Source organism: Lycium barbarum, chromosome 4 (assembly GCF_019175385.1).
Source record: "Lycium barbarum isolate Lr01 chromosome 4, ASM1917538v2, whole genome shotgun sequence".
NCBI lineage: Eukaryota > Viridiplantae > Streptophyta > Magnoliopsida > Solanales > Solanaceae > Lycium > Lycium barbarum.
Genome location: NC_083340.1, coordinates 1394853 through 1457177, shown reverse-complemented (window position 1 = coordinate 1457177; position 62325 = coordinate 1394853). Strand labels below are relative to the sequence as shown.

Genomic DNA, 62325 nt, shown 5'->3' with positions numbered 1-62325 from the left:
AACACTTATCTTTCATAAACTATAGATGTGTACAAAATTTATACCTAGCGTTTTCGTGTTTGCAAATGATATACAATCTATACTGGAGTTCGTTGATCCCAGAGATACTTGAGGGATCAAATGCAGATACTTCCGTACCTAGACAGTATATCAAAACGTAAAGCAAATAGCATAAAATTCTTATTGAACACAGATACGGTATTATCAAGCAAAAAATTTAATTGGTAGACAATCGTCCTTCTTCGAGTAGGCTATAAGTGCGTTCATAGTAGCCGTAACAGATAATATTATTTGTTTAATATCACAAGTTTCAAAAGTTCTATCATCACACAAATATTATGACAATATTTAAGACAACAAATTTCAAGTCTTCATCTATTTACTAAAGATTCTGCCAAGTCAAACTACAACAAACAAAGTGAAACAGAAGGAGTATTTGCAAATTGAATATCATAAGCGTCAATTGTCTAGAGAAAGCACAATTAGAATTGATCAAATACGATGACATTCGTATTTCATACAATCAGCTTAACTTGGAAAAAATAATAAATCATAAAACTAGAAAGAGACAGTTACTCCTTATGATGAGCCAACATGGAGGTGAGTGCAATCAGATTAATTATCGGTACGATGGTGCAATCCAAGTTGGCGGGCAGACAGGACTTAGTGACAATCCAGGATAAAAAGATTCAATTTTTTCATCTTCAAGATTGTAAGTCCCCATCTCTCTTCCACCCCCTCCTTCCAACACATTAAAATGATCAATCCAATCATCAGTAAAATATATGTGATTAGGCTTGACTCCTGTAAACTTAGAGGTGTCAATGGAACTTGGTGCATTACGGCCCAAAAAGATTGCTGATTCTCCCAATGTTTTAATCTCCCCCTTCATCTCACCTTTGCTTACATCTAGTTCATAGACTTTAAATTTAAACGTCTTGTAGCCACCATTTGGACCATCTGGAAACTCATAATTGGCAAACCGGATAACAAGTAATAGTGCACTAGATAGAACTGAACTGAGTCTTGGCGCCATATATCATCCTCCAGCTCAATAACCAAACGAGGCCCTGCAACTTCAAAAACCCACACTTCGCCACACCATGTCAAGTAATAAAATTGACCCTTATAATAATTCATAGTTGTGACTGCACTGTTAGGTTCAATGTCAATTTTAGTCCAGTTGAGGTCTCCAGGGCGCCAAAAAGCCAAACAATCATTACCTGCGTAATAGGAAACCACCAGTACATAATCTGATGTAACAGAAGGACTGGCAGATAAAACAACTTTGTCCATAAAGTGACACGGCACTCCATCAGGTTCATAATCCTGTAAAGCCCATATGTCTTTTTCTGGAGGAAGTTGAATTTGGGTACGCGAGAAAGGATGCAACAAGTTAATCTCTCCGGTATTATTTTCCACGGTACAGAGCCATCCCTCTGACGGTAAACACTCTCGTCCTCTAGCTTCTGGGAGAAATATGCGTGAAACTTTCTTCTTGGAAAGAGAGTAAAATTCTCGATAATCATCATCTTTGTCAGCCAACATTAACAACGGAACTTGAGGCGAAAACACATCAAAATTTTCCTTTGTAGCAGCAGCTCGACAAGAGGTACAAATAGCACCAAAAGCAATGAAATCTTCAATCAGTTTAACCCGATTTGCAATCTGAGCAATCAGATCATTGGCCAGTTCTGCCCACTTCGCCATTGCAAGGGAAAAAAAAAACAAGCCTTGTTTAAGGTTTTTTTTGCTTCGAGGACTTTTATGTTGGCAACAGTATTGTCCAGTTTTGACTAGAACTAGGATTTGGAATCGGTTGGAGTTCATTTGGACATGAACCATGGCCCAAAGTTCTAGAACGGGACATGTATGTTTCCACAGCCCCCATATTTAAAAGGGCAACAATAGCTATTTTTAAGGACTTTTAACAATTTATAGCTATTTTTTATCAATTTATAATTTGTAGCTAGTTTATAGCAATTTGTTGTATTTGAGTCTATTTGAATACATGCAATCTCAATTTCTCTAAATACATGTGGATTAAAAATGATTGTACTCCAGTATATTTAAATACACTACAGAGCTATGTATTTTAATGAATTTATATATTGATGTATCTTTTTTTTTTTTTTTTTTTTGCTATATTTGAATGTATTCGTACTCATTGTACGGGTCAATCACTTTTTTGATCCTTTTTTGAGAAATAATCAGTATTTGAAAAGTTATTCAAAATACCATTTTTATGCGAAAATGCATTAGTGTCATGAATTTTGAAGTTAATCAAGTGAAAAATTCAGGTCATTGTCATGATTTTTTAATCCATGACAAAATTTGAGCTAAAAAAAAAAAGGTGAAACTCAATGATGTCCTGGATTTCGTCTAGATCATGTGATGGAGTTTCACTTTTTTAAGTTCGAAAACAATGACAGTTCATGGATTTCAAAAACTGGTTATTTTTCTGTGACTTTTAAATCTATGGCTATTTTTCAATCACAATTCATGGCTATGTTTTAAATTTACCCCATATTACAACCATACACTCGGACAATTCGCACAATTGCCCCTATCTTGGGTGGTCTTTAATTTTTGTCTCTCAAATCGCTGGTCTTTAATTTTTCTCCTTCGGCACTTTAAGTAATATATAAGTGCCCAAAAATATCCTCAACATTCTGGGTTAGAACTCCGGTAGAACTAAAAAAAGACCAATTTCTCAAGATAATGTTTCATAGAAATTATGCCTATTCGAACAAAGTTACACAGAAACTATGTTTTTCGGTATAGTTCTGTAGGATAACTTAATTTCTACAAAATTATGCTGGACAAGGCATAATTTCTATGTAACTTTGCCAGGATAGGCATAATTTCTATAAACTTATGGCGGGTAACTTAGAGCCCGTTTGGATTGGTTTATAAGTGGTCAAACCAGCTTTTAAATCATTTTTAACTTATTTAAGTGTTTGGCAAAGTAGAAAATACCTTAAATTAACGTAAAAAGTGCTTAAAATAAGCCAAAATCAAAAAGTTGCTCAACCTCAACTTTTTTTTTTGTGGCTTAAAAGTCATTCTGGTTTGACCAACAACTTTACCGTTTTATCCTTTATATTTTTTGTTAATTTCAATACTATCCTTACTTCTAAAAACCCTTAAAGCACTTTTATTCAAATACGTAGCTGCTTATTTATAAAATAACTTTCAGCAGTTAAAAGTACTTTAAGCACTTATGCTTAAAAGTTTTTTTTTTCAGCTAATCCAAGCGAGCTCTTACTTTCTGCAGAAAGTCCGGTCCTCCCCTCCCTTGTATTAGCGCAATTAGAATTTCTCCAAACAGTGAATAAGTAGTGGCCTCAATATAGTTATCTATGTATGTATGTGTGTATATTCGGAATTACTTAATAGGCCTAATGTTCCAAGTTTTTAAATTTATACCTTAGAATTGATTAGATACATATGCTGCATGCATAACACCCCTTAGAATCAATAAATACGATAACATTCATACTTCAGCATATTACACTGAAGGGAAAAATAAATAGATCAACTAGACTTTAGAAGATAATGTTGAAAAAACAATAAAATGACAAACTGAAAAGAGACAATTAACTCCTCGTGACCTGTGTCGCGACGCGGGTGAAATCACATTATCAAAGTGATGGCGTAACCCAAGCTGGCCGGCAAGTTAGACTAAGTGACGATTCTGGATAAAAAGATTCAATTCTTTTATCATAAAGATTGTAAGCCTTCATTTTAACTAGATCATCCCCTACATCAGCAAAATATATGTGATTGGGCTTTGACTGTTGTAAAATTAGAGGAGTCAATGGATATTGCTCCATTACGGCCCAAGAAAATTGTTGAATCTTTCAAAGTGTTAATCTCCTTATGTTCACCTCTGATCAGGGGCGAATTTAGGCATAAAAAATGGATCACGTGAACACATGGTCACCCAACTAAACTCGGTATATTATGTTTATAATTCTTAAAATATATCTAATATTAACCGAAGGAACACATGGTCAAACTAGACTAAGTGGAGCACTGGTTAAGCGCTAGGTTTAATCCCTTAAGGTCGTGGGATTGAACCCAACTAAATGCACTTCCCTTTATTTTTTTTAATTTTTTTTAAAATGGTGAACCCATCCTCTTAAAATCCTGGATTCGCCTCTGCCTCTGATTACATCTAATTCATATACTTTAAATATATAGGTCACCCACCCAACTCTAAATCGGGTAAGAATTAATAGGTAACCCGATACCTCGACTTGGTAGGATAACACGTTGATACCATAATACGGTAGCCGCCTAACAAGCAAGCATGCCTCTACAATTTGTTGAGGAATACTAGGGCCTCCAACGTCAAAAACCCAGACTTGGCCAGAGTAAGTCACGCAATAATACTGGCCCTTATAGTAAATGATACTAGTGATTCTATTCCATGTTTTAATGCCAATACGAGTCCAGTTGAGTTTTCGGGTCGCCAAAAAGCCAAACAATTACGATATACAAAAAATAGAGACCATCAGTACATAGTCAGATGTAGACCGATTTGGCAGATAAGACAACTTTTTCGATGAGCGGATAATTCTTTCCTTTAGGTACTTTTTTTTATATTGTGTGAAGCGAATAAGGATCTTAAGTGGAGGAAGTCGAATTTGGGTACGGGAAAAAGGATTCAACAACTTCATCTTTCCTTTGTATGCCAAGGTGCAAAGCCATCCCTCTGATGGACCACAGTCTCTTCCCTAGCTTCCGGAAGAAATATGCCTGTAACTTTCTTCTTGGAAAGTGAGTAAAATTCTCGATAATCATCATCTTTGGCATCCAGCATTAGCAATGGAACTTGGGGCAAAAACATGTCATAATCATGCTTAGTGGAAACAGCTCGCCACGAGGTACAAACAGCACGAAAAAAAAAATGAAATTTTCCATCAATTTAACATGCTTTCCAATCTCACCAATCAGATCGTTGGGCAGTTTTGCCCAATCCGCTATAGCTTTGAAAGAAGAGGACTCTAAGCAAAAAATAATTTTTTGCTTATGGTATTGAGTTTGGAGGACATTAATTTATGAGGACAGTATATTCTTGTATTGACAAGGATTTGGAAACTCAAACAGGATCCAATACCGCAATACGTGTTCATAGTTGAGGTACAAAACACGTGAAAAAAATTTTGCAAGTCAAAACAAAATAAGAATGGATGACTATTTAAGTAATTATAACTCCAAAATGAAATTGGATGACCATGGACAGTAGGTTAAGTTGGATGATTTTATTATTATGAAAACTTAAAAGTGACTTTCCTGCATTTTTTCTATACATCCAATTTTAGTAATTAACTCTAAACTTTGTTTATGTTACTAGAGTTTGTTTATGTAACAACGTAAGGACAGCAATATATTCCGATTTTGACTAGAATTTGGAACGAATTTAAGTTATATACATTAACAACGTCTACTAGCTTTTTACACTATCACGATAATTTTAAGTTATTATAACAAGTTACTATATATTATAAGTTATTAAATAGAGTTCTGTCATTACATTTTAAGTAATTTGATTGTGTATTCAGTATATATGATAAACTTCGATATTACTTTGGAGTCCGAATGGCATAAGTCTTCTTTCAACTTCATACCTAATTAGCAAGAAAAAAAGTTAAACTCTAATTTTATTATATAAAATTCTTATTTTCGTCTATCAAAATTTTACTTCGAAGATTTGGACCATTCATGATGTAGTAGGGTAGTACTTTACAAGAACACTGAACTTATCAGATAAATGCAACAACATGAGTATATAGTACACTGACATAATACTTGAATTCAAACGGATTAGATATGATATGATCAGATTTAAGTAAGTTAACTAAATAATAATATTTTTAATTAATTAAATTTTATTATATGAGATGCAATCATACAAATATGATGTCATCATATCTCTACTTCTTTCTAGAACCGTTCTTGGTATGGTTTAACCAAAGCTTGAATTTACTATCACTATTATAAATAAATTTTGACAGACTCCAAAAATCATTACCTCTCCGATAAGTTTAATAACTGCCATTAAATTTTGGAAGCCATTCGAACCGCAACCTTAATGACTCCTTATGAACATGTCATACATTGAAAATGTGTTGTGTTATTGTGGCAATTCTTATAGACATGATAATGAATCCCAAAGGTACCAGTACTAATAGTACTAAGATTTACTTGGGAGTAGTCTGTTAGTTCAGCTCTTTGATGATCAAAGGCAAGTTTTTCTGCAACAATTGATGAAAAAACTCATAAAACGACAGGCGAAAAGTGTCCAAAAATTAAACAAGAAAGAAAACTAAATCACTCTGCTTTGGCTGCATTCTGCTGCAAATATCTGCAGAGAAAAGAGAGATCAAGATTATCAGATGAAAAGCACATGCTACAAAACATTATTTGTGTGCAGAAACTTCGAAAGCACGACATAATCCTCAAATTATCTACGGTCGCAAGAACATTTAAGTAGGCCTTGATGGACAGAGTTACCTAGTACTAATGCTGGTGGGAGCAGGTAACCTGTGGAATTAGTCGAGGTGCGCGCAAGCGGCCCAAACACCACGGTTATTAAAAAAAAATATATCTAGTTTCGCAAGAATGTTTAAGTAGTCCAATCTCAACTCTTAAGATCATAGATAAGGCTATAACAAATATCCACACCACCTATCCGTCCCCTCCCAGCCGAGAAAGAGGTTTAGAAGGAGGAGCGGAGATTGCGTGTTCAGGAGGACGTAGTTAAGAACACAAGATTCAAAAGCCTCATTTATTTTCTTAAACTCCGTATCCAGTAAAACTAAGACACGCAAAATAAAATGGAAGTACTATTTTTCTGGGAAGGTAGCAGAATGTTCCACTCTTTATAAGTGCAATTGATCACTTACCCTTGACTTTTTGCCCAACGTGATAGTTGATAGAGTTGCACCGACTCATTAGAGGCATGGCATGCCAGAAGAAGATAATTCCGAGGCTGTACCATCCATGCAAATCTCATGAACAATGCAGAATACACACACATTGCTGCAACACCCCAAGGAAAAAGAAGGGATGAGGGGTCTAAATCATTTCAAATCAACGTCCATGTAAGTACAAATTTTCTACCTGATGTCATGTTGCCTGATATCATCTCTGGTGGTTTCTGCGTGTCGACCAGTCCCTGCAAAGTACCATCAATGCAACTCAGTAATAAGAGTAATGCAGAAGTAGGGCTGCCAAAATTAGCCCAAGAAAACATGACCCACCCAAGTTTGAGCTCATTTATTAGCTCAAACCATTTTCGCCCAACCCGTTTCAACCCATCTAAAAATTAGGCCGATATGTAGCCCAAATTGATCCACGAGAAAAATTGTCAAAATATTTTCAAAATGGCATTTTTTATTTGATATGTTATAGATAGCCATAATTTAAAAAAAATAAAAATTGTTAGGTACTTAGAAAATTATAAAAGAACAAACAAAGAAATTAAAATTTAGTAAGAATTGAGCGGAAAGGGCTATTACCCGCTTCCTTCGGAAAGAGCCTCTCTACCTCCACGAGGTAGGGGTAAGATCTGGGTACACTCTACCCTCCCCATACCCCACTTGTGGGATTACACCGGGTATATTATTCTTGTTGTTGGGTTATTACCTGCTTTTTAGCCCAACCCATTTCAGCCCAAGTAACTTTTAGGCGTCAAATTCAAACCAACCCGCCCACCATTTGACACCCCTATGTAGAAGGAGCGAATAACAGAATTTAAATTTTATAGTAGCTAGACATACAGCAATGACGAATCCCCAGTTGGCTACAGGACCCCAAAAATGAGTTGTTTTAGGGCCAACAGGGCTGTTCAAAAATGCTTTGAATGCGGCCATGTGTGACAAGCTATATGAAATACCCTGCAATTGTTAAACAAACTTAGGTATATGAACAATAATTGAGACATAAGCATATGACAATAGTTAGTACTTAAATTGAGTATTGCTAGAAGAGTTAAACACTAGATATCCTGCTAATAATTGGATACAGTCTAATATAGGCAGAAACCAACACATAGCATGGAAAAGGGAGAAAGCTAAACACGTTTACTTTTCTGTGACCTGTCAGGAATTAACAAGAAACGCTGTGCAAAGCCACGACAACAGCATCTACTACTATGCCTCAATCCTAAGCAAGTTGGGGTCAGCATAAGACCACCGATCAACAGAAATTTCATTTTACCAAGAACGAGATTGCAAAAGAGGTTAAAAGCAATTAGACTATCAACACAGAAGTTTCAAATTTCTACCACTAACGACATATCAATATTTTACATGCAATAAATAAAAATCTAAAAAAGTCATGCCTTTTGGTAGTATTTGCATTTCCTACAGAACCATTTCAACCCCAATTTACAACCCATCACTTTTCAAATGATTTATAGTTTTAGGCAATCTTCAACTTGTAATCAAAGCAATCAAAACCAAAAAGATGATTTGGTTAGAGGCATGAATTACTCATCCTTGTAATGGTCTCATTAAATTCTCTTACTCACAATACCGTGTCTTCATTCCGATGACTCTGGTTTGTACATAGGTCGCAGCTATTTAAGAGAAAGGAAATGAAATCATAGTAAAGGTATAGAGCTATTTATGCAAAAAGAGGAGAGGCTACAAACTCTATAATGATTTTTTTTAAGCGAGTTGTTTTTCCGAAGCTAGATTTATTTGTGGAGAGTGTTAGACAGCAAATGCAAAAATAGATCTTATTGTGTCATCAAGTCAAATATCTCACCACGAACAAACCACCAACCAAAGAAGATTTACAAGCTTCTTTGAAAATAAACACATACTAGTAGAGAACAAGCACCATTTTAACTAAGCCAAAAAACACGGACCTAATATGTACACACAAGACGCAGAATAATACTATTTCTTCCACTCCATATACATAAAGACCATTGAGGATAAAACTCACAAATTTCAAATCTCACTAAAATTTCATCAATCCAAATCTCCACACGTATTGCTGGCTATTTGCACCTATCCATCAATCAACAAACTTAGCCTCAATCCTAAACTATTTGGTGTCTGCTATATAAATCCTCTACGTACGCCAAAGGGTGGTCAGTTGGGTGAATGACACTTTTTGTACATATATATTAAATCTTGAACACCCTTAGTGAAAATACTAGTTCTGGCACTGTTTAAATATTCGGGCCCATTCTCTTCTTCCCATTTGCAACTAATAAACATAAAAATCAAAACATAAGCAAAAATAAAAAAATAAAAACCCCATTGAACCCCCCCCCCCCCCCCCACCCAAAAAAATCCAGGATGATGTGGAAATACTGTTACTTGTATGGGGTGCTTTCTTTTGCTAATTAACCAAGTAATAATCAGTTCAAAATTCATAAAGATTATATCCAAACAATAAAGATTGAATCTTTCTCTCAAAGGGATAATCAGAAACAAGAAATGCAGAAATTAGATTCAAAAAATACATGTGAAACTGTAAAAATCGAATACCTTTTATTAGTAAATTGATTTAACATATCAATAAATGGTAAAGATGGTACCTTTAAGAGAGATCTGAGGAATGCTACAAACAATGGTTTCGGTTGGTGGTCGTCAAAGGTAGGGGGGAATAATTTTGGTATAGTGGGGGTGTTAGATTTTTTTTTTTTTTTGGGGGGGGGGGGGGGGGGGGGTTATTAGATGCTACTAGGGAATACTGGAACTTCCGTGGTCTTCACTTCAGTTACTGACACGTTTGATTGAGACTTCAACCTTTTTCTTTTTTTTTTCTTTTTTCTTTTGTATCCTATTTTTCACTCCTTAATGGTGTAGGAGGTTTCAAATACTCCCTCTCATTTTATTTAACCGTGTTTGATTGAACATAGAGTTAGATCATCGAATGGTTGTATGAGAGTGGTAAATATCGCTTAATCTTTAATTTGAGATCTTAGATTTAAATCTTGAAAATGAAATCGTTTGTGATAAGAAATGTTTTAACTCACTCGGGAAAAAAAAGTGGGACTTAGTGGTGCAGATCAGTATTAGTCGAGTCTTGTATCGAACGCCGAGATGAGAAACAAAAGAAAAGGTTCAAAGTATCAAAATGATCCTTTTAAACAATTATGAGAGTTTCACATGTCTTTTTCATTTAAATAAATAATGGTGAGGGTCCAACAAGTATGTCATCAAGGATGAAACGAAAGTGTGAAAAGATTAAATAGCTTTCAAAAAAGAAAAGGTGTCATTCATTTTAAACAAATTGTGATCTCTTGTTTGCATGTGGGGATTTTTTCAACATAGTTAATAACTGCACGGTAGAAGTCTGGTTCATGGAGTCACTAAACTTAGAACTTTTAAGTTTTAACATCATAATTTAAATTGTGATCTTTCAGTCACTACATTTTACATCATCATATAATGTTTTCTATACTGACAAAATAATAATTACATGAGCATCTAAAAGAAAAGGCCAACTTGGTGGACGAAGCATCTGGTGTTCAGGCTGTAAGGTTCGGAAAATCATGTTAAAAGAATCACTAAATTTTGATAAAACTCACAAAGTTTACAATTCAAGATGATTTATGGCTGCTGGTAGAACCAACATTTTGATTGTGTTCTTCCCTAACGATTGAGCATTATTAAAACAATCACTCAAATCATCATCACAAGCAATCCATATCCAATCATTATCTTCATCCATGTAATTTATTCTAAACCTCATAATTGGTAATCGCAATCTTTTAGCCACTTCCTTGTCTAAATCTTCTTTTTTTGACAATGAGTACAGTTTAAACCTCATCATGACATCTCCATATGTTGCCTTCACTGTGAAACTGTTGCTACTCTCATGATCTGTATGTGTAGTTTCTGAAGTTATTGATTTGTTCTTCTTTGGAAGCATAGTTAATGGCTGGCGATCGGATTCGCTAGTCTTCTTTCGTTTTGACAATGGCCACCTTCGAATACCGTACTTTCTGCATAATCGCTTCAGTGTAGACCGACTAACTGAAATAATAAGAAGAAGAAGAAGAAATTGAGTTTTAACTTCTACTGTCAGGTGAGCTAAAAGATAACTATAATAAGTGGATCTAATAAGGTGAGAATAAGAAAAGCAACCTGCTGTAACACGTTATACTGCACTGATAGTATAAAGTTGTTTACAGACGTAGTGTACGTAAGTTAAAATCCGAAGAAATATAGCTTGGAGACGTCAACTCCCATGGCCTCATGCAAAATGGTTTCTCAATAGACAAGGTTATGGTTTGTACGAACCTACTTATATGAAGTCTAATGGAATACTTTTAATTTTTTTTTTTTTTAAGGTTCTTAATATGTCCCTTGCTTCCAAATCTTACTATCTTTCTTGGATCAAAAATCCGCAATAAAAGGTCGTGTGATACTAGGGAAAATGCTACCTGGTGCCACCATTTTCACCAAGAGATTCGTCATCTACTATATAAACAAGAAAACATAATTTGACCTTATATATACAGTGTGATTTTCCAGCCAGCCCAATGGCATAGTCGTTTTTGTACCTAAAAAAGGTTCGGACTGAAGCAAAAAATGGCAAGAAAACTTACCCTGAAGGCTTTCAGCTGCATCTGAAAGGTTTTTGTTAAAATGCTGTTTGAGATCATCATAGTTTACAGAGTCTTTAGTTCTGGTTCTGCTTTCTTTTTGCAAATGAGTAACACTGACACATTGCTTCTCCGAAATAACTTGTGAATCGGTATTTAAGACCTCAGACTGAACCATTGGTTGTTGTCCATTATCCACCGAGTTCCGAGCCGTGCACTCAGACATAGCTGCATATGAAAATAAACTTATCATAACGGATTTAGTACCATCAAGTTAGTTGTTCAAATTTAAAAATCTTCATCCTACCTTCTTTCTCCATGTGATTTTCACTGCCTTCCATTAGTAGGTTACTTCGCTCTTCAGCGTGCAATACTTCAGGCATAAACGGACTTTCTCTAGTTTGATATATATGAAAATAATCCACATTCTTATTTGAAGAAGCTTTAATAACTTGAACACTTGAATCATTTCCTAGTTCTTGACCAGAAGCAAATTTGAAATTCCGAAAATGTTGTCCTATTGTAGACAAAATTGATCCAAGCAAGATTTTTGGATCTGCCTTATCCGGGGGCAGAAACAGTTCCAATATGTAGGCACTGGCATCGTCTTTATTCTTCAAACAAATAGCAAAAGTAGTAGTCAATCCACACCAGCGCGCATAATGTACCAATGGATACTCAATTATACCAAAATCAGTTATGTTCTCGCAAAAGCACAACTTGCCAGAAAAAAACGCTTTCCCAACAACGCCCTGATCTTTCTGCAAGGGTTGTAACTTGGAAATGTCTCGGAAACATAACATATCGTCATAGTAATAGTCGTCGTAAACATGATCGTTAGCATCCATTTCCTCATCCGCGACAAAATAAACTTCATTACTAGCAGATATTACATGCTCGGTGCAGCCAACGTACATGCCATTATGGTCCATTTCAAGATTCATACAGGGAATCCAGACTCGAATGAAAGGCAGTTTGTGTGTTTCCCGCACGATTTTTAACATTCTTTTGATTTCCTCCCTTTCTCTTTGTTTCTCTGCTTGTACCTGCTTAAAAGGATCTTGTTCATATGAAATGACTACTACTCAGAAGGATAAGTGATCAAAAGTATGAAGTTGCAACTTACTTTTCTACCTTTATCCAGATATATTTTAGGACATTTGAGATCTACCCCCTGCAAGGAGATCGAAATATTAGTCCAAAAGTACAAAATCGACTATATGATCTAATGCTTGTGAATTGTAAAGAACCTTAAAAAATGAGAGTTTGAAGCACCACTAACACTCGTGTCTGCTAAGGGAACTTAAATCCTATGTTGCTCGGACCCTTCAAAAATATTATCGCACCCGTGTCGAATCCTTAAAAAAATGCACAGCTTTTGGAGGATTTGAAACACACCCAACAGTATTTTGAAGAGTCTGAGCAACATCTTAAATCAAACCAACATCTCCAACATGGTCAAGACTATAACCTTAATCACGTGATTTTGTCATACACTTAAATTAGCCAATTAGCTCTTTGCTCAAAAAAATTTGCAGATACAAGTTTGATGGTGCCACTCGAACTATTTATTTATATGTTAAATTCGCCGCCACTAACACAACGGAGTAGTGAGTGCAGTGATACTCATGCACTCACTAACTTAAGATTATGTATATGTGTCCATCTAAAAGCCAAAAATAAGGAGACAGGGCGAACCTCAAGCGCGTTGAGTACTCGATCAACTTCATAGGTCAAGTAGCCACCTTTCCAAACTGTGACGAGCTCAATCACACCAACACAATTTTTTTCAATAGGTTCAAACACAGGCAAAGCCAAATAGGTCCGAACACCACACCAGACAGCATGATCCCTCATCGGAAACTCTTCATTCGTGTAATACCCCACATGAGTACTTGACTCGGGCAATTTTTGCTGGAAAACTCGAGCAGGTGGACCGAAAAGATGACCTTTTTCAGTTCCAGCTTGTTCACAACTTTCGCCGTTATCAACACTATATTTATAACCTTGACAGTGTTTTCTATACCAGCAGAGTCCTTTATATAGATATCTAAGACCAAAAGGTTGTCCTGAAGTTGTTAGAAAATGTCTACCTTCAATCTTTTCCAACCCCCAAAACTGTAGTAGAATTACTTGGGATGTTTCTATTCTCTGAAGTGCTGCTTTGATCTTTTGCTTTACAGCTTCAAGAAATATACTTGAATTAGGAATCACAAAATATGGTACCAAAAGTAAACCGATTTTAAGTTCTCTGACAACGCATAAATTTTTTTACTTGATCATGTTAAGTTGATGTACAACATGTAACTTTTCACGACAAGCCTAAAAAGGCAACATAGGAAAGTAAAGTGACACTCGATGTTTAACTAGGCACATAGTTTTTAGAAATAAAAAACTTTTGAAACTTGTAATTTAAAACATACCATGGACATTTGTGTGGATACAAAATTACATCATCGTTAAGGGTGTGTTTGGTATGAAAGAACATATTTTCTAATTTTTCCATATTTGGTTGGTCAAAAATGTTTCTTCCCCACCCCCAACACCACTCCCCTGTTATTTCTGTAAGAGTTCAAGCAATAGTTTAATAGTTTTCACGTCGACGAGTAAAAAGGAAAACTCCTCCTCAATATGTTTGATCCCTTTCCAAGCCTTCCTCTTCGTCAATGATTATGGTGCGCTCCTGCCCTTTACCCAAAGAGTACAAGAATAGCAATCCACCTATTGGTGTGCTGCTGCCCTCAACCGACCTGATCGTCCCAATCCGGTTGTCCTCACTGCGAACAGATCCACAATCTCTTATCCAATGAATATGAAATTGCTATATAATATTCCTTTACCTAGCTGCCCATTGCTAGAACTTCCAGCGTTAAGGTGGTTGATGTGGTAAGGCAAGCAACTCCTCTTTCCGAAGAAGAGTGCCTGCCCGAGCTATCTTAAAGTAAAGCTCTCTAGGTTAGCTATAGGTAAAGTTCTCCCAGAGCCGGAGACACAGGTCGCTACTTCTTCAGAAAGCGGGAATCCGCAGGAAGGATAGGACATAGAATAAAGACCTAAAGTTAGGAATTTACTACAACAAGTAATTTTAACAGTAATTTACCAAAACAAGTTTTTGTTTTATAAAACTAGAAAAAAGAACGTTAAAAACATAAATTAGATGAAATTGAAAATTTCCGAGCCCACAATTTTCTTGTGTGTTCTTAAGAAATCTAATTCCATTACTGTTGACAAGGTTAATGGATTAATTTCTCCCAGGATAGAACGGAAAACTATTCTGCAATAGCGCCAATGCAAATCGCAGAACTTCGACAAACTCAAAAAGCAGCAGCAAATCACACTAGACACTTATGTTTTCCTTTTGAAAAATATGCAGAATGCAGAAGAGGGGGGAGTTTTTCAGTTCGAACTTTTTTCAGTGATTTCAGGGTTTGAAAAGGAGGTGAAGCCTCTGAAAATTTATAGTCATTGAAAAGGTGCAAAGGTACCTGTTCGGGAAGAAAGTGACTGATGTGGGAAATTAAATAATGAAAAGGGAAAATAAAATGCGATGACGACGGCGCGAGGAGAGGTCATCTTCTTAACCCTTTATGAGCTAAAAAATGTGCTTCTAAATATAAATACATACGTATCACTTTCCACCACCAATGTGTTAGAATGCTCACTTGAAAAAGTTACATTTTCAAAATTTTACTTCCCTCCATTTCTCAATTCACACTTCATCTTTAAAGCTCACTACTTGGTGACTTTAATAAATCTCAACATCCCCTACCCCACAACTTCCTCCATTTCTCAATTCACACTTCATCTTTAAAGCTCACTACTTGGTGACTTTAATAAATCTCAACATCCCCTACCCCACAACTTCCACCTCTACACCCAATAGCGTTTACTTAAATTATATAATGCTCTTCGAGCAGTATTTTAATAATTTATGCTTACTTATCAAACATCAGACTACTTATTTTCTTGAAAAACATTTTCCAAACACATCCTACGTTCTATGCACTAACAGTATATCATAACACTTTTCACGGCAAGCTTAATAAGGTAACCTAGACCTGCTATAGCCAGTTGAATTTTACTACTAAAGTAAAATTTCTTTACACTGTCAGCGTCTATATAACTTAAAATCCGAAGCAAAAGAAAAGGAATTAAAGACCAGTGAGTTGGAACTACTTACATGTTTCTGTAAGATTGTTTGGACAATTAGATTCAGCTACGTTGTTGCTCCAGAAAACCATTAAATGGAAATTAGAACGTTCTTCAGAGCAGTATAATGGTGATCCTATGTAATTCATGAACTCAGATGATGTATATACTTCATAAACATCATCATTGATCACTGGCAATTGATTATTCTCAATCTGTTCCATCGAGTTTGCAAAGTGATCTAAAGAAATATTATTAATCATAGTATCATTTATCCAAGCCTTTTTCTCTTTTTGATCGGTCCATAAAGGACATTGACTCTACATATAAGTAATTGACAAAGTCAATGAGTTTATACCTATATGTATTTGTCTTTTCATTTTACTCGATTCTATTTTCCTTTAAATCAGGCAAAAAGTATAGTCTTTCTATATTTTAACAATAATTTAATTTAAACCTTTCAATATATCCTTAATCCAAATGTTTGTAGTCACACATATTTAAGATTACAAATTTTAAAAATTTATAACTATACTGATATATTTAACGTCATAAGCTTTAAAAGCATTTAACTTTTTATTAAAATTTTGTGTTCGGTCTAATATATTCGTGTAAAATAAAATTAAGGGAGTAACAATATTGATTATGATTTTTAGTCGAAATCATCAATTATAATAACCAGTGCCGGAGTCATCTTTGTCCAGGAGGTGGCAATTGACTACCCTTTACATTGTATTTATATATAAAAAAATTATATACTTATACTATATGTTGAATATGTTAACTTCTTAAATGCCGTATATATGTTTCTTTATATTTTGATGTCCTTATCGAAAATCCTAACTTGCCCTTGGTAAGTAACTCAATTTAGCTGCCATATTTGACTCCGACTTAGTCCTTGTATATGTGGAAGGGCCGTATTCCAGATTTTAATAGTGGTTCACTGAGTTTTCAACACGTATCAACTAAATATCTAACTGATATTCTCAGTTGTTTTTACATCGAAGTTGTCAAAGCCTATAGTTTGAATCATCAACTATTTTTAATTCTATATGTTCGTCTTTAGGCACTAAAACTGGATCTTTTCAATGATGCATCACCTCACTTTGTTCCTACTGTATGTACTTCAAGGTTCCAAACAAATAACAAGGAAAATTATGCTCCACTCTTAAAACAATTCAGATGGGCTATAGGAATCTGTTGTATCATATTAATATTCAAAATGGAATAATATAATGGAAACTGAATAAAAAGGAGGTGGAAGTTACACCAACAAAAGCAAAAACTTATTTCCTTAGGCTTACAAGAAGAACACAATTGAAAAGACAATCTTCTACAATTACAAAAGGAGCTGCCATTACCAAAACCTACACTCCACAAAGACAAAACTCTACCACTACAAGAATGGTTTTACTAGTTTTATATATTTACAACCTAAATTCTAATCATTCACCTGAGCTCTCACAAGAGCTCCCAAGGTTGGGCATTATATCATGAACTAACAACCTTACTACATTGCTGCCTGATGATCTTGAGACATCGACACATTCCTGCAAATCTGCATCACACGCGATCAAAACCCACTCGTGGTCATCATCAAGGTACTTGATATCAAAAGTTCCCACCTCTAACTTCAGCCTCTTGGCTACTTCCTCCCTCAACTTAAATATACCAGAACTCAAACAAAGTCGGAATCTTATGATGTCTTCCCTATATGTTGCTTTTATCGTAACGGAAGTTACTTCGGGCCTCATAGAAAACTGTGGCATCTTCTCAGCAGGAAGAGGAGCCTGATGTTTAGTAATTCCGTTAGAACATGGTGGATTTGTCCAACTGTATTCCGGGACACGTTCATCGAAGATAGCATCTCCAGCCGGACAAAGATTACTCAGATCATGTGAGCTGCCTGCATCCTCAACTAGCATTCCCCTAAATTGTTGCTGGGTGTGTTCTGGAATATAAAGCCCAGGCATTAGGAATGCAGTGGATAAATTTATTTCTCCTGTGGTCTGACGAGCTGGTTCCAAAGAGCCTTCCACTTTCATGAACGACTCATGTGTAGGTGAATTGACCAGCTCATTCTGGGGGGAGGACTCATTTGCAGGAGGACTGCCTTGGCATGATCCATGGGAGGTAGGTGTCCCTGTGCTCTCTTCTCTCGAGAAGCTACCGGTTCTGGACCTATGTGACCCTTCACGCACAAAACCATTCTGCTTTGGAGAGAGCTCGCCGTTCCCAATAATCCTGCTTCCAAGCATTTGATTCGAGGGTTCAGCTTCTTCGTGACTTCCTGGTGTTCCGCAGTTGGAGAACTCATTCTTCTCTTCATGGTACTCAGAAGCTTTACCCGGCGAACCAGTCATGCCTGCAGGCCAAGAAATAGAACCAACAGCAACAGGAAGTGAATTTGGTGCAAGTGAAGTCAGACTGAATGATCCATCAGCTCCTTGAACAGATTCAATTACACGTTTTAGCTTTGAAAGGGACCGGTTAACCTTGTTTATCTTGCGAGATGGCCATCTGGAGATTCCATGCTGCCTGCAAATGCGCTTCATTGTAGTTGGACAAACTGTAATTACGAGAACATTAACGAGAACAGTCAAATCAGCTACTACACTGGGAAAGGGAAAAAATGGACATTATTTGTAAGCAAAACATAGAGAAGAAGAAGTTCCTAATATTTTGAACAGCGTACCACCAAGACTCTTTGCAGCATCCTTAAGACTTCCAGCAAAATACTGTTGCAAAACCTCTAAGCTTATTGTTTTCTCAGCTTTTCCACGTTTTCTTTCTGATTTCTTACCAGTCTGCTTATTCTCAGTGAAAGAAGCATGATTGTGGGCTTCAGCTGTACCATTTACGCCTTCTGCACGTTTTGCCACAGGAGACTGCTGCTCTTCCATTAGATCAGGATGCGTCCTTCCATTTGCTACACTAGCAGGCTGAGGAAGAGATTTGGTGGTTGCCACAGATTCAAACCTCAAACCAAGTTTCTCTTCCGTGGATGCTTTGATAATCTCAACTGAACCCCAGTCGTTCTCAAGTTCCTCTCCGGAAGCAACGCTAAGACTCCTAAAATGCTGCTTCATCGTCAATAAGAGCGAGTTCAGCAAAGCCAGCTGGTCACTGTAGTCTCCATCACTTGGTGGCAGAAAAAACTCTAAAATATAATCATCATTGCCAGTGTGAGTGCTCCGTAAGCAGATTGCAAAACAGCGAGACAACCCAAACAAACGTGCATAGTGCACCAAGGGGTACTCCGTTTTGCAAAACTGCCCTATATCTTCACAAAAACATGATTTTTGAGAAGCATAAGCCCTTCCAGCAACTCCCTGTCCCTTTTGTAAGTGATGCTCGGCACAGGCATCGCGAAAACCCCACATGTGAGCATCAACCACATAAAATGCTACATCTGTCGTGGACATACAGACTTGTCCCATGCAGCTTCCATCAAAGCTGCTACAGCTCTTTTTAAACCCACCACCATCAGCCAGAACACTGCGATGCCTGCATGGAACCCATGTCTGAGCCAGAGGCAATTTATAAGTTTCACATACAGCTGTTAGTATCTCCAAGATTTCAACCAATGCATTCTGCCGACCTTCATTGCAGATCTGGATCACACAATAGCCAACGACATAGACTTATTCAGAAAACAATCAACAGCAGCTTAGATGAGATGTGTCCAGAAACTTTTTTTTCTCACCTGATGGTTTGGGTAGTCCAATATCTCTGAACTTTTCAGATTCACTGCCTGCAGAAAAACTGAAGTCATTTAACAAAACTGAATTTTTTTAAGCTCATATTCATTGTAGAAAAAGGGGATTGAAAAAGCTATGCATTTGGTTTACATGAAGATGCAACTTCCTGGTAAAAACTTCTTAGTAACTACACAAGTACTTATCAAAATAGTTTAATCAACACTAGCTGATAATTTGATATCCCATGCAGTGAAGAGCACATGCACGAACCAGCAAAAATATCAAATCACAGGAGGACAGAAAGCAATCCATTACATGCATATGGAAGCAAAAGACAGCTATGATCTTATACAGGGAGATTCCAGTTCATCAGATCGCATCTAGCAGAGTTACAAACTATCCAAAAGAATGATGATTCACTAATAGAAATATTTTTGAAAACTGGTACGTTGCAATACACTAATAGAAATACTCAGTTCCTCACCAGCTTTGCTCGCCACAAGAACGAAACGTCATCCAGTCTCTGATTCTAGAATATAACTACAAATCTAGATTTATAGTATATAGTTACAAATAACCTGAGATTCATTCTATATAGCATAACGTACTTAATTGAAATTGACACAGGTTATTCATCCAGATTATCTAAAATATTTGGACAGTGGCCTGTTGATAGTCCAGTTTGAGATTTTGACACTAACACAGCAATCAAAAGCAAGATATCAGTTTCCAAAAACCGCCACCTTCTGCTCTTCTTATTGATGACTTGAAAAGACATTTAAACTGACTACTAGAAATATGATACAGCAAGCCAGAGATGCGCACTTCCATAAAGAAGTTTAGAATGATGGATGGCATAGCACTTACAGAAAATTTGGAAAATTTGCCACCACTTTGATTAATGAATATAACCTCAGAAGTTAGCGAGTATGATAAGATTAATAGATAACTGTAACATTTAGACACCACAGAACTGGTGCAGCAAACAAGCTGTCGAGTGTCAGTGAGAAACACACCAACTAGTCTGAGAGATATGTAACAGAAATGATACAAGAACCAACCTCAAGTGCTTTGCATACTTTATCAACTTCAGGAGCATAGTTGATTTTCTGGGAAGTCATTATGAGCTCCAGTACACCAACACAAGACTGACCAGATGGTTCAAATACTGGCAAAGCCAAAGTTCCTCGAACATTGTAATGCAGGGCGTGACTAAGACGAGGGAACTCTTTACTGGAATAATACTGCACATTTGGAGTCCATTCTGGCAACTTTTTCCGGTAGACACGGCCAGGAAGTCCTAGAACTCCATCAGTCTCCCCATCCACAGAAAACATATACATCAAAGAAATCATTCGGTATTGATGAAGCCCATTACAGTCCGGGTCAAGAACAAAGGGCTGCCCTGAAGTTGTAAGCACATAACGACCGCCATTCTTAACAGGTGCCCAGACCTGAGCTAACACTCGTTCTCCGGTTGATTCCTTCAAGTATCGAAGTGCCTGTGTCATCCGCTCCTTGATTATGCAAGACCCCTCCCGATAATCTAAAGGGGTTAATTCCATAATTGGTGGAGGAAGTATTTTCTTATCGTCAGTGACAGACAGAGTTTCACGTGCAGCCTCATGATCACTGGTATCTGCTCCAAACACAAAAGGATAACATATGAACCTTTCGTTGGTGTCAACAGCCAAGTGATGTCAATGATATTTCACTTATAAAAACAACCACTACGACTTAATCCCAATATTAGTTGGGGTCGATCATATGAATCATTCTATATCCATTGTCAGCTTTAAATTATATAAGTTAAAGATGCCAACATTAATCACTTGGTGTAGCTAGTCCAACATGGTCTAACTGTAGAAAGACTATTGCACATCATAGTAACACTCGTACATACATAATCAAGTCCTTGTACATTGGAAATGGGTGTTACTGGACAAAAACCTATAGCACGAGTGACAACTAGTTTAGGTCAATATTATTGGACAGAAATCTATAGGAGTAACAAAAAGTTTAACCTTTTGCACTTGTCAAAAGAAGAAAAAAAAAATACTACTTTGATCTCGTGTTGATCTCGTGCTATATCAATGTTCTAGGACAGAAACCTATTAGTATGCAATCTTCAGCCTATAGAGTTGAATTTTCCAAGAGAAAGCCCGTTTTTTCACACTTAAACCAAATACTAAGCTAGCGTTTGGCCATAGATTTTGGATCAGATTTCGAAAATTTATCTTCAAATTTTTGTTTGGCCTTGAAATTTGATCAGAGTTTGAAAATTTATCTTCAAAATATTTTTAAGTTCCAAAAACTGGCTCACGGGAGAAATTTCAATTCCACTCACAGAACTTCAATTTATTTCCAGGTAAAATGAACATGTCCAAACACAACTTCAAGTTCCAAAATCACAACTTCAAAAACTCAAATTAAGGTTTCAAGTTTCAAGTTTTAACATCAAAACCTATAGCCAATTGGAAGCTAACTGGCATAACTTGTATTTTTATAGTGAGCTAAAAGAACTGTTAATACGATGTATTACTATATACTCTCATATTCATCATCTATCTTTCTCTTCAAAGAGTCAATAGAATATTTGCTAAGTCAACTAACTTGACACATAGTTCCAAAAATATTGGAAACAACAACAAGTATTGATAAGCCCTAAGGCTTACAAGTAAGAAATCTAAGGATAAGTGTAGAGCTTTAGATAACAAGTATTTAAGGCTGCAGATTATAACTTGTTCCTAAGGCACTAATTTTATTGAGACGCCATTTCTAAAAATATTGGAAACATCAGTATAAGCCCGAGGCTTGCAAGTGAGAAATCTAAGGTAACTAGAGAGCTTTAGATAACAAGTATTGAAGGCTGTAGATTAAACCTTGTTCCTAAGACACTAATATTATTGAGACGCCCTTGAATAAACTTGACACATATTTCCAAAAACATTGGAAACAAAAAGTATTAAAGGATAACTGAAGAGCTTTAGATAACAAGTAAAACTTGTTCCTAACGCACTAATTTTATTGAGACGCCCCTTGAATAAACTTGAAACATATTTCCAAAAACATTGGAAACAAAAAGTATTAAGTATTAGCTTTAGATAACAAGTATTTAAGGCTGCAGATTAATATTTGTTCCAAAGGCCACTAATTTTATTGAGACGCCATTGACTAAACTCGACACATAGTTCCAAAAGTATAAGCTCGTGGCTTACAAGTGAGAAATCTAGGATAGCTGGAGAGCTTTAGAGTATCGCCTGAGAGAGCATTTCCGGTAGTCTTATCATCAGAAAAAGCCCAAAGTGGAGAAGTAGGCTGCTCAGAATTAGTATTAATATTCGATACGAGAAACGGCGACATAGGATTCGAAGCCGCAGCGAAGATCTGATCGAACGACCAGGAAGCATCCAGATCCAAATCCAGATCCATCATCAACGGCTGTGACGAGTCCTTCGGCTTTGAACGGAAAAGCTGAGTGTTATTCATGTCTTGTTCCGGTTCCGACATTGAAGAAATTTCGCGTGATGAAAATGATAATTTTCTCTATCTATATTATTATTATGTATGTATGTGGCGAGAAGAGAAAGATGACGAAGAAGATGACGATAATGGTTAAGTTTTGAGGACTGTGATTCCATTGAGAAAATATTGGAATCTAATAGTTGTATTAGTTACTACTTGCACAAAGTTTTATCCATAAAAAAACATTGCCGGGAAATCATTCTCTGCACTACTTTCCACCTTACAATATATACTCTCTCACCAAAATCTCCTGAGTGTCAGTTTACTGAGCCAGGTGTGTAAGCAGACTAGTATCTTGGTATGTAGAAAATTTGTTTTTGCTAGATCCTCATCTTAAGAAAAAACATATCAAAACACTATACGAAAAAAAATAGCGGTAAATCCTCAAAATTCTTTAGTTTTCTTTAAACAGTAATCTCTCCGAATTACAAAAAGAGTTTACTTAGTCATTTTTACACCCCTTAAGAAACTACTCACTCTAAGAAAAAAAATATGTAAATTGACTAAACTATTTGATCACATAACACTTAATAGGAGCAAATATGAAAAGATAAGGTTAATTGTTTCTTCATTTAATAAGTGGATACTTTTTTTACCCAAGAAAAAAAGTTAAGTGGACACTTTTTTCAACCGGAAGGGAGTAGTGATAATGTGGTATCAGAAATTCACTGCTTATTCTGATTAATTCAAATTCACATCTACTAAGGTCTATATTAATATCACTAATTCTATATTGGCGTTGAATAGTGGGGTTGGATTTAGAGTATTGTCAAGGAGTTCATGTGAATCTAACAATTTTTGTTCAAATATTTGTGACTCCAAAAGAGGGTTTGGTTCAAATCGCATACTTGGTTGGCCACCTGGTATTGTGGGGGGGCCCACTTTAGTTTTTGCTTTGATTCATGTCGCTGCCATGGGTTAGGGTAATAGCTAATGTTTTCATGATAGCAAGACCGCATATATAAATTATATATATTTACTAAATATTTATAAATATTTTATTGTGATTTCAATTGTATATTAACTTGAGATCGTTATAGAAACTTATAAGCTTTAAATTCTTGTTTTGCCTCTACTAGATAGTGCTCGTAAACTAATTGGGAATCTCATCGTGTAATGGGAATCTCATCATGACTTTTGCAAAATTCCTCGGAAAGGGAAGTAGTAATCTAGTAGAAGCTAAAGCTGCTTTATATGGAAAGAAAGGGTGCATCTCTAATGGCTTTAGGAACATAATTCTGGAAAGTGATTCTCTCATCATAATCAACATGCTTGAAGGAAAAATCAACATTGCTTAGGAGTTATAAGACTCTATTGATACAATAAAACAATTGCTCCTCAAACAAACTACATTGCTCAACACTGTTATAGAGAAGCAAATCAAGTCGCGGATGCATTGGCTAAATGGAGTATGAATGGTCAAGAAGAAATAGTCTTTGAAATAAAGAATCTTCCAAAAGAGGCAGTCGGGACTTACATTCTGGATAAAGACAATGTGGCTTCCATCAGACACAAACAAAGGAAGAACATGTATGTATAATGTAGCTAAAGTATCTGAGAACTTCTCTTTTGCATATGGGAGTTCTAACCCCCTGTTTTAGGTAGTTTATGTTTTCAGATTTTCTGTAAATGATTGCTGAGGTCTGGTTTTTCCAACCTCAGATATGTGTACTTCTTCTTGTTGATGAAATAAAAGGGTTGCGCCTCCTTAAGGCGTAAATTACTAAAAAAAAAAAAGAAGAAAAATTATCGCGTAGGTATCATCTACTGAAGGAAAAAACGCTCTCGACTAAAAATTTATTTATACTGAAAGCTCGAACTCAATTTTTTTTTTAAAGGTAATGTCGATCACATTCCTCCCTCCATACATGTTCAAAATCCTTTGGTAAATTACAAACGAATCCACCATTTTCTTTATGCTTCGTTATCGTGTCAGCTTTCTTAGTTGTTGGAAAGTTTACGCAAATAAGTAAAGATTCCTTCTAATTCTGGATTGTGCAGTCTTAATCACTTGCTTGCATAGACTTAAATTAATTCAACATGCACATTAAAATGTTATGTAGTACATATATTTACTAAAATATGACTGCTTTTTTAGTAAATGATTAATATTTGACTTAGTGTTATTTTGTTTCTTTCTAATTTTAGAGATGTACATTTGGTTGGTTAAAAATATGAATCTTTGTTAATACTGTAAATGTTAATAGTTTGACTTAGTGTTATTTAGCTTCTTTCTAATTTTAGAGGCGCGCACTAGAACTACTTTTATTACTTATTTTAGTTCTCAGTCTTGTCAAATAGATGGGATAACACGATACCAAAATAAGTTTGATTTGTTTTCTTTTGATTTGGTCCTCTAAATCTCTAATTAGACTTGCTTTTTTTTTTTTTTTTTTTTGTGTGTGGTTTTCATACATTTCAGGTTTGAACATATTTTATGAGAAATTTAAAATATTATTATTTATATTAATAAAATAAAAGACCATTGCTAAAGTAAAGCATCTCACAAGAGTTGCTCACTTTAGGGAGTAAAAATGACAATCATGTTAGTATGTTAAAGCCTTAACGTCCTATAAATATTCCATTATTTTTTATTTTTTATTTAACTCTAATCGATATATATAATAAAGCTAGGCATAGACAAGGTGATGTGTCACCTCTCTTTGGCCAATAATTTTATTTATCTTTTTTCTCCTTAGGTATTCCAAAAGTTACATCTCTTAAATAAAGAGATGAATTACTCTGGAATTGGAACCGTTATACCCTTAAAATCCGCTATTCGATCTAGAACTTTATCTTATAACATAATTACCTAGTACTTGATCTCAACAGCATGACAAAAATCACATTCTGCGAACCTTATCTTGGCTACATGAAACTGTGATCCTCTGACATAATCTCCTTAACACCTATCAACTTACAAAACACATAGTTTATATCGGCACCTTATCGCACGATCTCCCTCTTAGTTCAAAAGCTGACGTTTAAAGCCTGTGGATCTCTTAAGTTAGCGATAAGTGGTCATCTAGTGGTTCCGCCAATTTCCTCTAAAATACTGACGACCCATTTCTTCGGCTTACTTCAAGCAAGTCTTACTTACTGGAAAAAATGGATTACTTAAACGAACGGGTTTCTTATGTACATAACCGGCATACTAGCTTTGTCAGTCTTGAGGAAATCTCTTTTCTGATAACTCTTAAAGGCTCTTCTTCTGTAGCTTGCTCTCTTACTGCTTAGATGATTTTCTTCTTTCACCAATTTCTATACCTCAAATTTAACTTAAACCCTTTGGGTTCTAACACGCCTTCGGTGTATTCAGACAATTACCCACTTAGTAGTGCTAACTTGACTAAGTAACTCAAATCGTACTTCTACTAACTCTGCTGAAAATTTCTAATTCACTGTATCTATTCAAACTTACTTACTATGCTTCTGTTAACCACTTGCTAGCATCATATTATCTAATTCTTCTCTGAGTACTAAAGTGAAGCATAAGGTTATTTCTAACTTTTTCTCCTTATATGACTCTATTCTGGGGTTGTATACTATCTTTCTGAACTATAGACATGGATCACACTTAGGAAAATTTCATTTGTCTCAAACAAGGAATTGGAACAACTAACCCCAAACTCCCTATACACTTTCAAAATTTATATCATACTATACACATCAGGGATAAATACTTAATCACATAACCTAAGAGGGAATTATCATATCTTTCATCTCATAGTAATACCTGCTTCTTGTAGTAACTTACTCACGTCATACTCTCTAGGTCTGATCTGAATAAGCTGAAATAATTTGAAACTAATACTAAAAAAAATTCAATATCGTCTGCTAATGGTTTTCTTATCGCATCAATCCCTTCCTAGTAATGTGCATAGATCATATGGCAAAAATATATATATCCTTGAAAAAATCGAGACTTTCTAGTATTACAAGTGGTTGGCTCTTAGGCTATTCCCCTGCTCAAAACTACCGTGGACAATTTATGCCTGCTGCGATTAACTTCGTAACATGCTACCTCGTGGGGTCTTAAATATGAACCATCACCCTTATACTATAACTCCATGGTCAAAGAGTCCAAATAAACTTACTCTATAGGGTATATAACCTAGGTGTGCTACCATACCGAAATTTGTCTTTCAAATGGTACTAACACCTGATAAACACACCATGCACTATTTGGCAAGTCTTGGGTCTCGAATTTCCTTCTTGCTGCTTACACATTTGATACGTTCAGAATTCGATGGAAAAAGAATGTTACTTACTGCTCTAAGCTTCAAGGCACGAATTAGAATAATTCCTGATGACTCCATCTGAAAGAAACACATCGATAATGATTAGATTTATATCTTTCTCATCCATTGAGACGTGGCGTATTCGGTAGAATGGGAAACAACACACGAGTCCGAGTGATTTCTGAGAACATAGCTCTATTGCACGATCTAGAGTTGAAAGAAGTGAGACAATCTTAAATGTCTTGGTGGTCAACTGTTTATATGTGTGGGCGCCACACACATATAAAAGTGACCCCACTGGACACGGTTTCATAGACTCCCTAAGACACTTGAACCTAGGGCTCTGATACCAAGCTTTGTCACGCCCCGAACCATGGCCTGGGTGTAACACAGCACTCGGTGCCATACTGCATGTGACCGAGCGAGCCACATGGCTTGTTGAATCATGAGGCATACATGAGCGTAAATATAGCATGAACGTGATGAGCTTTTATAAAACATGAAATGTCATAATAATTTAATGAAATACTTGTTTAAATCATAAATGCAGAAATAACATGAGTTGAGCCAAAGATGACTAAGCACCTTGCATGTCTAACATAACTAAACTGACTAGTCTATGAAACCTCTAATCGTGAATCTTGACTGGAAAACATACTTGCTGGGACAAGGCCCCCCAGCATACCTTTAAATGCATGACTAGTAAAATAAAGATAACTGACTAAACCTCGAATGAGATGGGGCTCACCAATGAGCTGATACGAGCAAATCCTACTGAGAAGATGCGGCGTCCTGTAAATACGTACCTGCATCGTGAAATGCAGGCCCCCGGGCAATAAAAGGGGACATCAGCACATTGAATGTACTGGTATGTAAAGCAACTGAAAGAAATAACATGGGACATGGAATAACATGATAAGAACTGAAACTGAAAACCTGGACATGAACATGAGCATGAGCATAGGTATATATATACTAGTTATGTGAGTCCCGTGCTAAGCCCGGGTCCAAACTCAAGATATAAAAGTAGATATTTTAACTAAAGAAATATAATTTGTGTTAGTACAAGTGTACAACAACAACAACAATCATATACCTATTGTGGTCCCACAAGTGGGTAGTTATATGAAAGCAAAATTTTGATTCCACTCCTTTAATATTTTAACTTCCATTTTGATGAAATTATTTACTTCAAATCAAATGTGGAGCCAGAATTTGACATTTATAACTTATGTATCCTAATTTTCTGAAGTTATTTAGTTCTAAATAAATAATCTATACATAGTTAATGAACTTTTAAGATAAATACATAATTTAACTTGTGCAGCGGATGGAGCTGCTCCTCTCTTAATTAGGAATTAGGGGTTCGAACATGGATATGGAAAAAATCTTTGGAGGAAGCGCTCCCCCCGAATAGGCGCGATACAGTGCGAATTATCTGGATTAATTGGGCTCAAATGCGGATATCGAGCACCAACCAGAAAACCAAAGAACATGAAAAATGAGGTAGGAGGTTCGATAGCTTTTCAAAAGTAGACTTTAAAAATAAAAAACAAAAAAATTGACTTAAATAAATAAGATTAGGACCTAAAAGTAATTAATTAAAAAGTTTTTAAAAAAAAATTGAAAATTATTGTGAGGACTACAAAAGTCTCCAGGTTCGATAGCTTTTGAAAAGTAGACCTTAAAAACAAAAAACAAAAAAATTGACTTAAATAAATAAGATTAGGACCTAAAAGTAATTAATTAAAAAGTTTTAAAAAAATTGGGAAATTATTGTGAGGACTACAAAAGTCCCCACATTTGCTCTTATATATAATAGTAATATATATGTCACGACCCAACCTAGGGCCATGACGAGTGACCGAGCTTAACCTGCCCGATAACCCAACTTATGTTACCTGTACTCACTCATGGCATTCAATAGGGTTTATTTAATTAAGTTTGAAAGCTGTAAATAGAATAACAAAGTCGACCTGTAACTTAAAACATCCCAAAACATATTGATACATATACGTAACGTATGACAAGGCAAACCAACAAGGCTACCAATACTTCTGTACAACAAAACAATGGCCGACAAGGTCAAACAGTAACCATGACACCCACGCTGTTCGCAGACTACTAGAAGAGTATGACCATGCATAAGTGACGGGACAGGGCCCCGTCGTGCCCGCAATATATACACAAAATTATACCAAGACAGGAACAGTCTCCGAAGCAAGTGGAGTTGTCTGACTCTCAGTGCTGAATCCTCCTAGGTGGCTGGATTGTCGAACCGCGTCCCTGAACCTGCGAGCATGAAACGCAGCCCCCGAAGAAAGGGGGTCAATACGGAATACGTACTGAATATGTAAAGCATTACTGAATCATAAACAAGGAAAAGCGTAACAGTAAACAAGTTTAGAAAGCAACCCGGGAGTAACCTGGAACAGTATTTTGAACCATGCCATATGGTCCCTTACACAAATTCTAGCATACACAATATAAATATAGAATATCCTACTCGTAGCCGCTTCCGGCTAATAATACAATAGTCCCTTCGGACGGCCGCTTCCAGCTAATAACACAATAGTCTCTTCGGACGGCCGCTTCCGGCATAATATTGATGGCCCCTTCGGACAGCCGCTTCCGGCTTAATAATAATGGCCCCTTCGGGCAGCCGCTTCCGGCTTAAGAATATCATAATCCAGCTGATCGGGTGGAACAATAACAATATATATGATATACAGTATGAATATGTAGTGAAGTCAAGACATGAGTCATCATAGAGTTACTACAAATAGAAGCTGATATATATCGACTATTATCCAACGTACAAAAGACTTAAGAGGCAATAGCTCAATTACCTTAAGAATTCTAACATCAAGAAGTGAATAAGAATCTTGAATCACACTCGAACTTATGAATAGAATTACCCCAAAGCTCATATCATATGTCACTTATATCTAAGACATGCCAAAAGAAGGAAGGGACAGCTTTACATACCTTTGGCGTTTATTCGTAACACAACACGTATACGCTGCCCAAAGTTTCAACCTATATTAAGACGTCAAGAATTATGGTTAAGCTACGGGGATATTAAAACGTATTCTAAAGTTAGTAACTCATTTCTAGATGTTTAGACGACGTTTTCTTTATATGCAAACCAACTACATACAACCAATCCAACATCAATAATCATATGTTCAATACCAACCCGGACAGCCCATATAACATTCCAAATATCCCACATTCACAACATTCCATAACGATTCACATACGGCTACTACATTATCAAGTTACTCCTAATAATCCGTAGCCTTAACGTTTTCGTGTAACAACTTTACAACAACCCAAACAACGTAAATACAATATATATTCTTAACTATCATTAGTCTTTCCAATTTAAAGAAGACAACATGTCCAAAACAGTTCCTAACCACAACACGTCCAAAACAGTCCCTAATCAACAACACGCCCAAAACAATCCCTAACCAACAACATAAAGGTGCCCGGAATTCTTGCAAACGTTTACGAACATACCAAGCAAACCACATATGATTCTTACACATTATTTCATGTCTTCTTTTCATATAATTTCAGTAAAATACGACCAGCAATCACACGATAAATATATCACCAAATTCGTACGCAAATAGCTATATTGTCGACACTATAACCTTACAACAACCTTTAAACAATTTTAGTTCCAACTCTAACCATTAAATACCTTCATTCCCATCATAAAATTCATGACAACAACCATCAAAATAACAAGTAAAATCAGTTCACTATCTTCCACAAAAATAGTCCACTACACGGCCATAATTCAACAAAACAACAACATGTTCATATCAACACAACTTCACCTTTAACCTTCCAATTCTTTTCATTCTTTTTGCCATGCAATCTAGGATAGCCACAACCATAATTACTAAATAAAATCAGTCCATTATCCCACACCAAACAGTCCCCTACGGCTTCTACAAGGCCTCAACATCAACACACACACACAATTTCATACATGCATTTCACATTTACACATGCACAACATATCCAAATTACCTCTAAAACAGCCCCTTCGGCTATAACCATGTTTCAACACCAACATTCATAATTTCATACATGCAATGTACATTTACATATTCACAACACCTCAAAATTCGTCCTAAAACAGTCCACACGGTTCAACAACATTCCAACACCAACATTCGAAATCTCATGCATGCAATTCATGTTTACCAAGTTACAACCATACTTCAATATCAACACACATAGTTTCATGCATGCAACTTATATTTACACCTCAAACACACGTTTTACACCACCCTCAACACATGCAAAAGAAGCTAAACCTTACCTTGGCACTTTGACTTCTCAACTTGGCTAGGGTTTGAGTCTTGAACTTAATTCTTGCTCTTGCTATCTAATGATCACCTTCACATTGTTAGAGACTTCTAAAGGGTTGAATTGCCTTGAAAATCTGATTTTTGGATCAACAACTCAAGCTTCTATTTTTCCTTAGCCATGGCCGAATGTCATGGCTTGTGCTTTCTCTCTCTCTCTAGTTTGTTGTGTTGAAGATGGAGTGAGGGTAAATCTGATTTTTGGTCAACAAATGGGTTTAAATATGATGCACATGTGTTGGCCACATGTCCCCCTCATGGCTTTGATCCAATCACATGGTCTTGAGCAAAATTTCAAGAAATATTCCCCACTAGTCTCGGCTACATGGCCGAGACTCACTTCCTCACTTCTCAATTTTAATTGTCTATTTTACACTTGCATGTGCATTAGATGAATTAATATTTAAGTGTGTGTAATGAGTCTTCCAACATGTAATAGCATGCCTTCTTATAATAATGAGTTGCCAATATTAAAATGTATACCACTAGCATGCTTTGCCAATATTAAAATGTGTAATAAGTCTTCCACTAATATTTTTGTACTAAGTAAAAATCTATATACACCTAGTCCTAATTTCGAAATTTAGGATTAAGGGTTCCTATTTCGTGTCCGGGAAGGGTTCCGTCTTTAACTCGCGTCGATTCCCTCGCGAATAATTCGACGTATGAAATACGGGGTCTAACAATATCTAATGTAAGTAAAACATGATAAGTAGGGAGAGCATTTCATAAACCGACACATGATATCACCACGTGGATACGTGGAGTCTGGTACCTCGTCGGACCAGTAGAACCCCCATACCTTGCCAGGGTATAAGGTGGTAACGTGCCTGATGGATCCATTCAGTGTAAAATTAAGGTATCGTCCTAACTGGGCGGAGCGATCCTTGTCCTACGGTGGCTACGTAGTTTCAGGCTATCCGAGCCTTCTCGGTAATTCGTGCAACTCCCAAAAACATGAACATGATATAATTGGCTAAGAAGCCCATGATTTTCGTGAATGAACTTGTACTTAACTTGTAATCATGATTTCACGAAATAACTTGTAAACATGGTTTCATGAAATAACTTGTAAACATGGTTTCATGAAATAACTTGTATTTAGCATGTATGTATCTTATATCATAGCATGAAAATAATTATATAATATAGTTGCATGAAAACTTGTAGACATGTAGGATATTCATGAAATAATCATTCTTAGTTAAAAACATGCATGCAAGAATCCATGGAATACAAGATATGGGTTTTTATGGATTACAGACTGATTCTCAATAATCATATGGAGTTATTAAGAACACAATGATAGAATAATAGCAATTCATACATAATATAATCATGGACGTGGACCTAGGGTTGTCATGAGCATGGTATAGAAAACGCTAGTTTTCGTAGAGAATCATAATTTATGGATTATGAGGCGTGGGAAGAACAATGATGTTCCCACACGTAGATAATAACTCTACATACCTGGTAATGCTCCAAACTTGAATTAAAGATTTTAACTTTGAAGAAGATTTCCAAAATCTTGAATTCTTGAACCTTGAGATGGGTTTTCTTGAAAACCCTAGTTTATGAACAATGATTTCTTGCTTAGATTATTAGAGTATATGTTAGAATTGAGTTGGAAGGGTTTGGATTGACTTACCTAGATGTTTTGGATTGTTGCTAGGGCTTGGAATTGTGAATAATGAAATAAAAGAACTCAAGGCTTGAATTTACACAAAAATGAGGCGGGAGTTATATGGACATATTATACGGTCCGTATAAAGTTATACGGTTCGTATAATATGACCATATTTTATCATGGCTGAAGAGAACGTCGATTTGAAGCGTCATGAAGTACGGACGAGTTATACGGTCCGTATAAAATTATACGGGCCGTATAACAAGTTCGTATAACATGACCAGTGAACGGACTGCTCTGTAATCCTTCAGTAAAATGGCCATAACTTTTTGTACAGATGTTCCCTTGACCCCCTAATATATCGTTGGAAAGGTATTTCAAAGGGCTACAACTTTCAAGGTGGAAGTTTTCACAAATTCCTAGCGCAAGTGCCCGAAAACAGTCCATAAGTACAGACTATCCTAGACTTAGACGAATTTAGAAGGCCTTAAGAACTTCACTTTTTGGTTTGACTTCAAAACGACTGTTTATCACCCGTGTTCATCCCAAATAGATTCGTATAGCTAAAATATCACTTTTATACCAGATTCATACATTCATACCTAATTCGGATTTACGGGATGTTACATCATGTCAATAGTAAAATGAGAATGTATAAAGTTGAGAAAAGACATCATTTAACCCCTGAACTTGACACGAAAACTCACTTTAACAACTAAACTTAAGTTGTATTTATATACCCCCCTTAACAACTTTCATTTCAATTATTTTCCACCCCAAATGCTGACGTGGCAAAAAAAATAAAAAAAAATAATTAAGAGAGTGAAAAACAAAAAAAGTGGTATATATATATTATTATAAATTAAAAAATAAGATAAAGGTTATACAATTAAAAAATAAAATAAACATTATATAATTAAAAAATAAAATAAAAATAAAAATCATCTTCTTCACAATCCCCCTCCCACTTCACAGCCCCACCCACCATCTTCTTCCCACTCCACAGCCCCCCCCCCCCCTCCCGCCATAGCCCCGCCCCCAGCTGCTTCTTCTTCCCACTCCACAGCCCCCCTTGCCACAGCCCCGCCCCCAGCTGCTTCTTCTTCCCACTCCACAGCCCCCGCCACAGCCCCGCCCCCAGCTGCTGCTTTTTCTTCTTCTTCTTCTTCTTCACTCCACACCCCCCCCCCCCGCCACAGCCCCGCCCCTAGCTTCTTCTTCTTCTTCTTCTTCTTCTTCTTTTTCACCATTTTTTGGTTTCTTGATTTTGATTTTGATTTTCTTTCAAAAATAAAGTTATGGAATAATGGTTATGGAAGAAATGGGTTTGCTAATAATAATACTAATAATGGCCAACAATAACAACCAAAACAACCAATTTGGACGAATTTAAGTGTAAGTGGGACTAATTTGAGAAGGAGTTGGATGAAATTTGTTTGGGGAGATGATGGTGGTGGTTGTGGATGTGGGCTAAAGATGGTGGTGGTGATTTTTTTTTTCTTTTAAGGGCATTTCGTCCAAACTAATGATGGCCAACAATAACAATCAAAACAATCAATTTAGACGAATTTGAGTGTAAATGGGACTAATTTGAGAAGGAATTTGATGAAATTTGGTGGGGAGATGATGGTGATGATTTTTTTTGAAGGGTTGTTCGTCCAATTTGGACGGCGTCAGTGGCGGCGGCGGCGGCGGCGGCGGCAGCGGTGGCGGTAGCAGCAGTGTAGTGGTTACTAAAAGTAGGGTGAGGATGAGGAGAAAGAAGAAGAAAGAGAAAGAGAAAGAGAAAAAATAATAAAATAAAAACAAAAAATGAAGTGTTGGTAATTTTGACATGGCAATGATGTGGCAACGACGTGGCACTGATGTGGCATTGACGTGGCAATAACGTGGCGCAAGTGTAATACACCCTCACATTGTGAGAGTGGTATTATTTTTTTAGGGTGGAAAATAATTGAAATGAAAGTTGTTAAGGGGGGTATATAAATACAACTTAAGTTTTGCTAAAGTGAGTTTTCGTGCCAAGTTCAAAGGTTAAATGATGTCTTTTCTCTTTAAAGTTGATTGATTTCTAAAGGCTTAAGTCATCGACAGATCATTGAACTAGTTCAGGTATTCCATTTTAGAACCTCCAATCAAGACTTGTACCATCTGAACCCCGAAAGATCACTTTTACTATGCCATTTAGACACAAAGTTAATATGCAACCAAATAACACAGCTGCATTTAATTCACACGCCAAAATGACCAATAAAATAATGACAGATGGATTTTAACTTAAAAGATTTAAAAAAAAAAATACAAAAATGAACCCTCCCCCCCACCCCGCCCCTCCTTCTCCTCTACTCATATGTTTCTCTGCCTCGTTGGAGCTGACCATGGGCGACTGGCAGAGTTCAACCACCGACGCCACCACCATCCAGATCTGTCGCCACCACCGTCGCCGCCTACACTTCTCCTTCCCCTTCTTTCTCTAGCCATCATCTCCTCCGCACACCACCTTGTTTTCCACCTGTGGCCTTTCAAACGACCAACCTTGCTCGCCGAAAAAAATGGAGCCGCCGCTGGCTCTCTCCCTTCTCTGTCCTTTCTGTCATTAAAATCTAAACCAACATAAAATCTAAAGCTAAAAACAAAATAGATCAAAACAAGAAAAAAGATAGAAAAAATGGGAGGAGATTTATGTTTGAAATAAGTAGTGGGGGAAGAAGATGAAGTGGGGGACCGCGGCGGGGGGATTGAGGACGTTATGGTTTAGGTTTAAAATAATTTTTCTTTTCTTTTTTACTTACATATTTCTAAAAAAAAAATGGGAAAAATGGCATGGTGTACTGCACGCGGTGGGCCAGCTCAGCAACTTGTGTCTAAATGACACAGTAAAAGTGGTCTTTGAGGATTCAGATGGTACAAATCTCGGTTGGAGGATCTAAATGAAATTTCTGGACAGGTTCGAGGGTCTATCGATGACTTAAGCCATCTCTAAACATCAGAATGTGCCAATTTTAATAAGCCAGACAAAAAAGAAAATGAGGTAAACAAATTGAGAGTAGGAAGTTCTACTAAAGAATACTAAAGAAGTCTTTACTAACTAAAAGGCAACATAATTAGCGTTACTTACCAAATAAGTAAATAAAAGTTCTTATTTTGTTTTTTAATCTTTGATGAAAGTAGGTGAGCTTTACAGTCATTGAATCAGTAACATCCAAACATTTTGACAAATCATTTTATATTTTTATTTCAAAATTAGAACTTTATTTTTAAAATCGCAAGTGACGAGAAAATGAAATCATGAGTGGAATCTGTCGTAGATCCCTTAATTAATATTAGATTAAGGGAAATGACTTGTGTTAATTGATTTATAAAAAGTGTTAAACCTACTTTAGCTGTCTTGAGTGCTACATTATGGCTATGGATGGTGATTAACTTCTACTACATTTTTTTTTAATCCTAAATGACGATAATACCCACTAATTATCTCTTTTTGGGTACTCCAAAATAGTACAGGGGAAGGTTAAATTTGTCAAAGTCAACCCTTTCGTGCAACATCATCATATGATGGATCAGATAAAATTTTATATTAATTAAGTGCCCGCCTCAATCGTGTGGAGCAAATATCTAATAAAAAATTCAATTTAGAGAATACTAGACCTCGGTTTATAAAGCTAGCTAGGACCCAATCTGTTGCTTACATAAAGTGTATCTTTTGAAAGTTATTTTTTAATTAAGTATAATGATTAATGGGTCCATGATGGTGAAAGAATTCATCTTTAATAATTAGAAAAATTAACAGATCATTTAGTCTGTTGAGAAAAATTTCGTGTCTAATCCTTCTTCTCGTCTCTTGTTCATTTAGCACCGGCCTAAGCGGTAATCCATGTAATATAAGAAGTCCTTTTTTTTAATAAATTAAACTTTTCGCTACTTGTATGAGTGCATCTACCCATATAAGACTGACAAAATTAAATGAAAAAAATGTCAGGTAAGATAATTTGCTCCTATTTTATGAAGAGCTCTATATATATTGGTCTTTAGGTGTGACATTGCAGTGAATAAAAATGTTCAAAAAGGATGAGAAATGCTGAAATCACGATAGAGGAGAGTTTTTTCAACACCTGGAATCTCATAATTAATGTGAAGTTGGTTAAAGACAGTAAAAAGAATTATCTATATACGTGCTACAACCTAGTTCAACTTAAGATTATACTGATGATAGCGAGTGTTTCATTTAATAGGTCTTATGCTACGTGGATTCAAATTAGTCGAAGTTTCAATATAAATACAAAACATCATGTAATTAAAAAGAATAATTGAGATTTAGTAGTTGTTGCCACATTTAAAATTAGGTAATTTGCTTGTTTAAAGATGTTTATGTCGTGTAAGTACAGATGTGAAATTCTTATTTAGTTAATTTTGTCATCTATGTTTAAGGATGAGCTTGAACGTCGTTCATTGAAAAATTATGTATATATTAAAACTTATCACATTATAGATCGTCAATCTTTTTATTTTTATGTCTGTATTAAATCTTGAATATCTTAGTGAAATTTTGCATGTGTGACCCCACCCGCTAGTATGTGATTGCTAAACTAATTATGGATAATTATTGTAACCAGAAAAAGGACAAAAAGAATTAAAAAAAAAAGTTAGTACAATTGAATGAAAACGGAAAGACAATGACTTAAAAAGAAATAATTTTTCCAATTACGGTTCGAAAATAAATTATATATTACAAAAATTGTAAATTTATAAAATTTTATTTTATTTTTACATAGAGACATCGATATGTGTGACTCATACATAAGAATCTTACGTTTAAAAGGATAAGGGAGTCCATTCTCGAGAATGGGCTATGCAAATAATAAGTTTTTAGTGTGTTCCAATTAATGACAAACAGGAAGGGACCTTATATATAGCTGAAGATGATGTAACCTCTTTTTCAACACGATGGTGATTAATCCAACTCTTCCTCAAATATTTTATTAACAAATGTTTTTCACCTTTTTATACATCATATAGCATGTTTGTTTATTATAAGGGCAAAGGGGTAAATATACCCCTCAACTATGGGATATTGAACAAATATACCCTCCGTTAAAAATAAGAAGGATTTATCCCTCACTGTTAATGAAAAGGGGCATATATACCCTTTTCTTAACGACCCTTTATTTATTGAATTTAAAAAATTCTAAAATCAATATTTTGAATTCAAAAATGCCACATGACATTAAAAGTATTGAATCACCTGTTTTTTTAAATTCCCATACCCCACCCGGACCTGACCCAATTAAAATAAAACCTAATCCTTTCATTTATTCAGTCATATGGGTGATGACTTCAAAGGTATAACACCCAAATGGAGAACCCCAGTGAAAACCCCAAAATTTTCTGTTAGGGTTCTGACTATATTCATCAATGGTGTCGATTTCGACATCTCAGGTAAATTTTTACTATTTTCTTCCCTTTTATTTTAACGATTTCTGATGTTGTGAGCCTATGAAGTAAAAAGTGTTAAAAGGTGTTACTGGGCCATATGCTTTTTTTTTCTTCATATTCTGTCCATACAAGGTCTACTATCTTACTTTATTACTTGATTTTGTCTCTTTATATGTAAAGATAGATTCTTTGTAGGTCCCGAAATTGTTGTTGTCTTTATAGGGTTTTAAATTCATTTTTGAATTGGTGGTTGGTGTTAAATGGTAAAGTGGTCCCTATGTCTAAGTTGTTTGTCTATTCGACAGGTGTTGTATTGAAGGATGATTGAAGAAGTGGATATTGTTTTCAACTATGGGGGCAAATGGGAAACTTCACCGGAGCTGGTGTACAATGAAAAATTTCTGCACACCTGGTATGGTAAAAATACTTGTTTAATTAATTATGATGATTTGTGTCAAGATACTCTATCAAAGAAATAAGAGGACAACTGGTAAAGAATTTTAAGTTTAATGTCTCGAAAGACAATCTTAAAAGGGCCAAAACAATGGCTTTTGATAAGCTGGAAGGCAGTTTCAAAGACGACTATAATAGGCTTGAAGCTTATGGTCAGGAACTTAGGCAGTCCAATCCAGGAACCGATATGGTAATTAACATCTCTAAAGATGCACTTGAACAAGGTAAAAGAAGGTTTTTGAGAATGTACATTTGCTTCAAGGTTTTGAAGGAAGGATGGAGAAGTTTGAGACCTCTAATTGGTTTAGATGGAACATTTCTGAAAGGGAAATGTAAGGGGCAGCTATTGGTAGCTACTGGCCAAGACTCAATGAACTATTTTTACCCACTAGCTTGGGCAGTAGTGGAAAAGGAAAACACAAGAACATGGACTTGATTTATTCAGTTGTTGAAGATTTCTTTGGAGCTTAAAAGTGGTGAAGCTCTGACATTTATCTCTGACATGCAAAAGGTAACTTTACTGTATTTTTCCTTTTTTCTTGATGCCATTTCTTTTTTCATTTTTCTTACTGCCATTTATTCACAAAGTCCTGTATATACAGGGTCTATTGGATGCAGTATCCAATGTTCTTCCAGAAGCACATCATAGGTGGTGTATGAGGCATATAGAAGCCAACTGGTGTAAGAAATGGAGGAGTGGTGAAGAGAAAAAATTGATGTGGTGGTGTGCATGGAGTACTTATGAAGAAGAGTTCAAAGACACCTTGAAGGTGTTAGGAAAAGTGGATGAAGATTCAGTTAGTGATCTTCTTCATTTTCCTGCAATTAAATACTGTAGGGCATATTTTGATACTCAATGCAAGAATCTAATGGTGGACAATAACTGTACTGAATCTTTTAATAGTTGGATACTTCAAGCTAGACAAAAACCAATCATTAAAATGCTGGAGGAAATTAGGTTGAAGGTGATGAATATGTTGGTGAAAAATGAAGAGATGGGCAGGACTTGGCAAAATGATATTAGTCCAGCAGCTAAGAAATTGTACAATGACTATAGATTAATGGCTACCACTTGTACAATTGAGTTTAATGGAGATTATGGTTATGAGGTGAAAGATGGGGGAGGACTGGCATACAGTGAATTTGGAGTTGAAGAAATGCACTTGTAAGTTATGGGACTTGAGTGGAATACCATGTCACCATGCCACCAAGGCACTCATGCACAAAAAGATTGATCCATTGGAAGAGGTCCACTACTGGTATAAAAAAGAGGCTTATCTATTGACATATAAACATAAATTGCAACCAGTAAGGGGTCCCTAATTCTGGAAAATATATCCTGCTCACGCAATGGAACCTCCAGAAATTGTCAAACTTGTTGGTAGACCCAAGACGAAAAGAAACAGAGAACCTGATAAGGCAAGTTTGAGAAAAAGGGCATGGAAGGAGTCAAGAAAGGGAACTCTAATGAGATGCAACAAGTGTGGTGATTTCAATCAAAATGTAAGGGGATGTTTAAAGGTAACTTTTTTTAGTTTTTTCTTTTAGTACAAAGTTGATTTCTCTTTAAATTCACAACAAGTTTTCTTTGATTTGAAGAACTATGAAGGTGGTGAAAGTTATCAAGGAAGAAAGAAGAAAACAAGCAGCCAAAGGTCTAGGAGTCAAGGTGGACAAAACTCTAAACAAAGTGTCAATTTAGAGTATGAGGCAGAAGCTGCAACCCAACAATCTCAAACACAACAGTCGACTGCATATGGTCCTGAGATTGGGAATGAAGAAGATCCACCATTGAGGCCAATGGTAATTTCTGAGACACAAGCAGTGCTGGAAAGCAGGTCTCAAAGAGTTGCAGCAACAACAGGGAACATAAAGATTGCTTTTAAGGGGGATGCCAAAGGAGTCTCTATCCCTTCAGATCTACCATATTCACCAAAGAAGATTACTTGGAAGGTTAAGGAAGTAGTCACTACCGGTCAGTTGCAAGCTGAAGCAAGGAAGAAAAAAATGAAGCAACTAGCAGGGAAGGGCAAATGTCCTATGGGTCCTGATGATGATCTTGTTTAGAAGTTAATGTGTAGTTTATGGTATTTGACATTAGCTGGTTATTTTGGATAGTGTCATGTGATGTAAATCCAAACAATTTCTTTTGCGACCAACCATAAAGTATGTATTTGTGGTTGGTTTAACCACCTGAAGGTTAAACTACTTTTGTTCGGAACTGTTGCACTAATTTGAAGTTAGACTGTCATCTGAATTGTTCCCTGTTGCACTACGTTGGTTGATGTGTGTTAGTAGTTTGCTGCTGCATTAGTTAATAATTGGTTGATGTGGGTGGAGGGAATGGAGCCGACTCTCCGAACAATGATGTCGGGCTCTGTCTCTTCCCGTGAAGGACGGGAGACGCTTCTTGCTTTCTTCCTTTTCGGCGTCTGCCCCTTTTCGGAAGGTCGTTTCCTTTTTGCGGCATCAGTAAGAACACGGGAGGAACCCGCTGTGTCAAATTCAGACTCCGGAGCTGGAGGGGCGGCCCCCGATTCCGACCTGGGGGCTACCGAGCCCTTAGGCAAACCTAAAAGGACAAGATGATAGCAAAAATCAAATAACGAAACGAATAAAGGAGAATGCCGCAGAAGTGGAATAGAAGGCTACCATGGTTCTGGGCGATCCACCGGCCACGAGACAAGTGAACCCATGTCCGGTCATCATAGGGATGCTGAGCAAGGAGCTCGGTGACCCAGTCGTGAAGATCCCGGATGACCGGAGGAACGTACCCATTGGCTGGCAAAAGCAAGAAAGAAACAGTGAGAAGGTAGAATCAAAATTTGACAAAACAGGTACCAAAGCGATCATTCGAGACTTGGGGCTTACGCTTATTATTCCACTTCTCCGGGAAAGGCATATGCTCGGATGGAATTATGTCCTCGGTCTTCACCCGGACGTATCGCTCCAACCATCCCCGGTCTCTGTCTTCGTCCATTTTCGCGAAGAATGGATTCCGGCCGCGCTTGGCCAGTTTTATTACGCCACCCCGAAACAACCTCGGGGAGTATAGGCGTATCAGGTGGGCCAGCGTAAACTCCTTCTCGGCTTTGTTGGCCAATGACCGGAGACAAGCCACGACCCTCCAAACATTTGGGCCGATCTGGGCCAGTGCGACGCCGTAGGTCCGACACATATCAAGGATAACCGGATCCACCGGAGGGTCGAGCTTGAGAATGAAGGGATATGTGTAAACATACAAAAACCCTTCACGGTGGTCGGTGACAGATTCATCTGGTCCGGGGGCGAAGACCCGAACCGGACGGGTGTCCCACCCGCAATCAGCCCGGACTACGTCGAGCCTCTCCTCGGTGATAGATGAGGGATACCGCCTCACGTCAAATCCCCTGTCTGAAACAGAGGAAGGCTTCTCGATCTCGAGGTCCTTGTTAAAATTGAATTTATTCGGTATGATGTCCGAGGCCGTGGGCTCGAATTTAACCGGAGTCTCAGGCTCGGCCCCCGGGGAAGATACCGGTGGAGCATCATGAGAAGTGGATTCAGACATCGTTATAACAGGAAAGAAGGGAGGCCCAAGAGAGGGATTTTGAGAAAGATAAGAAGACTGGTAGCGACTAAAAGAAAGGGAAGCAGATTTGGCTCCTTCGCACGCTGAGTGAATCAATGAACAAGCTGCAGATCAAATGGGAAGTCGATTGTGTGAAGTAGAGATGAAAAAGTGCAGAAAAAGGGGTGAAGTTGGGGATTAGCAAAACGTGAAAATGATAAAGTGAAGGGGTGGAAGGCCTTATATAGGCATGGGAAAGGAACGATTACCGAGGATGACCAATCAGACAGCGCCACGTGCCCCATCATTAATGTAAAGTGACTTGAAACGACGTGCAAAGGACGGTTGGCAGGGGCAGACCACCCGGGGTGTGACACGTGGCCAATAAAAGGGGAGGCGTTATGCAGCCGTTCCCGCCAAAATAAGAAGATAACGATGAGCTGACAGATCCACCGGTTTTCAAAGGTTATCCACTCCCCGTTACTCCGATAGATCGGAGATCCGGGAAGTGTGGGGCTATCTGTATACGGTAAAAACCGGATACGAGGCAGACCGGTGGAACGAAGAACCGGAGGAGGGGGTAAGGACGTGCCGGATATTATTCGCCCTTGACGGGGGTAATGCTTGGGCCGGAGCTAAGCAAAGAGACCGACGGATCTGCCTTCTGCATCGTTGGAGCGGCCAAGCTCGAGGACTCGGGCTTTCATAGCCGTTGGTCCGATCGGGCGGTGATCCGAGTGACCGTTATCCCGAGTGGCCGTTCGTCCGTGTGGCCGTTGCAGACAAGCCACATGCCAGTAGCGTCAAATCACGGTCAACTACCTACCATGCGTGTGTCAGACGGCGCTATCAGTCTAATCCCACCAAATCCGTGCAGAGCAGTCCTTGTTATTACTATTTTATTACCTCATATTGTAAGAGAACCATGGGAGTGCCACTATAAATAGAGCACATCCCCCTCCTTGGTGGGGGTTGGTTCCTTTTATTTTCCAAGAACACATGTAGTAGAAGAATCATATATACACAATCTTTCTCTCATTCGATTGGGCCAAGGCCTCCTCTTTTTATTATTATTGTTTTCCCTCCATCAAGTATCATATATTGTTCATAACTATTTACACCCTTAGCAAACTATCATCAATAGCCGTTTTATTAAGAAGTCCTCAAATCTTTATTTTCTTTACCTAACATACATCAAGAACAAAGCACATATCCTATACCCGTTTATAAATTCAATTGATTATCCGAATCCGGGATAAACAAAACGAATAGCCTAACTTTTCCACACAAAATAAATATTAATTAAGCAGTTTAGCTACTCACTATTTGTGTCACGTCACTATCGACACTATAAATTTCAACAGTTATGTTGGTTAATCAGTTTCACAGTTGAAGCCTCCCCTTCGATCTCCTCCAGTAAGCTAATTAATTAGTTGAATGGAAACTCAACTGGTGAAATTCACATAAAGAAAGCCATCACATTTTCGGTAGGTGAAGATTGCATTACCTTTTAAAAAGTAATAATTCTAAAACATATAAAGAAGAAGAAAGTGTTGAGAGCATTAGCGGCAGCAATAGTTAATTACTGTGTTTCCTCAGTGGCCAAAAAGTTTTAAAAAATTAAAAAGAAGTGACTATTATCGATTTGTAAAAAGTGCAAGCTATTGTGTGTGTATTTGTTATGAATGAAAATAGCCAATAGGCCGCGCTGGACGACACGTTTGGAAAGTTGGCAAATTATGTGTGAAATTTTGGTTAGGAGCATAATGCATGAATTAATTAGATAAAAGAGAAATAATAAATAATGTAGTTGAATGAATAGGCAAGATTAAAACTTTAAATAGGTGGGAACCGAAAAGAAGGTACAACAACAACATACCCAGTGAAATCCCACAATGTGGGGTCTGGAGAGAATAAAGTGTACTCAGACCTTACTCCTATATCGAAGGAACCAAAAAGAAGGTATCAGTAACAATTGATTTAATCACGGAACAATTCAAGATGTTCATAATATCCAATAACGATCTTTGAGTTTGAGGAGAAAAACACGATCTTTAGCCGAAATCACACATCATACGTACAATTGTGTTGAAAGTTATCTGATTTCCCTCATCTTCATTCTCTTCTCCGTATTCTAATTTCTACCTTCCGCGTCTCCCTCTTTTCTGTTCAATCACATCCTTTAGTTACTGTAATTTTGCTATCTTAGTACTTTCTTCATGATTACATTTTATTTAACAATATTTTCTTATTAGTTCATTTCAAAGAGAAGGACACATTTCTATAAGAAAGCTACATCTAATTAATTTATTTGATGATTTCTCATCTTAACCTCAATACGATTATATCAAATGGAAGTCATCGCATAAATATATTGACCTAATTAAGTTAGTAACAATCATCTCAGTTTCTATTTACTTAGGAAAGCTTTTACAACCACACAAACATTATAGCTAGCATGTTTAAGACCAAAAGTGTTATAAGTCTCATAGTCACATAAATTTTGTGATATTTATGATCACAAATTTCAAAAAAAAAAAAATTCTTTTTGAATTTCGTGTCGAGTTAAACTATGCTAAATCAAATAACAAAGTTACGCAGGAAGTAGTACTACATTATTTATTTATATTCCCCTAATCCAATTCATGCTTCATATGTTCCTAATCTGAATTCGACACATAATTTACTAATTTCTCTAATGTACTCCATTCTTCATCGTGGCCTCTTGGCTATTTTCATTCATAACAGTGTTAATTTCCCCCCTTTTTCATTATTACGTGCTCTTATTGCAATTTGCACATTGTACAACAAAATTAGCTGGCCATGACGTAATTTCCAGTTTACAAGAGCAACTTCTTTATCTTTTCAAATTACCTTTCCAAAGAGTAGGCCTACCATCATGTCGACTTAGGCATATGGGCTAATGACAAAAACACAATGGGACCACAAAATATGCGTTCCTTGATTTACTTGTGCCATAGTCTATGACTCTATAACTTAGGATTAAATTCACAATTATAATAATAATCTTTGACTACAATGTCTCTTCTAGTATTTCTTATTATTGGCTTTTGCTTATTAATCTGAAAAATTGGAGGTTTTGATTCTCAGCATAACCCTTTATTATTGAATAGTATATCCTTCGAGACAACAAAAGTTTTGTGGAGTATAAAGGTAAAAGAAAACACTTGCATCAATCTTTTTTATAATCATGGTATATATTCACGGTAATTTATGTGCATCTTGATTAATTCTACGGAGTATTAGCTAAGGCTTGCATCAATTGTTGCAACTATTATTTTTCTGTCTTAGGCATCCGGTAATCGGGTTAATTTCATGGATAATCATTCAACTTTTACTTTATTGCATCAAAGTTACTAAACTATTTTCTGTAAAGAAAAAGTCACCAACTTTATATAAGTATCACATTTGTTACTAAATTATTTTTTGTAACCAAAGAGTCACTCAACTTTGCTTACATATAACGGAAAGTCACTACAAGAGGAATTCTTTTTAGGTACTTCCTATGATTCTTCGGTTAAGTTGGAGTAACGTTTTTGCTACAAAAAATAGCTTAGTGACTTTGTAATACTTAAGTAAAGTTGAGTGACACTTTTATTATGAAAATAATTTAGTAATTTTAGTATAATAAAGTAAAAATTGAGTGGTCATTAATAAAATTACCCTTTTGGTAATCGAAACTTATTAGTTCAGATTCGCCTCGAGTAGATTTACTAAAGGGGATAAAACACTCATTTTTTCTCTGGTAAGAAATAAAAGAGAGTCCACTTATAACATTTTAAATAGCTTGCTTAAGGAATAACGTCGAATTACAATAAGGAAATTATGCATATTCCAAGTTACAATTTAGTCTAGACAAGACTATATCGTAAGTAGGGTTTAATCTTCTTTCTGATCAGTTACAATTCTCTTAAATGTATAAAATAACTCATAATACTTAATTAACAAGTTGGCACGAGATTACAGCTAAATAGTATTTAAGAATGTAATGACACAATTATTAGTACTAGTCAACTAGTAAATTTAAGAAAATGTTAAAGAAATTGGTAAAGCAATGTGAATATACATTCTTTTTCACAAAAAGATATCTGGTGTCAAGAACAGTGAGTTAGTGGGCATAGCAATTTGAAGTTTTATAATTCTCTTTCTCTTCTTTAAAATTTAAAATATATAAATATAATTACAGGACTATTTTAAATATATTTCATAGTATTTTATATACTTCAACCAATCGTAGGACCACCAAAGGATAGGGTTAGAATATATCTTCCATGAAAGAATCAATATTGATGGTTGTCAAATTGGCATCCCACAACTTTGAGAAATCAAAATTAAAATCAAATTTTCTTATGACTTCTCCCTGAAGAAAACATATTGTATTTTAATAAAAAAAGACATGAATTAAATAATATGTTATTTAATTTTCTCTTCCCCTTGTTTTGGAAGTCTTAGTTTATATTAATCTTTTGTTATTTCCATTGAAGAAGTCAATAGAATCAATGCTTATCGATACGTATTATTCCTAAAACGTGATATCATTTTTTTTCTGAATGATTGTGATGTAGTTTAATTTTTAATGTCTTAGAGTAAATTTCTCATATTTAGGGGGTTTATTACGTATGTACAATCTTATATTTACTCCAAGATCCATTTAATCTATTTAATTCTTGAAAAAACAAATTAAACTTAAGCTATCTTAGAGAAGTCAGCTGTTAATTATAAATAAATAATCAAAGTGGTTCAACTTTAATTAGTGCGTCACCACGTCACTTGACACATGATTATTATTATAAATGAAAGCTGGACTTTTTTGACGACATAATTTTATAATCAAAAACCTATTTATTTCTAAAAACGGGTGGTTGATTATGAATCTTCAGTTTTTCTATATTATGTTAATCATGAGTCTCTTGACAAAGTGGAGTTGGCGGCTGGCCTGATGAAACATTGACAATAGCTGATGGACCTTATATATTTGTATGAATGTATAACAAAAGCTTAAATACATTGTAATCTTTTTTATATATTATCGAGTCACTCAAAATATATTTATAGATAGAGTTTAAGTTATATATGTAGTTGGAATAAGAAATATTTTTTAACTATTTGGTCATTTTTACTTGTTCAAGTAGGTAATTTGTCTTATTTTGAAGATTACAAATTCCAAATTTTAAGAAAACTTGCATGTAGATATCTTTTGAATAACCTGATAGTTTAATAAATTTCTCACACTAACTATATTTATAACTTAAAACTCTTAGGGGTCGTTTGGTTGGAAACAAGTTATCCCAGGATAACTTATTAAGGGACTAGTTATCCCGGGATTAGTTATTTCACCCTCCTATAGGGATAAAATAATACTACAATCCCGGGATAACTAATCCTGAGATTAGTTATATCACCATTTTATCCTAACCAAACGTGGGATAAATTCATCTCAAATATAATCCCGGGATTATTTATCCTTATCCCTTGTACCGAATGAGCCCTTAAGGATAACCCTTCATGCCAAAGTTGAGATATAATCTTGAAAAATGAGGCTGTTGGTTGATCGATAAAAGTGTATATCGTCCATTCTTGTCAAATTTGAGTAGGACGAATAGAGTTATGAGTATTATGACCTATCGTAACTCATTTATTAACGTAACATGATATTAACTGGTATGTTCTTTCTATTATAAATTTATTTGCATTAGGATAAATGTTCTTTTGAACAATTCCCAAATTTCACATATCCAAAAGTTGATAAGAAAAGAAGATAACTTTGAAATTTCCCACGAAACTTTAAAGAAATAAAAAAAAATTGATGCTTGAACATGTAAACTCATTGTAAGAACGTTTGACCAGAGATTTCAGATTTGAACTATGAAAATGAAGTCGTCTTTGATAAAGACTAAAGAGCATTTTATCTCAAAGTTAAGTGGGACTTCCCAGTGGTGAACCCAAACGGTCTGGCACCAAACACCGCGAAAACTCTCATCTTTCATTCTAGACGTATATGATGTGATATTAACTAAAACAGTTGGTTCAACCAACTTGATTTGTCCAAAAGGTAAAATGTCTAGTATGTGACAACTTGGGTGTTAGAAGTTAGAACCAGCAAATTGCAAAACAATTGAAGAACTCGAATGGGTACTTGACCCTTTATTATTTTACGCAAATGATTGTTAGTAGTCATCAAAGATATTTAACTTTATGAATGATGATCGTCTTTCAATCATTTTGGATTAACAAATATTGTTTAAGGAAGAAATTACAAAAAGAAATATTTTGTTTATGTGTAGACACAAAATAATACCTCCAAGGGGACAACCTAAACGATCAAGAGACCATAATTCAAATCGTCGTCACACGAGTTTGAATCCCAACGATCTCTTGACTATTGCTACATAGTTGAACCTTATTTACTGCTTATTTTTGTTATAAATAATTTTTTTTGATGTTTGTGAGCCCGTGTCGTGAATAGGGCGAATCAACATAAGTAAAAGAACAAAAAAAGACATTTGGTGAGATTTTAATCCTCCTCGATCTAAGTAAAAATGAATAATAACCAATATGCAACTCCATATACTGAAGTTAATTATGTGATTATTTTCTAAAGAAATATGCACGATAGCTACTCAGTTCGTAGTAATAGCGCGAGTCATATAATTAAAAAAATAGTCATTGTCATGTAGCTTCAAATTTTATAACAATATGCGTGACTTTAACCTACGAAGTATGTATTAAGCTTCATGGAAGTAACTATTTTTCAATTACGTGAACTGAAAATGGCTATTTGTGAATTTTTCCCTGCTCATACATCCCTCTCCAATAAGCAATGTTGGACTACATCTCAAAAAAGAAGAATTGGACTTAAATACGAAAGCCCACATTCGATCATCTCAGTAAAAAGCCCAAATCACCAAGCCCAATCCATTGACTTCCTTATACTAAGGACCTGTTTGGCCATGAGAATTTTCACTTTTTCCGGAAAATTATTTCACTTTATTTGAAAATCAACGTTTGGCCATGAAAATTCCAAATACAATTTGAAACATACCTAAAACCTTGTTTTCACTTTCAGTACATTCAAACAACCAAATATGTTTTGCAAAAACTATAACCAAACACAACTCCATCTTCAACTCCAACTTCAAAATTCCAAATAAAGTGAAAATATTTGATTTTCATGGCCAAACGCCTACTAACAAAACCGAAATTCTGCAAACCCCTTTTCTCTCATTCGATCAGATGAACAATTTCAATCTTCATTTCTCTTCTTTAACATGGTACAATTTTGCTATAACTAATATGCAACTCCAGAAGTGTGAAATAATTTTTTTCTTAAGAAGTAAATTTTTGTTTTTAAAAAAAAAAAAAAAAAAAAAGGATACACGATAGCTACTCAATTCGCAGTAATAGTGCGAGCTAACCGTATCTTAGTCATATAACTGAAAAATAACCACTGTTATGGAGCTTCAAATTTTATAACAATATGCATGAGTTTCACCTATGTTTTAAGCTCCATGACAATAACTAATTTTCAATTACACAAACGAAAAAGTGGCTATTTGTGAATTTATCCTACCCATACATCTCTCCTGACTCCTATAGGCAAAATGTTGGACTATATCTCAAACAGAACAATTTGGAAGAAATTGCCTTCAAACGGGTTGGTCTCTAATTTCTTGTCCTTCAAAATCGAACTTATGCCTAGCGAGACAAAGATTCTTTAAATACACCGTACATAACTTGTGAGATATTATGATGTAAAAATATAAACTTATAGGCCATGAAAAAATTATTTGTCTTGAGGGACGAAAATTAAAGACCAGCACAAAATAGTACCAAAAGTGCAAATGACCCCCGTAAAAAGCCCAAACAAATCCAGGCCCAATCCATTATACCAAAAACAAAACCGAAATTCTCTCATTGGATCAGATCAACAGTTTATTCAATCTTCAGTTGCTCTCTCCTTTATCAAAGGTACATTATTAAGTTTTTGTGTGCTTTTGAAGAGATATTAATTACGGTAGAAATTGATATTAATCCTACTTTAGTTTACTTATTATTTTGAGAATTTTCTGTTTTGATTAATTGGGAGTTCTTTTTTTTTTTTTTTTTGTGGTTTCGAAGAAATCTTAAATACGGTAAAAATTGATTTTAATCGTACTTTAGGTTACTTATTTTTTTGAGAAATTTCTGTTTTGGTTAGGTTTTTTTTTTTTTTTTTTTTCGATCGATCGATTGGAAGTTTTAATTTTTTTTGTGTGGTTTTGAAGAGAGCTTAAATATGGTAGAAATTGAATTAAATGGTGCTTTAGTTTACTTATTTTCGTGAGAATTTTCTGTGTTGATTAAGTTTTTATTTCGATCAATCGATTGGAAGTTTTAATTATTATTATTTTTTTTGGGTTTTTGAAGAGATCATAAATATGGATGAAATTAAGAACATCAAGAAGTGGAACATACTGTATCCAGTTTATATAAATTCGAAGAAGACGATAGCTGAAGGAAGGAGAATTTGTGTGACGAAAGCTTGTGAAAACCCTACTTGTACTGAGATTAGTGATTGCTGCAACTTCCTCAAGATTCCTTGCGCAATCGAGGTTTGTTTCTTTTCTTGTTTAAAAAATGGGAAAATAGCTTTTTTAGTCCCTGTATTATAGCGGAGGGTCTACAGAAACAGCCTTTCTACCTTCCAAGGTAGGGGTAAGTTATGCGGATATTATGCCCTTCCCAGACCCCACTTGTAGGGTTACACTGGGTACGTCGTTGTTGTTGTTGTTTTTGGTGTCTCTGTGATATTCGACTAAGCACATTTAACCATCAATTAAGCAATTTGCGTGTTTTAGTCCTTTTGCTAGCGGAGCCCAAGCAAAATAGGAATAATGCAATAACACCGGGATTACAGTTAGGATGATTATGTATATGTATGTTTGAGTGTTTACTTGACCCTATGTAGATAATGGGGAAAGAGAAGATGTATATAACAATCACATAGCCAGGATGAACAATTACTCAGTAATTGATTTTCTGATAAAAAAGAAAAAGATGTATATAACAATCACTTAACTATGCATTGGTCTCTGAAATAGTTGGGTTGGTGAGAATTCTCTGTATTTATCTGCCCTTAGGGTCATTTCATTGGAATACTAAATAATTTTATCTTTAAAGGCAAATTGCAGCTCCCTATACTCTTTATATCTCGCATTTCTAGACGAACATACAAACACCTATCAAGGCTAATAAGACTATGGGCACCCAAGGGTGTTGTCTAGTGGTCAATGAGGTGGGAGGTAGCCAGGGAGGAATTAGTTGAGGTGCATGGAAGCTGGCCTCATAAAAAAATAACAATAAGACTATGGCAAACAAATGTAAGTGCACTAACAATAACTAAGTCCTAATCCCAACTCCCAAGTTCCCAACTAGTTGATATCGCATGTATGAATCCTTTGCTTTTCATTGTATTTTATTTTTTCGTTCTTTAGGGCAACAAAGATAAAGAAAACGGGGGGAAAAAAGAAATGTGCAGGGATTAGAATTTTGAATAAAAGCTGGAATCAACCACACTTTCTCGGTTCACTGAATCTCCTGAATCCTTGTAAAGGCGTTTATCGCCGGCTGATTGATTGGGTTAATATTTACTCGTAGGAGCAGATTTCTGAATAGAGTGTTGCAATTTTATTTGAATCCTCCCAATGAAAACAATGGTAGGCTGTTTAAACTTATGAGAAATAAGTTAATTGTGGTGATGTCTGAAGCATCCTAGTTCCTTAAGACGTGATGTGCCTTTTAAAACAAAGATGGCAATTTGTGAGCGATACTGTTTTTATTAATGTTTTCTGAACAATTGAATCAGTGAACAGATCAGATTGAGAAAAGAATTTGTTTATAGTTATATTTTGGATCTGTTGTAACAGCTTGATAAGGCGTATCCACGGGATTTCATGCAAAGAGGAAGAGTGAGAATTTTGCTGAAGCGGGAAGATGGAACCCCTTATAATCCTGCTGTTTCTTCACGTAAGAACATTGCTTCACTTTTTTTTTTTTTTCTGTGTGTGTGTTTGTGGGGGAGTTTTTTTTTTTTTTTTTTTGGGGGGGGGGGGGGGGGGGGAGGGGGAGTAAGCATTGTTCTATCCTCTAGTTTTGACATGCTGAGTGACTTCCTACTTTGTTTAAGCTCTCTTTTAAGCTTTAAACAATGAGCTTGTTTGATTTGTATGGAAAATTGTCTATGCTCTTAAATTGTGGAAAAAAGTCGTATGGATGAAAATGCTAAATATTTCAAATGTTGGAAGTGAATACCATTTATCAATAACCTGAAATTGTACCATTCTTGTGAAGCTATAGACACCATTCTTAATTGATGTTATCTTTGGCAATTCTACTTAGTGCAATTGGAATAAATTGCGTCATAAAAATGCTGGTTGACAACAAAAAAGAGATATACTATGCTTCAATCCCAAACTAGGGGGGGTATATGGATTCTTTATATCCTCTTGCTCTCTGTTTGGTTGCATTTCATACCAACACTCTAATTTGTCTTTTAAGACAAGTTAGAGATTCTCTACAGCTAGAATTCCTTTAATTCTTACACTTGTCACTACACTGGCATAGAAATCTTACACTTGTCCTTAGACTAACAACTAAAAAGGCTTCCGGCAGACATCTGACGCGATGTAAGTATATCAACACCACTAAGTTTTTATCTCAACTAGTTGGTATCGACATGTATGTTTTCCTTTCATGGTGTTCTATTATTTGTTTGGTCCATATGGATCGTGAGAAGTTGTAGGTCTCTCATCTCTGTGCCAACTTCCTGTAAGGGAAGAAGAAAAGTAAAAAGAAAATATACTTGCTCAATTGAGGATATGAATGTGGAGTTTGGGTGTATTCACTTTCTGCAAGGGCTGTTGGGAAATGTTTATCGAGATCTGGTGGTGGATTTCTTTCTTCTATGGAGGTAGATGGGTGAATAGACATGGTTCTTTTTCCAGGTTAAGTTTTTTTTTATTACAAGAAAAACAGCGAGGGGATGTAACTTGTATAAACCAAGTTTTTTCAAAACAAACAGAAGAAATTGATCCTCAATATTATTTATTTTCCTGTGACGGGGGTTAAACATGGTTGTGAAAAGTATCCGTGGGAAAACGTATTATGAGTCGTCCATAGAAGCAGGAGGATGGACGGACATGTCATGTGAGTATATAGCAGGGAAGTGATGATGAGTGCTTTTTTATTAATAATTATTGATATCTCCTTGAACCTCTATTTAAAAACTATAAATTTTAAAAGTATTTTTACATGGAAAATGAAGAATGATGGAAATGAAAGAGAGATTGTTAGGAGTTTTATTTTGGGAAGAGCATCTCGGAAATTACAGAAGATTTTAGGAATAAAACGCTAAATGTGTGGTCAAACCAACAATACTTTTAAGCTGAAAACCATAAGTTGGGTCCTTATGGCTTTTCAGCTTATAAGCACTTTGGTGTTTACCAAATGTGTGTAGATAAGTTAAAATGTGCTTATAAGCTGGTCAAGCTTATGTTACCTTCTCAAAAAAAAAAAAAAAAAGTACTGGTCAAGCTTACCGAAACACCCTCCTAGTTTCAATAAGAGTCCTAATTTATCAGTACTTAACTGAAAGATCAACTCTTGCAATTTCAATTTCAAAAAAAGGATCAGCTCGTTCAATCTGTAACAACCTAACATCAGAATTTCCCCCTGAGAGAAATGGAGAGTGTTTTCGATGTCCTTGATCTGCAAAAAACTCTGGCTTAACTAGAGCTATGCTGCAGGTATTGGTATGTGATATGAGAAGTGGAAGTGGGGAAATAGAGGTGTGTTCAAACCAAATAGAGAAGGGCATGTTTAATATTTGTAAACCTACTGCAGAATTGAGACATGAAATTTTCTCTCACAAAGCTGTATGGGATACCACTGTGCTATTAGAGATTTTGTTTATCTTTTTTATTGCAGTTTGGGTACCTATTAAATGGCAGATATCAGCAGGAAAACAAGAAATTTGCTTGACTGTAATCGTTGAAAGTTGAAACAAACCGAGTAGCACACGCTCGTTCGAAAAAAACGTGTCATACAGTCAGCTCTAAATGATGGTTTTGGTGGTATTGGCGGACATTTCCTCAGTTTTTCTAGTTCAGCGCCTGTAATTTGTTTTCCTCTCTAAAAGCTTCATTGAACCATCTCTAACACTTTCTAGGGTCGTATATTACAGGGAAACAGTTTATGATCCAGGTTGCAGAGTTGGTTCGAAGACATCCTAATAGGACTAAGAAGCAGGAGCCTGCATCCTCTTCTGCAGCTGGTTCTTCAAAATCTGGCAAGGGAGGTAAAAAGAAGAGATAGGTTCGGGAGCCAACATTTGAATTTCTTCAAACCGATTAGAGATCTTAGGTCTGTTTTTGTGGGAATACTAGTCCCTTCTTTTCGACTTGATTTTGGGAGATTTTCCAAAGACTTGTAAAGAAAGGAAAATGATGTATGAGCTATCCAAGAATGTGCCATATTTGTATCATCGATCTTGACATTTTTGTTGTTTTTTTGGGCCTAAACTTAGCTTCTTTTTTTTGTGCTTTAGCCTAAACTTAGCTGGTGATTGCTAATATTTGCTTTTGATTACAACTAAGCTTTAATTCCAAACTAGTTGTGGTCGACAATATGCGTCGATCTCAAACTAGTTGGCACCGATGATATGAATGCACATTATCTATTCTCAGTTCGAAGAGGCTAATGGCATGAACTGATGCTTTATCTTGTTTGGTAACATAGGAAGTGCCAAATAAAAACTTGGGTGATTGTTCGATTTCTGTGTTGAAGTTTGAATCTGAGTCTACTGAATCCAGCTGCGAATGCACTTTAAGATCCTCTCGATCATGCCTAGTAGTTTAAGCAATGCGTTACATTATTCTCCTTATCTGGGTTTATTTTCTATATCTTTTGTGATGAGGACCAGTACCTTTGGATTTTAAATCTCTGCACAAGTAGTTCTTTAATACATGTTACTGAACCGTAAAGTTGCAAATTCGAAATCTTAAAGGCCTTTTTGATGAAGGAGTTGGTCTATGTATTTCAAATTCAGAGGGTAAAATGTTTCAAACCTGTTTCAACGTAACTAAGAAAGTTTTTTTTTTTTTTTTTTCTTTTCCCCCTCCCATTTTAGGAGGATTTATAGTGTTTCCACACTTCCCCTCCAGTGTGACTCGAACCCAAGACCTACCGGTCGTGGATGGAGGTGCTTAACCACTGAGCCATCCCTCACTTGTCAACTAAGAAAGTTTGGATTTGGATTATAACTGCAAATTACCATTCGTCAGTCGTTTGTGTTTTTGTTCTGCTCAGGGCAACTCTTTTGACTAAACTCAAGAACTTGAAAACAAAACCCAAAAGGGATGGATCAAATCTTTGCGAATCCATATCTAGTTTAGCAACTACAACACAAAATGTGTACAAATTTATATATGTCCAACCCACAAGTTATGTTTGCGACGTGATTTTAGAACCCACAAACATTTTCCCAAGAATGATAAGTGCAATCAAAAGACTTTCACAAAGTTTATCCCCTACATTCTGGCTCCAATCTATGACCAAAATGAAACGCATTTATTATATTGTTACAAATACAGCTTTATATGACATGTAAAAGGGGAAAACAAAAGAAGAAAAGAACAAACAACCTTGTATGTGTATAATGTTGTGGGCAACCACAGAGGCCACGAATCAACCAGCCGTCGATCAATATATAAACAAAATGAATCGGGTAATCACATCCAAGTGATCCAACTTTGAATAGAGGATAAGTTAGAGGTCAGAATCCTGGACCCAACACGCTCCTTGTTAAAGACAACCCAACTGGATAAGATCTGTGAATCCTCATTTTGCTAACAACTGGACCTTTGGCAGGATAGCCACTAAGATCTTTTCCTTCAGTATCAGTAACCAATTTCGGTGGCACACTTGATTCGTTAGATTCAGCAATGAACTCAAGCCCCTATATTATAATACATTGTTTGATTAGACCTTGTAAACAATTAAAAGGACGACCAAATCTAGTAAATCAGGTTCGAGAGAGTCAATGTACCTTCACGGAATTTTCCTTGGGAGTCAACTTTGAATGCTCTATCAGCTTAGCCTCGACGCCCTTTCAAATATTCCAATTGCCAAAATAAGAATACATTTTATGTTTTGAACAAAATAGGAACAATGAGACTTAAGGACATATTTGCCCACAGAGAAAAAGACAGAAATCAGTTTCGTTTTTAATACATAGCTAAGTAGTAGGAGTAACAAACACCAAAATTTTCAAGAGATCGTGTTTGCTCTTATCACAATCAGATATCATGGAAAGACGCCAAAGTTTTTTCTTACCAGTAGCCTAATTACAGTTTTTATGGTTTAGCTCAGTCACCAAGTCCTTTCGAGTAATCTTATAGGATAAATTGCCAAGCACCAAAGGAGAAAGTCAATGTTAAGCAGATGAAAAAGACATAGTGATAACCATTGATCACAACCTTAATTGGAAATGCAAACACTCATTCAAACTGCGATGGAAACATGCAAACACTCATTCAAAATACACGCTGCTTGTATTCCTTACGGGAGGAAGAAACAGAACAAGGAGAAAGGACAACAATAGTCCAAAGGCTTTCATCTATTAACCAAAAAAAAAAAAATACCTGAATAACTCTAGTACTTTCACCATCCTTAATGCCCCCGGCAACTTGGCACAAGTACCACAAACCAGAATTTGTCACATCCTGTGGAATGGGGAAAAATAAACAAAGACAACTTGTGATGCAACCGCAATAGTAGCAGAACATAGGAAAAGAAGGGGCAAAAACATGTTCCAGACATTTAGATATTCACCTGGTTACTCTCAAGAAGCTCAATCTTCCCTTCCTGCCAAGTTGAGCAACAACTGAAAGATTACAAAATGACTAGCCAGCAGATTTTTACTAGCACTACCATATGGATACAATTTGTCAAGCAATGTACTCACCAATCCAGACACCATCTCATAGATTGAGTTTATATCAAAACCAATTTGATTCAGATTAGCCTTAACGTCTCTCACCTGCATAAAGAAACATCTCATGTTGAGCACTGAGAAATAAAGTCACCATGTGCCTCGATACATAAAGTCTATACTAAGATATCCATGCAAGTAGTCAGTGATAATTATTTTCTAGCCTTAACCTTTACCTTTTAAAAAAAATCTGGCCTCTATTCTTACATACAACCAATAAAATTCAGGTTGTATTGGCAAGTTCCTCCCAGTAACTTTCTGTTATACGTCTCTCAAGTTAGACAAAGCAGCTGATTGTTACCTCATTCCCCTGATTTTTTTTTTCTCGCTATAACTGAGATGGAACCTAGTATATTTTTTCCTCTGGTGTGCTGGTGTGAAAAAGGAGTTACAGGAAACTATTTCTCACATAAGATAAAAGAATGCTTCCTGATACATCAATGTTAAAAAGAGAACGGGAAGAAATGATATTCCCCTTGCATCATTTAGTAATAAGTTTTGATGTCTCAATTTGCTCATCTAGCTTCCAGTCCAAGTAATAGGCTCTGTCTCACTATAACTGAGACAGAACCTAATATATTTTTTCCTTTGGTGTGCTGGTGTGAAAAAGGAGTTACAGGAAACTATTTCTCACATAAGATAAAAGAATGCTTCCTGATACATGAATGTTAAAGAGAGAACGGGAAGAAATGTTATTCTCCTTACATCATAAGTAATAAGTTTTGATGTCTCAATTTGCTCATCTAGCTTCCAGTCCAAGTTTTCCAGCTTCTTCGTCAAATGTCTTCTTGTAGACTACAAAAGAAATAGAAGTGAAATAAGTATGAGAACAGTTAATACCATATAATACACAGATAATCCAGGAAATTGTTGACAATTCTTGACTCACAGCCAATGCGTCAGATACGTTTTCCAACTGCTTAGACACGGATGCAACAGCGTTCGCCATATTATGCTTTGTTACATACATTACATCAGAAAATGACCAACCCTGTGGAGGATTCGAAAGAGCACATGTGATCTAACAACTATATAAAGAATGTAACAAAACTAAAAGATATATCCTTGGGGTGCCAATAGACATAAAATGTAGCAGGGAACACTTGCCTTCCACTTCATGTAACAATATCCCGCCGCCCCAACTGCGGCAGCTGGAAGAATGTAAGAAGCATAGCTCCCTTAAAAAAAAAAAAAAAAAAAAAGCAAAGGCTCATAACCATCGCAGCTCTACTTCAACTGGCTCGTATATATAAAGGACAAGTAGGGTATTTATATTCTAGTATTCTAGCCCCAACTGGGCAGGGCTGCTCTTTGATAAGTAATAAAAAAGAGTAATATTGAAGAAAGGATAACAGAATTTTAAGGAAATAATCTCTCGACTAAGGAAGACTAAAAACAAACAGGGCCTAAAGACCTTCCACTTTCATGTTGAAAAACAGCATCGTAATTGGAGAGATGTTACATATTTCAAGACTTAATTATCAGGGTCCATTTAAGATATTGCAAATCTCCATTCTAGAGAATTTAAAATGAACATAAAAAGACAAAAACATACCACTGGAGGAAGAATCCTTATTGAAAATAGTAATTGGATTTGATATGCTCATCTCCCGAATCTCTTGTGCTAATTGTCGAATCTAAAGGCAACATCATAACCAAGAAAGGCTTGGATGAGGTAACAAGTGGAATTATATAAGAAACATGTAAGTAATTGTTAATTTGTAACATCGCATTAACATATTCAGGAGCTCTGTTTATCTACTTTCTTGATAACATACATAGAGGATTCATATTGCTGACCCCATAGTGATTGATTGATTAAAGTATCATTTATGAGGAGCTCTATCACTTACACCAACTGTTTAAGTTGCATAATTGGTTTTCCCCTCTTTGGGGTGTGGGTGTAGGGCGGAAGGATGGTTAATATGTTCACCTAAGGTGTATAAATGAGATGTGGTGTTATAATGTAAAAAACTATGATGTTAAAGAGGTGCAGCAAAGTATTAACCATATTGGCTCCTCCTTATAAAGTTCAGATCAGAAGTTGTTTGAGTGTGAAAAGAAAAGAGGAATTATTCTATGTACAGCTTGTGATGCAGAACTAAAGTTGCGCGCTTTATATGTTCGGCATACAAACGCCATGTACATTGACGCACAGAAATCAAGTTCATTTGTGAAACATATTTTGTGAGAGTAATGCTCCAAAGTTGTTGAATTGGTTTGACCACTGGCCAGCTCGTCTAATAAAAGCTTAAGTCATTAGAAATAGGATACTTTTATTTATTTGTCAAGGTTGCCAATACACCCTCTATTCTGCTTGTTTTCTTGAGTCAATAATGTATATATATTTTTTGTCGATGGATGGAGGTAAGAGTCAAATCCATGATGTTTGTATACTATGCTACCATGTTGAATTGTGTGACTACCTTATTAAAAGCTTAATTATTACAAAGAAGACTCTTTTATTTCTTTATTTATTTTAGGTCAACAAAAATAATATGCCTTCTTCTATTTGAGGAAATGAAGATGGTACCAATGAGCTTCGAAGTATATCTTATGATACACGCTGTGACATAGCTAACCAGCTTCCCCTAATCTTTTGATTCTTCCCCCCTCTACCCTCAGTCACTAAATCTCAACATGTTGAATAAAATTGTATGTTTTTTACCTTAATCTTGTTTTATTTTCTTTTCCTTCAAAACATCTGATGAATCTACTTTGACAAGCACGAGATAATGAAATAATAAAAGACGAATGCAATACCTGAGCTGCTAGAAGAGCAGTGTCATATTTACCAGGTGATGTTTCAGCTGCATTCACGCCATTTATCACCTCCTGAAGCTGTGAGATTAGATCGGATAATCGTCCACTCTTCAATATTACTGACCCAGTCAAACCTACACCACAACCAAATTTGTCAGCCCCCCCAAAATAAGAACCTATAGAAATTCAAGTCCTAACAAAATTTCTGCTCTAGGGTAGTATCAAAAGTAACTGCACAAGGAGGGGTCCACCAGAGGAAATGCAACACGATAGAAGAGTTCGTTCCGCCATGTAAGATCCTCAAATTAACCACAACTACCATCTGCAGTCCACTCTAATTCTCTTCCCTGCCTGGGTAGGGGGCTCCAGCGGCGGAGAGGTAGAGCCCAGGGTGTTCATCCGAACCCCCTTGGGCGAAAAATTACACTATTTATACATGGTTAAAATTAATTTTTTTATGTATATATAGTAAATGTTGAACCCCCTTTCACTTGTTCGTGTGTTTACTTCTTTAAATTTTGAACCCCTAAGTGAAAATTCTGGCTCCGCCACTTGGGGGCTCTACTCCTACTTCAATTAAAGGTCTCCCACCCCCTACCCCCACCCCCTCTCCCTCTCCCTCAGCCCTCTAACGCCCTCAAGGCCAGATATAAAGGAAGTTTCGGATACCAGTTTAACGGCCAGCATAAAAATAGTCTACAAATTCTCTGAAATTGTATTAACTTAATCGAGCAGAATGAATATAGATAGTCCACCTTAACTATTTGGGATTGAGGCATACTTGATCATTCATTATTAGTAATAAAATTACCTAAACAATCATTAAGGTTCCAAAATTATCAGCTAAACTAAGCTAATTTCTTCGAGCTTCGGAAGCAAAACGAATCTCTCTTCTTCTTTTTTCCTTCCTTTAGATAGACTACTATTAGTAAAGCAACTATAAATGGAATATATAAAGTGAAGAACTACATATATACATATATATATATATATATATATATATTTGGAGAAATCACTTGCGTGCTTTAAAATTCCCCTTTACCCTTAATGAAATAATTTATAGCCATACAAATGTCTAAAGTCTGTTTTTAGACCACAAATTACAAAAGTGGCCCTTTCTTTCTTAAACTTTGTGCCCAGTCAAACACGGTCATATAAACTGGCCTGGCCTTTAAACTAGTAATAAAATAAGCTAAACAATAATTTTCTATTAGATCAAAGTTCCAAATTATCAGCTAAACGAATTTCTCCTTCTTCCTAGTTCCTACCTTCCTTTTGATTGACTAAACAACTATAAATTGATATATAACTGCATACTTATTGGGAGAAATCACCTAGACAATCTCTCTTCCTTCCTATTGATTGACTAGTAGAAGTAAAGCAAATATAAAGTGATGAACTGTATATATATTAATATGTATTGGGAGAAATTATGACCTGCGCCGACGAGTATGAGTACTTTGGAAGTCGCGACGCCTGTTTGCATCGCCATGTTTTAATATCTCCGGTGAACTTACACCTTTATTCAATGCCTTAATTTAGAAAGTAACGTGTTATATATGGCGATGGTTTTTAATTATAACACAAATTTAAACAATGTCTAAACCCAAATTTTACTGTTTACTGTCGGGAGGAAGTGAAAAGAGAAAGGGGATAATAGCAGTTTGGTCCCTAAGGTATTGGTAAATTTTGTTTTTAGTGCTTGTTATATTTGATTAAGCATATCTAATATTTAGTAGGCGTTTGACCATAAGAATTATTCACTTTATTCCGGATTTTTTTTTCACTTTTTTTACTTTTCAGCGTTTGGTTATAAGAATTCTGAATACAACTTCAAATACCAAAAACTCCAAAAACCTATTTTT

The 62325-nt window shown here is 36.0% G+C and overlaps 8 protein-coding genes across 12 annotated transcripts; 3 read left to right on the top strand and 5 right to left on the bottom strand.

Moving 5' to 3' along the window:
- Window positions 1-414: 414 nt before the first annotated feature.
- LOC132638045 (F-box/kelch-repeat protein At3g18720-like) lies at window positions 415-1846 on the bottom strand. The gene has a single exon (XM_060355037.1). It carries the CDS (start codon window positions 1843-1845, stop codon window positions 910-912), a length of 936 nt encoding a protein of 311 aa, XP_060211020.1. The 5' UTR covers window position 1846; the 3' UTR covers window positions 415-909.
- A 4291-nt stretch (window positions 1847-6137) lies between these two features.
- On the bottom strand, window positions 6138-9688 carry LOC132634772 (mitochondrial pyruvate carrier 1). 2 transcript variants are annotated; one of them, XM_060350835.1, is made up of 5 exons: window positions 9566-9688; window positions 7791-7907; window positions 7132-7186; window positions 6915-7050; window positions 6138-6373 (listed from the first exon to the last, which is right to left on the bottom strand). In XM_060350835.1, exons 2-5 carry the CDS (start codon window positions 7881-7883, stop codon window positions 6340-6342), a joined length of 318 nt encoding a protein of 105 aa, XP_060206818.1. In that variant the 5' UTR covers window positions 7884-7907; window positions 9566-9688; the 3' UTR covers window positions 6138-6339. The 2 variants fall into 2 exon arrangements, with proteins under 2 accessions (XP_060206818.1, XP_060206819.1); XM_060350836.1 differs by lacking the exon at window positions 6138-6373 and having other exon boundaries at window positions 6911-7050; window positions 9566-9613.
- An 826-nt stretch (window positions 9689-10514) lies between these two features.
- Window positions 10515-16076, bottom strand: LOC132634771 (protein NLP6-like). The gene is made up of 6 exons (XM_060350834.1): window positions 15762-16076; window positions 13280-13764; window positions 12708-12755; window positions 11889-12627; window positions 11585-11809; window positions 10515-11009 (listed from the first exon to the last, which is right to left on the bottom strand). The coding sequence occupies exons 1-6, from the start codon at window positions 15991-15993 to the stop codon at window positions 10567-10569; spliced, it is 2172 nt and encodes a 723-aa protein (XP_060206817.1). The 5' UTR covers window positions 15994-16076; the 3' UTR covers window positions 10515-10566.
- A 918-nt stretch (window positions 16077-16994) lies between these two features.
- Window positions 16995-23121, bottom strand: LOC132634770 (protein NLP6-like). Of its 2 annotated transcripts, none has more exons than XM_060350832.1 (5): window positions 22650-23121; window positions 20493-21070; window positions 19437-19484; window positions 18426-19344; window positions 16995-18299 (listed from the first exon to the last, which is right to left on the bottom strand). In XM_060350832.1, the coding sequence occupies exons 1-5, from the start codon at window positions 22939-22941 to the stop codon at window positions 17176-17178; spliced, it is 2961 nt and encodes a 986-aa protein (XP_060206815.1). In that variant the 5' UTR covers window positions 22942-23121; the 3' UTR covers window positions 16995-17175. The 2 variants fall into 2 exon arrangements, with proteins under 2 accessions (XP_060206815.1, XP_060206816.1); XM_060350833.1 differs by lacking the exon at window positions 22650-23121 and adding an exon at window positions 22250-22258.
- A 15420-nt stretch (window positions 23122-38541) lies between these two features.
- On the top strand, window positions 38542-41355 carry LOC132634769 (uncharacterized). Of its 2 annotated transcripts, none has more exons than XM_060350831.1 (4): window positions 38542-38648; window positions 38951-39609; window positions 39701-40601; window positions 40698-41355. In XM_060350831.1, exons 3-4 carry the CDS (start codon window positions 40449-40451, stop codon window positions 41163-41165), a joined length of 621 nt encoding a protein of 206 aa, XP_060206814.1. In that variant the 5' UTR covers window positions 38542-38648; window positions 38951-39609; window positions 39701-40448; the 3' UTR covers window positions 41166-41355. The 2 variants fall into 2 exon arrangements, with proteins under 2 accessions (XP_060206814.1, XP_060206812.1); XM_060350829.1 differs by having other exon boundaries at window positions 39701-40619.
- LOC132637059 (uncharacterized) lies at window positions 39190-40267 on the top strand. Its single transcript, XM_060354207.1, has 3 exons — window positions 39190-39447; window positions 39544-39609; window positions 39701-40267. Exons 1-3 carry the CDS (start codon window positions 39190-39192, stop codon window positions 40265-40267), a joined length of 891 nt encoding a protein of 296 aa, XP_060210190.1.
- Window positions 41356-50495: 9140 nt separating the features above from the next.
- Window positions 50496-55212, top strand: LOC132634768 (signal recognition particle 19 kDa protein). 2 transcript variants are annotated; one of them, XM_060350827.1, is made up of 4 exons: window positions 50496-50637; window positions 51076-51260; window positions 52575-52674; window positions 54890-55212. In XM_060350827.1, exons 1-4 carry the CDS (start codon window positions 50511-50513, stop codon window positions 55018-55020), a joined length of 543 nt encoding a protein of 180 aa, XP_060206810.1. In that variant the 5' UTR covers window positions 50496-50510; the 3' UTR covers window positions 55021-55212. The 2 variants fall into 2 exon arrangements, with proteins under 2 accessions (XP_060206810.1, XP_060206811.1); XM_060350828.1 differs by lacking the exon at window positions 50496-50637 and adding an exon at window positions 50649-50683.
- A 1043-nt stretch (window positions 55213-56255) lies between these two features.
- On the bottom strand, window positions 56256-62054 carry LOC132634767 (uncharacterized). Its single transcript, XM_060350826.1, has 11 exons — window positions 61898-62054; window positions 60461-60594; window positions 59253-59334; window positions 58805-58875; window positions 58587-58688; window positions 58403-58492; window positions 57671-57745; window positions 57538-57570; window positions 57348-57428; window positions 56753-56812; window positions 56256-56662 (listed from the first exon to the last, which is right to left on the bottom strand). The coding sequence occupies exons 1-11, from the start codon at window positions 61950-61952 to the stop codon at window positions 56480-56482; spliced, it is 966 nt and encodes a 321-aa protein (XP_060206809.1). The 5' UTR covers window positions 61953-62054; the 3' UTR covers window positions 56256-56479.
- Between the last annotated feature and the right edge of the window lie 271 nt (window positions 62055-62325).

What these genes read in the sequence shown, in the direction of transcription:
- LOC132634771 (XM_060350834.1), bottom strand. Translation starts at nt 15,993, where the DNA reads ATGATTAATAATATTTCTTTAGATCACTTTGCAAACTCGATGGAACAG. An exon ending in AAACAATCTTACAGAAACAT is followed by an intron (nt 13,765 to 15,761) that starts GTAAGTAGTTCC and finishes TATTTCTTGAAG; the next exon opens with CTGTAAAGCAAAAGATCAAA. An exon ending in GAGTACTCAACGCGCTTGAG is followed by an intron (nt 12,756 to 13,279) that starts GTTCGCCCTGTC and finishes ATCTCCTTGCAG; the next exon opens with GGGGTAGATCTCAAATGTCC.
- LOC132634770 (XM_060350832.1), bottom strand. Translation starts at nt 22,941, where the DNA reads ATGTCGGAACCGGAACAAGACATGAATAACACTCAGCTTTTCCGTTCA. An exon ending in AAGTATGCAAAGCACTTGAG is followed by an intron (nt 19,485 to 20,492) that starts GTTGGTTCTTGT and finishes GTTTTTCTGCAG; the next exon opens with GCAGTGAATCTGAAAAGTTC. An exon ending in TGCTGCAAAGAGTCTTGGTG is followed by an intron (nt 18,300 to 18,425) that starts GTACGCTGTTCA and finishes TCGTAATTACAG; the next exon opens with TTTGTCCAACTACAATGAAG.
- LOC132637059 (XM_060354207.1), top strand. Translation starts at nt 39,190, where the DNA reads ATGGCTTTTGATAAGCTGGAAGGCAGTTTCAAAGACGACTATAATAGG. An exon ending in AATGTAAGGGGCAGCTATTG is followed by an intron (nt 39,448 to 39,543) that starts GTAGCTACTGGC and finishes TGATTTATTCAG; the next exon opens with TTGTTGAAGATTTCTTTGGA. An exon ending in TTATCTCTGACATGCAAAAG is followed by an intron (nt 39,610 to 39,700) that starts GTAACTTTACTG and finishes CTGTATATACAG; the next exon opens with GGTCTATTGGATGCAGTATC.
- LOC132634772 (XM_060350835.1), bottom strand. Translation starts at nt 7,883, where the DNA reads ATGGCCGCATTCAAAGCATTTTTGAACAGCCCTGTTGGCCCTAAAACA. An exon ending in ACTGGGGATTCGTCATTGCT is followed by an intron (nt 7,187 to 7,790) that starts GTATGTCTAGCT and finishes GGTACTTTGCAG; the next exon opens with GGACTGGTCGACACGCAGAA. An exon ending in CGTTGGGCAAAAAGTCAAGG is followed by an intron (nt 6,374 to 6,914) that starts GTAAGTGATCAA and finishes TTTTCTCTGCAG; the next exon opens with ATATTTGCAGCAGAATGCAG.
- LOC132638045 (XM_060355037.1), bottom strand. Translation starts at nt 1,845, where the DNA reads ATGGTTCATGTCCAAATGAACTCCAACCGATTCCAAATCCTAGTTCTA.
- LOC132634768 (XM_060350827.1), top strand. Translation starts at nt 50,511, where the DNA reads ATGACCCCCGTAAAAAGCCCAAACAAATCCAGGCCCAATCCATTATAC. An exon ending in AGATTCCTTGCGCAATCGAG is followed by an intron (nt 51,261 to 52,574) that starts GTTTGTTTCTTT and finishes CTGTTGTAACAG; the next exon opens with CTTGATAAGGCGTATCCACG. An exon ending in TAATCCTGCTGTTTCTTCAC is followed by an intron (nt 52,675 to 54,889) that starts GTAAGAACATTG and finishes CGTATATTACAG; the next exon opens with GGAAACAGTTTATGATCCAG.
- LOC132634769 (XM_060350829.1), top strand. Translation starts at nt 40,449, where the DNA reads ATGGAACCTCCAGAAATTGTCAAACTTGTTGGTAGACCCAAGACGAAA. An exon ending in ATGTAAGGGGATGTTTAAAG is followed by an intron (nt 40,620 to 40,697) that starts GTAACTTTTTTT and finishes TTTGATTTGAAG; the next exon opens with AACTATGAAGGTGGTGAAAG.
- LOC132634767 (XM_060350826.1), bottom strand. Translation starts at nt 61,952, where the DNA reads ATGGCGATGCAAACAGGCGTCGCGACTTCCAAAGTACTCATACTCGTC. An exon ending in TAAGGATTCTTCCTCCAGTG is followed by an intron (nt 58,876 to 59,252) that starts GTATGTTTTTGT and finishes TTTTTTTTTAAG; the next exon opens with GGAGCTATGCTTCTTACATT. An exon ending in AAAGTACTAGAGTTATTCAG is followed by an intron (nt 56,813 to 57,347) that starts GTATTTTTTTTT and finishes AATATTTGAAAG; the next exon opens with GGCGTCGAGGCTAAGCTGAT.